The sequence below is a fragment of the Lepisma saccharinum genome, chromosome 28, assembly GCF_977018435.1.
Source record: "Lepisma saccharinum chromosome 28, izLepSacc3.1, whole genome shotgun sequence".
Classification (NCBI taxonomy): domain Eukaryota; kingdom Metazoa; phylum Arthropoda; class Insecta; order Zygentoma; family Lepismatidae; genus Lepisma; species Lepisma saccharinum.
In genome coordinates this window covers 41432429-41504517 of record NC_139256.1, presented here as the reverse complement: position 1 = coordinate 41504517, position 72089 = coordinate 41432429, and the positions used below count along the sequence as shown (strand labels likewise).

General features: G+C 38.8%; 1 protein-coding gene across 1 annotated transcript; it reads left to right on the top strand.

Moving 5' to 3' along the window:
- Positions 1–36353: 36353 nt before the first annotated feature.
- LOC145980911 (uncharacterized) lies at positions 36354–37097 on the top strand. Its single transcript, XM_083113995.1, has one exon. The coding sequence runs from the start codon at positions 36354–36356 to the stop codon at positions 37095–37097; it is 744 nt and encodes a 247-aa protein (XP_082970121.1).
- The last annotated feature ends 34992 nt before the right edge of the window (positions 37098–72089 follow it).

Here is a 72089-nt window from a genome sequence, read left to right as displayed (position 1 = left end):
TCATCTCACATGTTGCATTAATGGAAGTTCAGAAAACAAAACCCGTAACTCATTTTCAAAAATTTATTCGAAGTTTCAGAGAAATACAACAAAGGAGACAATGTTGAAACGATCCATCTAGAATTTTCATAAATTTGGAATTCTGAAACTTGAGCGAAACAGTATTTTATCTCGGAATTACAGTCCACCCGCTCGACCCCTTCAATTTCATTACTGCTGTACACTTTCCAGTATTATTCCTGGGTCGGACTAAAAATTCCCTTATGATTGTCCCAAAATTCCTTTCCAACTTTCAAATTCCCTGTCCGATAAAGTTGAAAATCCTCATTGATAGGAGTTCAAACCTCGGATCTCCAGTTTCATAGCGCGTTTACGATTCCGATTACGGTTACAATACATGCACAGTTTTTTTTTAAAAAAAAATAACTGGTTACATAATTTTCAAAATTTCAAAAATTAAGTTTTAAGGTCAAACAACAAAAACTTTATGACTAAAATTTCCATCTAACTTTTAAAGCATTTTCATGAAGGAATTTAAATTTTTAAAAAAAATTGTGCTGGATATTCACTCATCTTCTGCTGAACTGAGTAAGCCTCCTCAAGAATATAACAACGGTCATAATAATAATAATAATGATGATGATGATAACAATTATTATTATTTTGGATTAAAATTAATTAATTAAATTAAATTGGTTTATAATCATGATATTTTAATTATTATTATTATATTTATTACTCAATTTCTAGCGATGGCCAAGAGAACCATTCCCCGAAATTTTTCCTGCCTACGACCATGGGATGTAGGACCACATATTCACAGCCTCGGCAACGTTTTATGAGATGATGGCCGCGGTGGCTCAGTCGGTAACGTGTCTGACTACCATGCTCAAGGTCCCGGGTTCGATCCCCGGCCGGTTCAAACCGGGAACTTTTGTAACGTTGGAAGCGGCCCCGGCGGCGTTTTTCACATGTGCACATTGAAATAGAGATTGGGGGCGTGGTTTGTGTATGAATGCTCCCTATCGGCTAGCAGACTGCCTCAATGATATAGGATAGAACACTGGCATTTATTTCATTGACTTGTGCGAACACTTTCTGTAAACCACAGACTACAAGCAGAACCATCTAGTGGGAAAAATACAACGCAATCGGATAGTAATCAATACTCGAAAAGCGAGTAGACTTTCTTCTTGGAAATAAAAGCGGCAATAATTTTTAAAATGTTGCGTTGGATGAAAAATTCTTATAGGATTATTTAATATATTGGGTCATTTTCCGCTTTTTGTCAGATGCAAACAAGGAGCATTTTTAATTCTTACTTTAAAAATCTGTCAAAACCTTGTGTAGCGTCAAAACCTTAATTTGGACTATATAAGCGCGCGGCTATTTGTTTTCTAAAAAGTTGTTACAAACCAGATATTACATACTGGATACAACACAAGATGAAAAGAGAGGAGTTTCATAAAAGAAAAATAGATGGCAGCACAAGGCGAAGGAATATAAATAAATCGCTGGAGGATAACTATGGATTTAGTGAAAGTGAACTACAATAGAAAGATGTAGAAAAGATCAAAGCAATGTATAAAAAGTAGAAAATAGATGGAAAAGGAAAATATAAGTTGTTTACATCATTCAACAAGTTTAAGCCTGTAGTCAATTGTTAGGCACGCCATAGAAGTACTCAATAAAGAAAAAAATAGACCAGCCAATCAGAAACTTCTCCATTACAAGCCACGCCCCAAATCTCTATTTCAATGTGCATATGTGAAATACGCGCCCCGGCGCCCACCCAGCGTCGATTAACATGGGTACCTGGGGGAAACCCTGGGGAGTAAAGGCGGTCAGGGGTGTGGTGCTGATCACATCACCCCCACTCACGACCGGATCAAGAAAGTGCTAAGCCCAGGGGAACACTTTACCTTTTTTTTTACCATCAGCACCATTCTCCAGACGTCATCTACTTAACATTACATCAGAAATAGTTGTGTTAGGTTACATAAAACATTAACATCTTCGGTTCTCGGTTTAAATGTCGGAGGTAGTACTGACATCCTAGCGTAGATAATTACCTGACGACATGTTTACGTCATCGTAAAAATAAAAAGGTTTGAATTAAAGCAGAGTTAATGTTTTCTGAATTTTTGCACAAATGGGCTAATGGAGACTGAACCTATAATTTAAAGTGACATCCGAACCACTACGTGCATCCATCGGGTATCGAAACCGGATCCGACGACGTTACCACTACGCCATCGGGGAATCCCATAAGTAGAGAGAGAGAACGATAAATAAAAGTGTTAAATAGAGTGAGGAGAATAACATAAATAGGAGCGAGTGAATGAGATTAAGAGAGATAAAAATAAATAATAGAATTCTGAGAGACAGTGAAAAACACTTCAGAAGAAATTAATTAAAGAAAGATACGCTTGAGAGGGGATGGGACTTAGAGGAGCAAAACAAAAGAAAATCGAGAACAAGTAAAAAATTTAAAATAGAAGAGGTAACCGATTGATTGATTGATTGATTTTGTCTATTTCACTTCGCTTTTGTGCCACCTTTGGCTAATTGCTAAGATGGGGAAGAGTGATGATGTGATGAAATAAATGAATGGACACTTACAAACATCCATGCCCAAACCTAGATTCGATCCCGGGATCCCTGGCTTTGTAGCACGATGTGTTAACCACTCCGCCACGGAGGCCGCTGAAGATAAAGGGAAGGAAAGGGAAGAGAGAGGAAGAGGGAGAGAGAGAGAGAGAGCAAGGCAAAGGTACTAAAACGTAGGAAACGCAAATAAAAGAAAGATAACTACGAAAATCAATAAACAAATTAATAAAAAGAAATAACTTTTTAGATTCCAGTCTCCAACCGGACCATTTCATGGGCGCCCATACATGTAATCATTCTTTGTACGTGACAGATGTGAAAGTTTGCTTCTGTTTGGATTTGTACTGCAAAAGTGTCGCAAATCGCAATGGAAAATAAATCGAATCATGAAAACCCTATATAAGGAAAAAACGCTGGATTCCTACTTTTGTAAATTAACAGGCATATTGTAAAATTTTAACAGTAGAATATTGTAAATTTTTCAGTTACATCTATCAGTGTATTTTTCAAAAGATTTAGAATAAGTACATAAAGAGTTGGTTTTCTTCCATGCCATTTTTCCAAAGACACATTCGAGTTTTTGCTCGTTCTTAAACGTTGATATTCCTCTATTCTCTTGTATTAAAGAGGCAATCGAGTCTTTCCTCTATGTAAAAGTTGGTATTCTTCCCTTGTGTTGTTCTAAATAAAGAATCCAGTCTATCCTCGTTTTTAAAAGTTGGTATTCTTCCATTTTGTTGTTCTAAATAAAAAATCGAGTCTATACTCGTTTTTAAAAGTTGGTATTCTTCCTTTGTGTTGCTCCAAGGAAACAATCGATTCTTTCCTCGTTTATAAAATTTGTTATTCTTCATTTGCGTTGTTCTAAAGAAAGAATCGGGTCTTTCCTCGTTTTTAAAAGTTGGTATTCTTCTTTTGTGTTGTTCTAAGAAAACAATCGAGTGTTTTCTTGTTTTTAAAACTTGGTATTCTTGTTTTGGGTTGGTATTCTTCTTCTGTGTTTTCTCTATAAAAAATAATAATCGAGTCTTCCTTCGTTTTTAAAATTTGGTATTCTTCTTTTGTGTTGTTCTCGAGTCTTACCTCGTTTTTAGAAGTTCTTATTCTTCTTTCGTGTTATTCTAAAGAAAGAATCGGGTCTTTCCTCGTTTCTAAAAGTTGGTATTCTTCTTTCTTGTTGTCCTAAAAACCAATCGAGTCTTTTCTCGTTTTCTAAAGTTCCTATTCTTCTTTTGTGTTGCTCCAAAGAAACAATCGACTCTTTCCTCGTTTTTAATAGTTGGTATTCGTCTTTCGTGTTATTCTAAAGAAAGAATCGGGTCTCTCTTCGTTTCTAAAAGTTGGTATTCTTCTTTTGTGTTGTCTTCAAAAACAATCGAGTCTTTTCTCATTTTTAAAAGTTGGTATTCTTCTTTCGTGTTATTCTAAAGAAAGAATCGGGTCTTTCCTCGTTTTTAAAAGTTGGTATTCTTCTTGTTGTTGTTCTAAAAAACAATCGAGTCTCGTTTTCTGAAGTTGGTATTCTTCTTTTGTGTTGCTCCAAAGAAACAATCAGTCTTTACTCGTTTTTAAAAGTTGATATTCTTCTTCTTGTTGTTGTTCTAAGAAACAATCGAGTCTTTCCTCGTTTTTAAAAGTTGATATTCTTCTTCTTGTTGTTGTTCTAAGAAACAATTGAGTCTTTCCTCGTTTTTAAAAGTTGATATTCTTCTTCTTATTGTTGTTCTAAGAAACAATCGAGTCTTTCCTCGTTTTTAAAAGTTGATATTCTTCTTCTTGTTGTTGTTCTAAGAAACAATCGAGTCTTTCCTCGTTTTTAAAAGTTGTATTAATGTGGGAGAACGAAAGCCAAATCGAACGAGCGTCTAAAGGGAGAAAATGGGGCAGCCAAGGCGACTGTAATACAAGAAGACAAGCTAAGTTCTGACGTCTGGAAGGGATATTTGGCTGACACCGCCCGTTCTTTCTACTCCTGCAGGAAGTATCCAATTCCTCCCCTACCAGAAAAGAAAGGGGGATGTTAAGAATGTAGCCAAACAAAAAAAAGAGAGAGAAATGCATCACGTAAGAGATAATGTTTGTGTTTATGAGCCGTGAAGCGCAGACGGTGCAAGGGGAAGAAAAATTGGGCAATGGAAGAATCTGCGGCGCCCGACGTTACTCGTTTGTTTCTTGGAAAATTTAACGGAGCGTGTTTTCCTTACAAATTGGGATTACTTAAACTTCTTCATCGCACGTTCCTTCCTGTCATTTGTCGAATGTCTTCTGTTCCTTGTGTGATGTTTCTCGTCGCTATCGTTTCTCTTGTGCACCTAAAGACATAAAAGTTGCAAATGATCCTTTCATGAAGTTAGTGATTTGAGGAAATGTTTGTAATTAATGTAGCATGGACGAAAACAAGACATTTCTCGTCTGTCGTTAATGCGAGTGGGCCAAGTGGTCGCCGAGCACTGATTTGATTTGATTTGGTTTGATGAAATGATGAAATTTATGAAGGGAGACTCACAAAGAACATCCATGCCAAGGCCCGGATTTGAATCCGAAACCCCTGGTATCATAGCGCGCATAAACCACCCCACAGCGCATGTTGGCATGTCACAGTGGGTTCAGTGTTCGAATCCGGATCTGTGCATCGATTTCTATGTTTACCTCTTCACTGGTTTCGAAATTAACCTTACTGGAACTTATTGGAACTAAGACCGTCAATTTCCGCGGGCATCCAACTATCGTAAAAAATAACGAAGACTGTTTTAAAACTATTAATGGCCATTACTATTTCAGTTGTTTCTTTAATGTTTTTATGGTGCGCCAAACTGAAATATATAACCATTATCTATCTCTTTACCGGTCCCGGGTTCGTTTTCCGGTGGGAGCTCCCAAAATTTCGGCGTTGACTCAGCATCGTGAGGACGATTGGGGAGCTACTTAAAATAGAGGAAGTAGTAGGTTCCGGTCTGGAAAGTCAAGAAACAGTAGCGATGGGATTCGATGCGCTGACCACGCGCCACCCAATGAAAAGTCGTTCTGCCAGACCCTGGCTCTTAGAGAACTGTTGTGCCATGGAGATTTCTTTCAGGATCTAGCTTTATGTATGATAAAATATTCAAATGTAAATTTAAAACGGTTGCGTCCAGTGTTTGTAAATTAGCAGCCAGATTGTTAAATTTTAACGGTAAAAAAGAGAGCTTATTATATTAAAGAAACTGGGGGTATTTACCAACACAGTCAAAACAATGGAGCTTGCCACGTACTCTCTCTTTAGGACAAAGTACATGGTAAATGTTATTATTTGCAAACTTTTGCTTCCCTGTGATGACGTCACGCTGTACTGACCAACCTTTATTTCTACATCCTTCAGATTGAAATATCCATAAATTAATTTGGTAATTACGATGAAGTTTGTTTTGAAAAAGAGAGGCGAGAATGAATTAATGTTGCGAAAATATTGTGAAAAATGATATTGAGTGCAAGAATTTCATATCGTAAGAAGAAATAGAGTGCATAGGAGTTACTTAAATTCCTTAAAACTTGGATTTGATTTTATTAAATAGTAGAAAATGGAGAGTTTTCCATAACATGAGAGGCTGTGGAAGCTCATTTTCAGGCTATGTATCATGTGTTATTTCAGTAACGTGTTTTGTTAAAATAAAATAAGATAAGGAAAAAACTAAATATGCTGACCAAGGCAGTAATTTATTTTATTAAAAACATAAACTAAACGTAACGTTTCAACTTTCTAAAAGGACCTCATAAAAGGACTTAAGTTAAATGAGATGAAGGCGACAATGTTTAGCTTAGACATGAAAAGTATGTTCCCGAGCATCAAGAGAGGACACGTTTTGGACATTATTAAAAAGAGAATGGGACAAGAAATTATAGGAGAATGGGATAGTGAAAGGGTTGTGAAGGCCCTGGAAACCATTTGGAATAACGGTTACAGTATAATGGGAGATAAAATAATGTTAATGAGTGAAGGACTAAATATAGATTTTAGCCTAAGCCCAGCATTGGCTGAATTGGGTATGAATGAATGGGAAAAGAAAGTGATAGAAAAAGGAGGTGACAAAATAATTCTGTTTTGCAGATATGTGAACGATTGTTTTGGCATATGGAAGGGAACGAAGAGGCAGCTCGACATTTTTGCCAAAGAAATACAAGATGAAGAAAAAGGGATATTATGAAACTTGAAATAGAACAAGAAGGCAAGTTAAGCTACCTAGATATATTGATGAAAAGGAAGAGAAGACTAGAAATTGAAACCGCTTGGCATCAGAAGAAGTGTGCAGCAGGGGTATTCTGCCACAAAAGAAGTGATATAAGTGAGGTGACAAAAAGAAATTTTATAAAGAATATGGAGGACAGAATAAAGAAAATATGCACGAAAGAATGTGAAAAAGAAGGCAAAATAAATAGTCTATGGAAACATCTGGAAAAGAATGGCTATGAGAAGCAGGATAGACTGGACATATACAGAAGAAGTAAGAAAAGGGGCAGGGGAGAATTGGAAGAGAAAGAAAAAGAGGAAGAGAAAAAAGAGAGAAGGTTTGGAATAAGGAGTATGGGGAAGACCACAGAAAAGATATGCAAAGTGCTTAGGAAAGCGGGCATTAAAACGTACAGGAAGGGAGGGAGAAGCATCTTAAGAATAGCGAAGAATGCAAAAAAGAAAAAGGAAAACAGAGAATAGGAAGAGGAAGGGATTATCTACGAAGTGAAATGTAAAGAATGTCAGAGTGTGTACATAGGAGAAACGAAAAAGAGCCTGAAAGAAGGTTGAAACAACATAGGGATGATGTACGACTTAAGAGAGAGAGAAATGCGATATTTAAACACACGAGAGAAACAGGACATGACATAGAGTAGGATGAGGCTAAGCAGATAGGAAGGGAGAAGAGAATGCTAGTGAGGAAATGGAAGGAGGCCAAGGAAATAGAGAAGAAAGGTGAAGAAGACACAATGAACTGGAATGGGGGACTGAAGTTAAACAAAGAATGGAAGAAGGTGTTAGATAGAGTGGAAAGGACAAGAGAGAAAGAGGAGAGGAGAAGGAAGAAAAATGAAGGAAAAAGAGCGTGAGACAAAAAGTCCAACCACATTCTATATGGAAGTAAATATGTTTAGCCTTTTAGGTGAAAGTACAGTTGACAAGGGAAAGCCACCTGCTAGAAAGTTCCAGAACAACTTTCTAATAGTCTGGAGGGAGTAATGTTTGTGTATATACAATACTCTATTTTTGTATATTGTTACATTTGTACTTGATACAGAGTCTGAAGAAGACCTTGCTAGAAGGTTGAAACGTTACGTTTAGTTTATGTTTTATAATAAAATAAATTACTGCCTTGGTCAGCATATTTAGTTTTTTCATATCATGGAAACAAGGCTTAATGGTGTTATAATAACATAAGGAAATACAACATACTGTAAATCATTTATTATAACTTAGGTATCCTTATTTGCTAAGTGAGCTTTCAGACCGAAGTGACAAGCGACACAACAACAAATGCACATATAAACTTCAATAGAGGATATCGTTCGACATTTATTTATTTATTTATTTATTGCGTCTTGTTTATCATGGCGAAGTTAAGGCTTTGTAGCCTTTTCTACCACTTATACCGCGTTTGGTAGAACCTGTCCCGGTTCCCGCGCTAGTTGCTCCCTGTCTTTTCTCGGTGCTGGGGAAAGTCAAAGCCAGGCAGCCAATTAAAATACGCAACGTCGCAACAGAGTCTACGTAAGCGCCTCTCTTCTGGCTTTCATTCGCTCCTCGCTGCCCAGCAGACGATTTTTTCCTCGTTTCTCATTGGCACCGAAACTGTTGAGCGCTCCCTAGCGCGGGAAGCGGGACAGGTTCTACCAAACGCGGTATAACCATGTTTACAACATTTAAACCATTACATAGAAAGGTAAATATTAAAATAAAGAAAGAGAAATATAGAATTACAAAGAAAACAATACAAAAAAAGGATAAGAAAAAAAATACATACGGGAATAAAAACGTAACCTATACACACGAGCATACAACAAAACACACACACACACACACACACACAATCAGATATTCATGACAGTTGTCAGGGATTTGAATTATTAAGGTGAATAAGGGTTTCCAGTGTTTTTCTGCGCTTAACTGTATTCAATTTATCACTAAAATATAATGTGCTAACTATTTGCACCCAATAAAAAATGTTTTAATTGCGTCTTAAAGACATATGCTGAAGATGAGTTCCGGATTTCGAGGGGCAGTGAGTTCCAAAGACGAGAAGTAGAATCGGTGAAAGATTTTGAATAAAAATTTCAGTTATGAAGGGGGATGATTATTTTAGTTCTCCCTCGCGATCTGGTGTCAAGGCTGTGTGATTCGGAAAGCATTGAGAATCTGCTCGAGAGATAAGCCAGTTCCTTTGAACTGATTGCCCTATGGAGAAGGGTGAGGTTGTGTACCTTTCGCCGATCAATTAATTTGAGCCAATTTAGCTTTGTAAAGAAAACGGATAAATGGTCCCTATATTTCAGATCGAAAATAAAGCGGACGCAGGTGTTTTGTACTTGTTGAAGTCGTTGAGCGATATCATCTGGTAGTTCGGAATAGACAGAATTGCAGCAATCGAAGTGTGGAAAAACAAGTATTTGCACCAGTTTGATGTTAATGCTAACGGGTAGAAAATGTTTAAGCCGAACAAGAGCGTGTAATGCAGCGAAGGCTCTTTTACTAGTTAAATTTACGTGATCTGACCATGAGAGATGCTGATTAAACATCACGCCCAGATTTTTGGCTGTTTTACTTAATTTAATAGCTTTCCCTAAGACCATTATGGGCAGGAGGGAAGAAATTTCAAATGCGGAAAGCATTTTTTGTGAACCTATCATAATAGTTTGGGTTTTCGAAGGATTAATTAGTAGCCCATGATTAGCTGACCAAGTACTGATTTTGTTCAGATCATAATTTATATCGCGAATTGAATTTTCAAAATTCTTTGGAGGAAAGGGCAGGAGTGGACCGAGGACGGTTCCCTGGCGGACACCGGCGCTGATTGATCGCCACGACGATTTCTCGCCCGAGTTGAAGACACATTGTTGGCGTTCATTAATATACGAACGGAACCAAGCTACGGTTGGGTCAGAGAAGTTGTACAGGAAGGATAGCTTCGATACCAGGATGTCGTGGTCAATTGCGTGAAGAGCTTTACTAAAGTCCAGAAGTACAAGAATAGTTACTTTTTTAATGTCCATGGCGTGTCTTATGTCGTCCGTCACGTTGATGAGCGCTGTGCAGGTGCTATTGTTGCGCCGGAATCCCGATTGGAGAGGATTTATTAGATTGTTTCGTGATAGAAAATTACGCATTTGGTTACCGACAACGTGTTCGAGAGCTTTGGACAAAGCCGGTGGTCGCCGAGGCTGAGAACTTTGTTTGTTTTCGGCAGAGGGCGAACCTTAGCCAGTTTCCAAATCGACGGGAATATGCCGAAGGACAAGGAGAAATTAAAAATGCCTGTTAGAGAAACGAGAACGTACGGGAGAATCTTTTTAATCATTAAAACAAATTTCGTCTATTCCCACAGCGGTGGATTTTATTTTATTGAGAGCTGACTTAACGTGTTCTGGCCGAATGGACGAGAAAAAATTTTGGTGCGGTGCTGTGAACGGTGGTTGAAATCGTTCGTATTGTTTCTTCTCTTACATTATTGTCGAGTGTCTGAACTTCGCTGAAATATTTGTTCAACGTTTCTATGGAGAAGTTTAATTGATCGTTCCTTTTTTGTTTACCAACCCCTAAAGTTTTCAGTTTTTTCCAAATAACATCATACACTTTGCTTTCCTGACCTCTTGGTTAAAACGATTTCGTAATATTCTGAAACTTTCGAAACTGCCACTTGCCGACTGGCCGCGCTTTACGTCCCTCCGATGTTTGCCGTAGGCTCGATCCCTAGCTGCCATGAGCTTCCGCAGGTCGTCCGTCAACCACGGACAAGGGGGACGAGAGACGCGATTCTTTTCCACCGGGGCGTGCTTGTCGTACAACTGGAGAATAAAAGTGTTAAGGAGATTCACCTGTTGGTCGAGAGTGGGCAACGTGCTGATTACGTGCCATGGGAGAAGGGCGGCGTCGGCAGATAATTACTTATGTTTTTAATGTCTCTGTAACATACAAGTTTGGCTTTGTACTTGGGAACGTGCAGCTCGTAAGATAAAAATATCATGTCATGGTAAGAGATTCCGGGTACTGGGGCTTGTCCGTGACTTACTGAGCGTGATGGGCTGAAAACAAGAATTAAGTCGATCCACGATTCAGAGGTTGGAGTGTGGTTAGTTGGGTCGAGAGACAGATGGAAAGGTTCAGAGCAGACACTGTGTCCCGAAACGACGTGACTTCTTTCTTTGTGCTGCTGAGATCGATATTAAAGTCCCCCAGAATTATCGAATGTTCATAGTTGGGCAAAAAATTCTCTATTTCATTTTCGAAGTTAACGAGGGAAGTGCAAGGAGGTCGGTACACTACGGACAAAAGAACCTTTTGTTGTCTTACGGTGACTTCGAGTTATGAGGAATTCAGAAGAATAGTTATATTCTCCGTGAGATTCCCCTATTACTTTAGCGTTCATGTCTTCCCTTACATATATTGCTACTTCCCCGCCCCTTTTTCCGATCCTGTCTCTCCTAATGAGTTTAAGAGCCCGTATCACAGCTGGTGACGATACCTAAAAAATAGGTTCTTGCGTCGACCTTCTGTGCTCGAACAGTCAAGTGTGTGGCATTTAAATTTTACTGAGTTAAATATCAAATATGAGATTAGTCATATCGCGAAACCTTTTTTTAAATACATTATTTATTACGAAGTTTTCCTTATCTCAATTTCTCAAAATTCACTTGCTCGCCAATTGTATGTAATAACTCAAATCAACATTTTAAAGCACAAGAAAGCTTCAACTGTTCTTCTACAGCAAATAAATTAAACTGATCTTACAGAATTTTCTTTAGAATGTCTGTAGCTTTTCGACGTACAGAGCAATGTATGTAAAATTTAACTTCGACTTTTCTAAGCTGGTCGCTCTAGCCGTTTCCCCCTCTGTACCGCTCGCGCCCCTCATGAACCCCCTTCCTCAATCCTCCGCCGTCCCTTGTTTCTTTCACAATGGGCCAGACTATGGTCTTCCCTTCCTCAAGTGGCAAGAAAACCGCATGCTGAGAGCTAGGAAAAGAAAAAAGAAAGCAGGGAAAGGTTTTGGGGGAGAATCAATGGTTTGGGCGATGCTTGTAAACAGTTCTTTACTACGCGATATCCTAATACTAAATCACGATGGGGTTGTAGTGCAATGACAACAGCGAAGGACGGGGGATTTCCCCAGTATATTGTTCACAAATGGGAAGGGACAAAAGGTTTGCACGCGAAAGAAAAATTGTGCGAAATTATAACTTTTTTTTGCTAGAACACTAAAGACCATTACCAAGGGATTTTTTTTTTTAGGGAGAAGGTGACTTTACCCAAAGTTTTTAGGTAAATATTGTGTAAATTCTATCTGGTGGTGGATTATCAACCAGTCACGCAAATGAATGACTTTTTAGCTGTCGATCATAAATAAGTTCAATGAAAGTTCATTGTCAGTTTGAGATATTTCTGAGGGTCAATGGTAAAAAATACTTGATGATCTGTTATGGAAATAGCTCTATTTTTACACATTTTTAACGTCCGTTCAATTTAATTTCGAATTTGACTCCTTTCATGATTTGTAAGTAGGGGGATAAAATATATTTAGTTAATACTTTACTGAGTTATTTTTTCACCAATTACATATTGTATATATTACAGTCAGACCCAAAGATAAATCACAACATAAGATAGTTCTGTGTCATCATATATATAAAAGTACTTTTATGCATAGATCTTACGTAAAATAAAATACATTAATTATATGTTGTTTTTTCTTTTCCAGACGTTATTTAGTGGAATAATATGACAGACTTACTATTGATAATGACCATACAAAACACACCATAAAAAATTCATTCACTTTCAACTTTCTGGGGTTGGCCACCGTAGGGGAGTGGTTAGCACATCGCGCTACGACGCCAGGGGTCCCGGGTTCGAATTCTGGCTTGGGCGCGGATGTTTGTGAGTGTCCATTCATCAATTTCATCATATCATCACTCATCCCCATCTTCGCAAATTGGCCAAAAGTGGCACAAAAAGCGAAGTAAAATAAAGCAAATCAATCAATCAATCAACTTTCTGGATATACGACAAATAACACTATGTAATGTAACACTATTTCTGTATAAGGAATTTTAGGCGTGCTCAGATCCTCCGATTATGTGGAACAAGGGCCTTGATAAAAGTTCAGCTAACGAAATAAAGCCCTCAATCCATCTCACTGTTTTTATTACATTCATGGGCACAAAACAGGGTCGTGTGTGTCCCGACCCACCTAAAATCACTTTATTAGATGAATTTCAACTTCAGTGGCACCATTGTTCTCTGCTGGCGCTTTATTTTCCATCTCTGCCGTTCAAAGACTAATTTACACTGAGAGAACAAATTCACCTACACTAGGAGACAAAAGCATTGACTATCAATATCATTGACATAAATCAATGGATACAGTTGCAGCTCTCGCACTGGGCAGATGTGATTAGTAGTGAAACTAACTACCAATAGTTTTATGTGTTTCACATCTGATTCTTCTCCATGGAATAGAAATTGGCCACTCGGCATAAATTATTTTCCAACGTCATAAATAATAATTTATTAACATGTAGACCTAGGCTTACAAGGAATAAAACTACCCAAGCTTGCTGATTTTTGCATTGAATTTGTAACGATTGATAAATTTTGGTAAATTTCTTTATTATTCAATTTACTTTTCGATAGCCCTCGTATAAATTCTTTTGTAGTCTAATCTCTTTTAACGTATATTTTATCTTTGTTAAAATTTATAACGCAGTTTCTGCCAAGCGAAAAAGAACGCAAAGCAAGTTGAAGCTTGCATTCTTTTTCTTTCTTAACAACAATGGGTTCTTTTTCGTTCGGCGCTGCGCGGTTCTGTAAGTAAATTTTGCAGTATTGTGTTTCTGGGTATGCTTTTTTTCAAAGGGGTAATTGTTAAAGCTAAAAATAACTTTCCATATGTCCAAATCTTTTGTTGAGGAATAGAATTGCGCAATCCCGCGAGTATAAATACCAGCCGTTTCGCTGACAAAATAATCAGTTGATCAGTGTACTCAGAAATCGTTGGGTGATTAAATCGCTTGTCGAGGTCCAGGGCTGGGAGAATACGGGCTTTGTGTGGGGAGTGGCTGGTCAGCTCTCCCTTCCACAATGTCCGAGGTTTTCCGTAAGCCACCTTTCAGGATTTGTGCTAGTCAGCATGATCCTTAAAGGGGATTTTGGCAGGCTTATAAATAATTAATTCATATATAAATATTTAATCTTAATAATTTGAACTTTGAAATTATTCATAAATTTTAAATCCTGTCGAAGTTGGCACTGGTCAGTGTGGCTCCGATGTAAATTCAAATTAAATAAATTAGGCTCATCAAAGATACACATCCTTCTCGTCAAGTTAATTTTTATTCTAAATCATTCTGAATTCTCCTGGTCAGGAGGTTCAATTAAATAAATTTGATTTTTTTTTAGTTTAATCCGAGAGCATACGTCTGGTCAGAGGGTGTCTTTTAAATCTCACAACTTATGTAGTTTTCATGTCCGTTTTAAAGTCTGAGTGTCCGGAAAGTTGAGGAAGGTTTATATTTGATGTAATTTTGAAACAGCTATAATAGGTGACCGGTCGAGTATATGTTTTTCTAGAAATTCATTTAATGTAAAAGTCTATTGTTTTGCTTTTGCAATGTGAGTAGCCAAAAAGGGTAGACATAGAGTTCCCTATTATGTTAAGGAATTCCACGTGGACATTTGTAATTTGTGGCCGAGATATGGCTTTGATATTGGGTAGAGAGAGGCTCCCCTTATATTTTGTTATGAATGTTTTTGGAGGTTGACCCTGAAGATGGTAGTTTACCTCATGAGTTCTAGAGAACATAATGCAAATGTGAAAATATGACAGAAGCACGAATAGAAATTTACGGAAAGATGTTATGCAAATTTTTTCTTTGGTTTTGGTTAATAGTAATTTTGTCGACCATTACTGAATAATTAGTCACCGTTAATTGAAACCAAGTTACAGCTGTGTTAGTTCTATGATGGGATATGGACATAATATATAAGAGAGAGCTCTCTGGGTTTTATGTTTACTCTAAAGCAAGTTTCAGTCAATGTTACGGAGTCGTTATTGATCTAAATTTTATCTTTTGGCATTGTTGTAGTTGTCCTCTTGATCAGAAGTTTGTATATTTTTCTTTTAACTTAACTATGTTTGGATTTGTAAATAAACTTGTAGTCGTTAATGGATATTTCCTTATAGTAAATTTGGTTCATAAGTACAAATTAACTGGCCTCCTTTTGGTTTGGTGAGGTATCCCGCCGTCACTGGTCAGTGAGGCGGAGGCTTTATCAATCCATAAGACGTCAGTTTTGATTATGCTGATTTCGCTCGCGACTCGCATGCGTATCCTCACTGGTCAGTGGGATGCGGGTGCGATCACGATGGAAGTTTAAGCATGAGAATGGTTACCTTATTTTGGAGTTCTTAGATAAGTAAGCATACATTTATTTCTTTTTTATTATTCAAAAGCAGGCCCTTACCCGAACCTTGAGATGCTGACTCGCATGCCCCACAGGAACTGAGAATTAGTCGTGGCATATGTTATAACAGAAAGAGAAATGGTAGGCAGCGACGCCTGGTCTTGGTCTTTCGAGGAGACCGAGCCGGTGTGTCGTGTGCCTTGGCAACGGGCTGACGGCCTACATTGTTGCAAATTGCAATGTTTAGTTGCACAAAGGCTAATCAGGACAAAACCTACAGCCAATAGTGGAATCCGAGCCACCTAATTAAATGTGCCTAACCGTGGATCGAACTCGTGACCCCTCGATTACAAAGCAGCATTATTACCGCCAACCGAGGCGGGGTGGTTCACTTATAATCTTTCTAATTCTTAATATTTAAGAGTTAGGTAGTTTCTGTAGTCTTTTAAATCCTTAATGTCGTATTTTTGCCTCTCGGATGTTTTCAATAACAAAAATAGATGTAACGATGAAAGGATTGAGAAAACATCGCTGACAATTATGTTCATTGCAAATACTCGAATGAGAAACTACAATTAGAAAAGCTGCCCCCCGTGGCGGAGTGGTTAGCACATCGCGCTACGACGCCAGAGCTCCTGGGTTCGAATCCCAGCTTGGTTATGGGCGTCCATTCATCAATTTCATCATATCATCACTCATCCCCCATCTGCGCAATTAGCCAAAAGTGACAGAAAAGCGATGTAAAGTAAACTAAATCAATCAATCACTACAAACAGAAAATAAACTTGACGGTTCTTGAGATGTTGAACGTCCTCCAACTTTCAAAAATTCATTTTTCACACCTATTCCGGAAAATGGAAACACCATTTGCAGAGGATAATAATTGTACACATTTAACTCTATATGTAACCTATAGAACCAAATAACAATCTCACAGCCACTGAATAAATCCACCTACTAGGTAGGCAGCAGAATATCATGTCAATTTCGTGACAAGTAAGTCGACTTATGATTTAACAATTTCTTAGTATCAAATCATTAGTGGCCGTTGTTGATCCAGGTAGATAAGCAGTTGTCCTGCCCCTTCACGATTTTAGAACACATCGTAATAAGAAGTAGGAAACGTACTTGAGCATTGTAATGACCTTTTATGAAAGTTTTATAATGAAAAAAACAAAGTTTTTCACTTGTTTCGGTCGAAATGGGTCTACTGTACAATAAAAATCTGGGGGCTCTGAACTATTTTGACGGGCTCCAATCCTCACTACCCCCTTTAGCATCATTCGTAAAGTTCAAAAGTCCTCTTAGAATTTATTAAAGGAATATGAACCTTCCAAATAACTGCATCACACACACACACACACACCTACACAAACAGGTCTTCACTACTTATATGTATAATTATCTGCGGATGTTTGAAAAGTACTGTAGTAAATTCGCAAATTCGTCGTTCCGGTTCAATATGAGTAATATGCATTGGCTGTAAATAGTTTTAATTGTATCAAAAATGTTAAAAGTTCACATTTTAGTAACTACACGACTTTCCCAGTGATTCCAAATGGCTAACTATTGGAGTGATATTCATGTGCATTAGCACTGGCCTCCGTGATGGAGTGGTTAACACATCCGGGAGTTCGAATCCCGGCATGGATGCTCTTTGTGAGTTTCCCTTCATCAGTTTCATCAATCATCATTTACTTCATCCTCAGGCGGAGCACAATGCACACGGCTTAGGTTGTAAGACACGTTTTTATTACGTTAAGAAAAGAAAGAACATCAAAATCATCTCACCTAGGATAATCCATCAACTGCAGAAAACACAAAAGAATGTCTTCCGCCTGTTCTGCACATGTGTCGCAACAGGCTGAATAGCTATGCACTACTACAAAACATCGTCATTATTTCCCTAGTTAACAGCACCATACAGGAGAGATATCCTGCTACTCGATGTTATACATTATTCCATATATGTTGGTCATAGACGTGCGCAAAGGGGGCAATTGTCCCCCTAATCACGGACGTTCGCACATTTTTCCACAAAGGGACAAGAAAGGTATTTTTCCATGGGGCATATTACCCCGATACTAGTGCTGTCCCCTTAAAAAACACCACTTGAATTTGAAATTATCGCATTCCTGCGTCCCCATTACATAATAATTAATGTAAATTACTATGACTGAAATCTAATTATACGTGTGAAATATATACTTTTAGGTTGACCTTCGTTTTCGAGGTGTGGTCATCCTTGCCCCCCTTCTAGACGTTCCATGCCCTTATATTATTATACTTTCACTTAGAAGTTTAGTGGAGAGGAATATTGTCGCTGTTATTAAACAATATTATACTCTAAAAGGAAATGGCGCAACCACAAGGGGACAGGGGGGCTTTGCCTTTTGCCTTTTTCCAACCTTGAACGGAAATCAATTTTAGGGGGGCAAACATTGAAGTAAAGGAAAGCAAGACTAGCAGAATCTAAGAGTAGCAGGACAAAAGGATACTCAAGACGGAATTAGTTTTAACGTCCATCTTGCATTATTTCTTCCAGACGGCCAGGATCACCTGCAGGGGGACACAGAGGGGCAATTGTCAGCTGGACTTTAAATTTTATACAAATAAAACTACATTTCGTAAAATTTTCTTTCTCGTTTCGCTCGCGGTACCTGCTTTTCTTGCTGTCTTGTCAACTTCCGAGGAACTAACTAGGAAGTAGCGGGAGTTGGCCCTGGGCGCCGAACAATCTGATTGAGAAAAATTGTAAAAGAGAATGCCATGGCGTCCCATGAAATTTTTGGCACCCTATTAAATCAATACTGTTTTCAACTTTTCAGAGACAATTTATATAATTTTTGCTGTTGGTTTGTTAAGGGGCGGATGAATAGATTACGTAATGTATTTAAATAATATGTTAATACCTAGGTATATATATATATATATATATATATATATATATATATTATATACGCGCGCGTGAACACACACACATATAAATATCACATCAATGCAAAAGAAAAACTAGAACAGCGAGATAAAATGAGGTTTTTCTTTCCCGATCTGACTGAATTTTCAAGGCTTTACCTCCCTTAGCAGAGGGTCTGCGCACGCCTATGATGTTGGTACCTTCTTCTAATAATAAAAACAAATTGAAATAACTGTAATATTAAATTAATAATATTAAAATATTAATTAATATTGTTATTACATGAATGGGAAAAAGACTGCATAAGAATAGGAATATAACAGCACTTATTCATTATCTAACTCATGAATAGTTAAGATCGCTTCAATTTGTATAAAAAAGCTGCCCTGGCAAGGTGATTGTGAAACAGATAAGGAATTGAATATTTATTGAATAACGAAAAAGGATGTTAGATCCGTTTGACGAAAAGTAAAGCTCTTAATTTAATATTTAAGCATATTACTTAAGTAGTGGTGTGCATAAATATTCTTTGATACAGTCATCCAGTTGTATGACCCCAATGTAATCCTTCCCTTACAATAAGTAATACACCTCACTCGATTATACGACAGATAATAAACAAAACAAGTATATTTACATTATTTAATTTTAGTACTTCGTAAGTCTCTCGTGGAAGATTCGGACTCCCTGGACAACCCACCTCCCCTAAAGAGTCCTTGGCTCTATTACATGTAAGTTGTATTGCGATGTTCGTCAATGAGTGTTTTTCTTCTTTCAGAGACTCGGAAAAAGTTTTGTATTGTCACAAAAACCCTGCGTGTTGTAAACGTGGGGGCTGAAAAAAAAAGGTTCTGTTACGGTCAGACTCTGACCTTCGTGAGCGGGGGGAGAGTAGCGGACAGGGAACCTTGTCATCTGCTTCTTTCGACAGAGCAACCCTCCCTCCAGCAAAGTCTCAATAGGTCTCTCATGCAATGGATTTGCGTTCGAAGGGGGAAATGGAATCAATATTGGTAAGACTAGGAAGAATAAATGACATCTGTGCGGTGCTTTTTTCGAGTGACACTGATACGGGCTCTTAAATCCCGCCACATGCACCAGATCGCTCGAGAGGGACTCTTGCAGCCACGTTTCGGAGATTAAAAGAGCATCGATATGTTCGAGCGTGGAAAATATATTTTGAATGTCGAGGAAATGTTTGAGGGCGCTCTGGGCATTTATGTGCGCTATATTGAGGTTGCCGGCGGCGAAAGTTGACCTGGGTTTGCGAAAAAAGTTTACAATCGTCTGCCGTGAAGGGTGTGGGGATGAGTCGGTCACACTTCCTGGGGAGAGGGACAAGTCTCCGAGTTCCGCAAATGGGCTGGTTGGGGGCGTTGCCAAATTTACAGTGACCAAATTACCGGTTCAAGCCATCGCAGAGAGTTGCATTTCAATTTATTCGATGATCCAGAAAGGCATGCTATGTAAGGAATTATAAGTCTACTTACCAAGGCGGCAGAAGAGATGATGTTTGCAGAACACTGAAAACCCTTTGCAACACACTTAAGCACACACACACGCAGATAAACATATACACTAACACGGAAACCAATAACAAATATATGTAGAAAAGAAACTTGCACAATGTATGTACAACACAGTTTTAAAATGGACGCTGAGCTTTTTCATGTCCATGTATCAGGGTGTACTTTTCCCTTCACCTTCACTCGATTTTTTGCAAGTCCTTCATCGTCGTGACCGAGATCTTATGCCAGTTTCTACGAAGTATAATTATCCTTCCATCCTGAGTCCAGACGTTCCTGGGGCCGTGTTGGTCCCCAGCCCTCTGCAGCACCTGATGTCGAGCGGCCGTCAGGGATTCTGTCAGAAGGAATCTTGATCCCTTCAGCGCTTTCTTTCTCTTCCAGATTGTATCTCTAGCAGGGACGTCGTTAGGGGGGGCCGGGGGGGCACTGGCCCCCCCGAAACGTTCACGTGGCCCCGGCAAACTGTTCTACATTTGCTGAAAATTTTGCTTTCATGACAAATATTGCAAAATAGTTTTGCAGTAATTTTTCCTTTCAGTTAGAAACACTGTTCTTAATTTGAGTGGCACGAACCCAAAACCACATTTCTTTCTCGTTTTCCTGGTTCTAGCTATAGTGGATGTCAGTGTAGGAACCTAGAACTTCGTTGTTTCTCGAAATTTTGAGGGAGCGGTCTTTCCACCCCTAGCAGTCGCAGGTCAACAACAGGCAGGGTTGGGCGTTGAGTGTTGCTGTTGCGTCCAAACAATATTTTGAGCTTGAGTAGATTGAAGAACGACCGCTTGTACAGACGTAAACCTCATATATGCAAACAGTTACAACTGGTCCCGAATCAGAGCGTAATAGACGCTAAATAAGTATAATGGTGGCAGGATGCCTCATATCTCCGGGTAAGTAGTATTATTCGCACCAAATATCTATTCTTCTATTGAAACAGTCTAAAACACGCAACGTGTTAAAAGTAATTATCTTCACAAACTGTACGATTTCTCGAGTCGCATATTTTTCTCGATATCGTGAAGACAGATTTTGAGAATCCTCCTTAACAAACGATGCCTCCCCGATTGCGCAGGGATAGCGTTGTTGCCTTGTAATCGAGGGGTCGCGGGTTCGATACATGGGTGGAGGTACACAGTGGTCCGGATCTTACTTTAAACTGTACGTCCAGTCCCGATTAGCCTTACTGTGCATAAAGTGGACTTAAAAACACCAACTCAACTCAACTCCTTAACTAACTTTTCGAAGAATCAAAAATTTAAACAAGAACAAGTAAATAGATTTTTGTAATTTTGAAGTAAATTATTATTATTGTTATTATTTTGGGTATTTTTGGTTCGTATGAATCTGCCTCAAGCAGTAAGCTTATTTTGTTGAGTCAAGTACAATAACTAACTCTTGCATTAAGTCACTGGAAAGACATGGGTTGCACATATATTTAAGTATCTATAAATAAATAATAACCCGTGGTTCGACAGCCCTGGAAGGGCCTTGGTCTATCTCCCGACTGCCAGTCCCTCCCACAATCCTATCTAAAATTTTAGAGTTGTGGAGATCTTTAACCAGTAATGGGATGACATGGGGTCAGCACGTCGAACCCCCAACCGTTATAGGGGATATTCGTAAAGAATAATTATATTCTTGTGGTAAGGAGTCGTTGTCATTTAACAAACTTTATTGATTTATTCCATCAGCATTATTTAAAATGTAGTGCCATACTGAACTTACCAAAGGCACATTGATTGCTAAATAAGGCCTTTTTCTTGTGTTGCAGAGCAGGTTCAGTCTTTGGATTATTGCAATGTTTTACACAGTCTGTTCGAAGAATTTTGAGAATATTGATATTTTGTTAAAGGGACCACCCCAGAATAAATATCTGTGGATGTTTTACAGGTTTCATCGTATTTAAGAAGGTAATTTTTCCGGTGCAACTTTCCTCCGTACATGTCTTTTGCCACTCAAGCTGAAGAGCCGATTCATAGGTGCAACGGCCTCGGAAGAAAGAAACTCTGATTGGCACCACGTTGACAAAAGACTCAAGAAGTCCGCAACCGACAGAACTTGAAGCGCTCGGATCCAACGGTGACATACACTTTGGTTTAACACAAACGGATGCATTGGTAGGAAATGCAGTAATTTTATGGGCCGTCCCTTTCTGGGAAGTCGGGGACCTTTAGAAAACACACTTTCCCTTCATGCACATCAGGGGGCCTAAGCCAGGTCACCCCCTCCCACAAAATCTCCTCTTCATCTGGCTCTGGTTATCGGCCGCACCGAAACGCACTGCAGGTAGCTAGGACTTTCTGGGTTAATTACTTTATGGTTCAGCATGGTCATAGGCTTTTCAAATTGCAAGAGACAAAATTCTACTGTTTGTCCCTTTTCTAGCGGGAGATGAATGACAAAGATGTCGCCGTTCCTTCAGCTTCCCACACTCAACCCTTGTGCTCATAACCTGCAATGAAGGGAAAGGCCATAATAAGCCTTTGTAATGTACCAACTTTATATTCTTCCTTGGTAACTTTCCACTCATTTTCGAGAAACATCTACTTCTTTTTGCCCTACTGTGTTGATTGGTCGACAATTGATGACTGTCAGCTAGTTCGAAGAACAGTTTGATCCAAGAAGTGGTTTCATAGTTAGCTTCTGTAAACGTGAGATTCCGGTAGGATCACGGAGTGCTTGAGATCTCATTTTCATGCATTGCGACTGAAATTTCGATCGATTTGGTTCATTTTACTTTGCTCTTCTGCCACATTTGACTAATTGCGAAGATGGGGATGAGTGATGATATGATTAAATTGATCAATGGACACTCACAAACACCCATGCTCAGACCGGAATTCGAACCCGGCACACCTGGCATCGTAGCACGATGTGGTAACCTCTCCGCCACGGGGGTAGGCGAAGTGAAATTTCGAGTGTGAAGCTGCCAGCTTGTTTTCCTCTCGAAAAACTTGAAGTAGAATCCACTGATCGACCAAATGTCCAACACATTGACTTTCTAAATTTGTGTCCGACTACCACAGAGGAGACCGGGTTTGACTCCCAGGGCGGTTGATCTCACATGTGATGAAGAATAAGGAAACGAGTTATGTAGTCAACATTTTATAGTAGTGTGCATGCTCTAGAAATAATACGTTTCAAAATTCTGCATATTTTGTGATTTTTCTTTATTTAGCCTCCACCAGGGTTGTCAAAGGTCCATCTACCCATACGTTCTATGGGTTCTATTGGGTTCCGTTGCAGGACCGGAACCTTTCTTCTCGCACAATTTAAATTCGGTCCTAGTAGTGTATTGATCCATTAAAAAAAGGTTACTCGACCGTATTTAAATTCATCCGAAAAAAAATCCTGCACCGAATTTTAATTGATCCTGGAAGAATGGTTCTTGGACAGTGTTTAAATTTTACCGAAAAAAGAGTTCCTGCACCGTATTTAAATTCATACGGAAAAAATGTTCCTGGACAGAATTGAGGCCTAGAACCCATTTACACTTGCTGATTTTCTCTCCCGGATGTGATATGAATTTATTTACAATACCTGAACCATTAACAACCCTGGGATTGTTAAAGATTAGGGAACGCATACATTCTATTTTTTTTTCTATAGGATTCCGTTATAGGACCGGAACCTTTTCTCTCGCACAATCTAAATTCGTACCAAGTTGTGAATTGTTTCATTTCAATATTGAACTTTGACCCTATTTAAACTGATCCGGAAAAAAATGTTCGTTGACCTTATTTAAATTCTTCAGGAAATAAGGTTCCTGGACCGAAATTAAATTTATGTGAAAAAAAATGCATGGACCGAATTGAAAACGTTACAGATGAAGAGGTTCCTTACGGTCCAGAACGCATTTTCGCTTGCTAATTTTCTCTCCTGGACGGGAATTGAATTTATTTAAAATTCCTGGACCTTTAACAACCCTGGCCTCCACCCGCAAGTGCAGACGCTGTGGCTGCTGCTTAGGCGGGAAAGCTGACTACACATACAAATAGAATTAATCTAAAGTTATATAGCGAATAATAGTTACTTCCATAATAATATCATGAAATACGGAGAGCCAAATCACTTATCAAGCATTTTCTGTCATTTGTCTATCCTAGTGGGAGCGAAACTCTTTTGCCCTTGGTGGTGAACTCGGTTCCTGCAAATTCAAGACGGCGTTTTCTAATTTACATTTCTATTTGGGCGGACAACTCCGTGGTGGAGTGGTTAGCAGGTTACGATACGAAGCAGAATGTCCCGTGTTCGAATCCCGGCCTGAGAATGTGTCTTCTTTGTGATGGTCCTTTCATCAAGTTAATCTTAATTCATTCTCATCTTCACGATTAGCCAACAAGTGTCAGAAAAGTGAAGTAAAATGAACCAAGTCAATCAATAATTTCTATTCGTTATTTTACGCTGCTTTTCTACCTCTTGGGTTAAATGCGACGATGAGATTGAATGATGATCCGAAGGAATAGCGATGCAAGACATGATGAGACCACACCTGTCCAAGGTCCGAACCTTGGACCTCTGGTTTCGTAGCGCGTCATGCTCATGCTTCGGGAGTGGAATCCTTAGAATGAAAAACTATAAAAGTAGGGAGAAAGAAAACAACATTGTACTGTGCAAAAAAGCTATGTTTAGGTCCTCTAAAGAAAACTACAGTTAGTCAGTAAAATTAATTTTGAAGGACAAAGCCTCCGAAGTGTTTTTCCATTTGGTGACGCGTGGTCATCACATCGAGTCCCATCTAGTTTTGAGAGTGGAATTCGCTTACATATTGATTTCAAGTAGCTTCTCAATTGTCCTCACGATGTTAGACCATCACAGAAATTTTGGAGTTCCTACCAGGGATCGAACCTTGAAAGACTAGAGCGCAATAATTTGAGCGCGCAGGAATTTTGTTGTTTCTATTGCCATCGTATATTCAGTTTTGCACGCGCAAAGAAGATTACTTTTAAGAAACTAAATGTGTGCATAAAATTTCATATATATCGTCATCATTCTCCAATGTGTACAGTACGATGCCACAAAAGACTCGTGCATGTCCCATAGAATAGTGGTTAAGGGTGTCGCCTTGCACTAAAGGCCGCCGGATTCGATTCTGGTATAAACAATATACATGGGATGCCTATCTTGAACTCATTACACAAACATTTCATTTTCGCACCGTTGTCATACTTGTACGTACACCTAATACCAGCACCCTTTTATATCTAAACCCACGGAAGAGGGGTTTCTCTACTTCTCAATTTTCTTCAAGCAAATTTACAAATCTAAGGAGTAAGGACTAATGACATTGTTCTTGTTGTCTCAAAAATCTAACATAAGAGAAAATACATGGATTTTTAAAGACTGTCTAGATGCCATTATGTTAATAAGTTCATTCTGCATTTAGATTCCCGAATAATGGCCGTGGATTTCGCGAGTCTATATCCGTAAATTTTTGGGGGCTACAAGATTATATATATATATACATACATATATATGTATATATATATGTATATATATATATATATACACACACACACACATACTGTACATATACTTATGTAGGCCTATATGGTATATTAATAGTTTGTTAATTTTTAATGGTTTGATAGAAAAAATATCTTAAGTTTTGGGCCCCCCGAACTGATCAACCTAGCTACGTCCCTGATCTCTAGTACGGTAACTGCAGAGGCGGAAGATGATGGGCCTCTTCCCGGACTTCACTACGTCCGCCACTGTTCTCCTCTAGGGACCGATGCGGTGGGAACGTTCAGTGTGGTCGATGCTGATGTCCTGCATATTCAGGTTCTTCCGGATCACTTGAAGAACGAGCTCGTCCGTGTTCTCACCGGTCGTTTCGGGAATGCCGCGCAACAGGAGGCTGTTCCTCCTGAAGTACATCTCCAGATCGTCGATCTTCCTGGCATTCTCGTTGGAAGATCTCTTGAGATCCTCGATGTCTAACTTCACGGATTTCAGGGTTTCTTCGCCCTCTTTTTTGAAATCCAGAAAGGCCGGGCTCAGATCTTGCAACACCGGCTGAACTCCGGTGTCGGTGCTACCAAGGGGTGTCTGCTGTCTGGTTCTCAAACTCCCGAAGTCGCTCCTCCACGCTTTCCACACGGTTAGACAGCACGTTCAACGAGGGCTTCGGCTTTGTCATGGTAAAAATGCACTAAAAAGTATATTCATATAATGTTTACGTCACCACTAAGAGGCTTGTCGTGAACACTGACAATGCTGGTACTTGATTATTTGGAAAATGGACTTTGATCGTTTAATGTACCAGCCTAGTGGAAGGAAAGTTATGGGAGCTCTCGCTATCCTTGCACCGTGCTGTCCGCCATCTTTAATATTCTGTTACCCTCTGTTTTCTTGTTACCCTCTAATCTGTGAAAAGGTATTGTTTGCCTGCATAAGCTTGGCAAATAAATTTGGTGCTGTTGACGTGTAGTAGATATTAATAGCCCCGTCTAGTTCGCTGCACTTTTTGACACCAGGTGTAGTGCAGATGTATCCCGGTGTCAGGCTGGTTCAAGGAAATGAAGATTCAACCAAGTAGACGGATAGTGGTATTCAAGTTCAGAAGATTCAACAAATGCCTGTCTGCTGCTTTAAAGGTTTATTTGATTAGTTAGCACGCACCACGTGACCATACACTACACATTACACCGCTCCAGAACTTGGGGAAACGGTGCAGACAACAAAGCCACTACTTGACACCAAATCAAAGAAGTAGACGAGCCGATGATGCACAGCTTAACGAACTAGACGCGCCAGTTTCAAGAGAGAGTCAAAACGTGCAACGAACTAGATGGGGCTAATATTTCGGAATGCTACGGAGACGAGATAAGGCTGAGGCGCCTCTTGAAATTCGATATCGTGACGTTCCTTTTTGAGGGAGCCAAGGATTATTACGTCACGTTAGCTATCCAATCTCCGTGCGCAAAAGAGTTATTAACTCTCCTTTATATATTACAGCTGCAAAGAGCCTCAGAGAACGTGCTTTCAGAAAATGAAATGATAAAATCTTACCTTTTGCCAAAGTTTATTGTCGTTTAACTTTAACAACACTCACAGCAAATATACTGTCACTATTTTCACATACACAATATCAATACAACGAATCTTTCTCTGTATATAGTTCTCTTACACAGATTTCGCGTCTTTACCCATAATACAATCTTCGATCTGTCCAAGGTTTCTATTTGTCCTCCGTCGTGTAACTTAAAGTTGCCGTCCGTCTGATGGTGCTAGTGACTTCCATATGCTATAATAAACATCCTTATCTAGACATTGTTCTTGTTCAGGTGTTTAATATCTGCATATTGCAACGCTGTCTTTCCGTCGCTTCACATTGAGATGATACATTCACTTGGCAGATAACACATCATTGCGTACAAAAAACAACGAGTGTCAACTTAGATACAGCCCGGGGGCAGGGCAGGGCAGGGCAGGGCAGGGCAGAGCAGGGCAGGACAGGACAGGAGTAATCATGCCGGTCTTGCAGTTTATTGCAGTTTCGGCAACATTAGTTGATTCTTATTTTGATTATTTCCCCTTTCGCACTACTCTCGTTCGAATAGGACATTTGACATTGTATTACATTGTAGGAGTTATATTATTCTATAATGATTTCTTGATTGAATACTCTGCTTTATTTGTCTTCGTTTTCTGTGCAACTTTTGGGGATGAGTGATGACATGATGAGATTGATGAATGGACACTCACAAACACCCATGCACAAGCCGGGATTTGAACCCGGGATCCCTAGCGTCATAGCGCGATGTGCTAACCACTTCGCCACGGTGCCCGCCTATACTAGAATGAGGCTAGACCTGATCATTTCTATTCTATTACATATATTTGCTTCTGGATTTCTTCTGCCCTTGCCCTAAGTAGTTTACTCTACTTAGTGTTGTATATTGAACCTGATATCGCGACGGTCACCCATCCGAATACTGTTCAGCGAAGACGCTGCGAGACTTAAGTGCCATTAAGCAGGTTGCGGTTTGTATTATATTGTGCGACTTACTGCTTCTGTATTTGTTATTTTTAAGTTAATCTAGTCTCACCATTTTAAAAATCCGCCTTCTACAATCGCGTTGACCGATGTTGCTGTAGGTTGGGTTGATACGATGTGGCTGTTCCGCCCAAAACTTTATCCTTTCGCTCTGCATGTAGTCGTACGACGGTTCTTGGTCTAGTATTTCGCGAATTTTCGTGTTGGGAACAAATCTATCGCCACCAGATATTATTCTTAGCGCTTTATTTTGTACATTGTCACTGTGTTTTTTCCCTTTTTGGTATAAAGGCGCGCTATGCTGCCAAAACATGCTTGCATAAGTCAGCATTGTTCTGATTAGCACATTGAAAGGCGTCGTTCTGTTTCTAGTTCTTAATGTGGCATTTTTAAACAACGGATACAGCTGTCCAAGACGCGTGTTTCCGTTATATGCTAACTTTTTGATGTGTTCCTTAAAACTAAGGCCTTCATTTATTAGTAACCCTAAATAGTTTGTTTTTGTTTCCTGTGGAATATTGTGTCCTGCTAGCTTTAAGTTTAAAAGATATAATTTCCTTCTCTTTCTGAAAAAGACGGATGAGGTTTTGTCTGGATTCATTCTCCTCACATACTTTTAACCTGGCAAATGATTCAATAACCGACTGCCTCGTTGCCAGATTGAATAGTTTCAGAAATTTCTCGAAACAGGAAATGGTTTCAGCTTCCGGTGTTGAGGTTCCGGGTTCTTAGACACTTCATTATATTGCATTTAATCTTCAATATAAAGCCAAAAAACTATAAATTCGATAACAACACAAACATAAGATGTCCATATTCTTAAAACAACAAAACGGGATGTTTCTAATATTTTCCTGAAGGAAAAACGGGACAAAAAGAGATTTTAATGCAAAATCTGTTTCGTCATAAATATTTATTTCAAAACTAATTAAATAAATAAATACTGCGTAATCAACTTACATAATATGGTGATATATACTGAACTCCAACCAAGCAGTCTTCAGAATTAGAAGTCATCATTGAAATTTTTTCCAATCAATGTATCTTCTTCTGTACATCCTTATTTTCATTGTCATTGTCACAAAATGGTGTCTCGTTTTACGTTCAAAAAAATAGGGACAGGGACTCAAAAAGGAACTGCCCTGGCTAATACGATACATTCCACAAACAACAATATTAAAATAAGCCAATAAAACGTATTAATGTGGAAATAATGAACAAATAAAACTTGAAAAACTCAATATGCTGACCAAGGCAGAAATTTATTTTATTATAAACCATAAACTAAACGTAACGTTTCAACCTTCTAGCAAGGTCTTCTTCAGACTCTGCACCAAGTAAATTTGTACTTGGTCAGCATATTGAGTTTTTCATATCATGGAAACGAGGCCTAATGGTGTTAAAATTTAACTTATACATGTTCAAAATATACAAAGCGCAACAAGATGAAACCGAGACCGGGATCGCTCTTTATTGTACCTTGCACATATAGTGTACACATATAGCGTATAGTCGTGCCGAGAGGATGCTCGTTCGTGACCTAAGAAGAACGAGACAAGACCTTCCTTCCCGAGACGAGACAAAACCGAGTCAAAGTCTCCTCGTTCCATTCGAGAAATGAACGATGTAATAATTACTTTAATAAGTTTGTTATTGCTATTAACAAGGAATTGCCAATCAAATTCTTTTTCTCACCCCTTTGGGTCCTTGTGCTCTTGCCTAGACTCCCTCCCCGCTGGTTCTGGATTATATTGCTTCAGGTTACAAAGTTCACATTGAAAAAGTGTCAACTTAATAAAACGTGGTTGGAAATTGGATTTCTTCTGACTCTCGGTTTCAATTTTGTCTTTCACCGTTACGCCACAATATTCAATATTTCTCCCCCAACGATATAGAAATTGAAATTGCCATAGTGGGTTAATTAATTTTCACAATTATTCTTTCTCTGCGCAGTGGAGGGAAAGAAAGAACTTTGCTTCGGGCTACAACGGGTATCGATTTCAATAATTTCATGAAACTACCCTAAAGAATGTATTTTCTCAAGCTCATTCTCAGTGATCATACCGGTAATCTTTGATATGTGAATTGAAAGCAATAAGATATTTTAATTGTAATATACGATAGCCAAGGTGAATATATAACAGTTTTCTTTAATAGATTTTGGTAAATAGGTACTAAGTCGTTTAAATATCTCGGGTCAATAGTAAATGGAAACATTTTAATTGAAGAAAAAATTAAATAAAGGATTTCAGTTGGATACAGATCATACCATGTACATAAGAAGGTATTCCGTTCTAAATTAGTTTGCATGAAAACAGTACGTAAAACTGTACCAATCCATAATTACATATGGCTGTGAAACCTGAGTGTTCAAAGAAGATATAATTCAGAAACTGATGATATTTCAAAGAAATATTAAGGAACGAAACAGTCTAATGGCATATGGCGAATAAAAACAAACGTATAGTTGGATATATTAATAAAATATAAGAAGATACATCAAAGCTCAAATATTGATTTGGTTGGGTCTCATTGAAATAATGACCGAAGAAAGAATTGTCAAATTTTCAACTGGAGACCTATTGATACAAGATCACGAGGATGGCCCAAAACCAGATGGATAGACGATGTTAGAAGTGACATGATTCAAAGTTGGAGGACAAGTGAGTTGACTGGAAAAGAATAGAAGAACATAATTGAGCTGTTGCGCCTCAGAAGAAGAATAATGTATACAGTAAATAATCAGATAGGTTAGTTGGTTTTAGAACGGATAGTAGATAGGTAGGAAGTGATTAGGTAGCTATATAGTTTGAGAAGTACAATCAAACACACTGGAAGAGACCAAGAACTTATTTTAATCATATTCTTGAAGAGACGTGTGACCATCATTTGTCCACGTGGGTGGACATCGAAGTGTCACGTGGTGGCCACACGTCTAGTCAAGAATGTAAGGAAGATAATTTCTGGCTCTCTCTGAGTTTGTCAGGGACTATAGGTGGATTATTTCGTTGAGTAGATGGTATAATCACCACCGTTTATTTGTAATTGAAATTAATCACGACGCGGCTGTGAACCAACGATGAGAGGAAACGTTAGGGGCCTTCGTTAAATAAACCACCCTACTCTTTACCTGGAGTGACTGAGGAAAGCCATGAAAAATCAATATATTGGAACAATTAAGGGTGTTAGAGGTGATATTTGAATTTTAAAACACACCTTACCAATTGTTCATAATGTGTTAGTACTGGTCTGTATAATCCGGAGACTAATGTCAAATGTAAAGTAAATCATGCATTTTGTATGCAAAATTTATTGATTGAATTTTCTTACTATATGTCACTTTTCTGCCACTTTTGGCTAATCAAGACAAGAGGATGAATTATGATACAATGAGGTGGATGAAGGAAGAATCAAACATGCAAATCCTACAGAGGATCATGCGCTGGCTGCAGATCCAGGCACCCAAACCTCGTTAGCAAAATGCAGTCCAGGTTGTAGTACGTCAAATGGTTGCCTTTCGAAAGCATCACCCCCTTACACCCCCATTTTATATATAAAAGCATGAAACGTGCGGGTATTTTTTGTTAATGGTGACTAATGAGTTATTTTAGTCGTTGTAGACACCGGCGAACTGCACTTTGAGCCGCCATATTGAAAAATGGCAGCCGTAAGACAGGATTTGAACTGGTATTTTGAAGTTGTAACTGTGAGCCAAGCACTCAACGTGCAAATACAAATAGAAACAAGTAAAAATGCAATCACAATTAATCGAATATTAGCCGACCTCCTTGGCGGAGGGGTTAGCAGATCGTGCTCCGACACCAGTGGTTCCGGGTCCGAAACCCGGCCTGGGCATGGATCTTCTTCATCATTACTAATCCTCAACTTCGCGATTAGCCAAAGCGGCAGAAAAGCAAAGTAAAATGAACCAAATCAATCAAGTATTAATCATTGCCTTCATTATCTGCATCCTATATTAATTACCAAAACTGAAGATGAGAATCTCATCAATAACACAAAAATGAAGAGAAATGCATGGTTGGTTGCAAATTTCTCCTTAACTGTTCGTTACTGGAACCTACACAGGTTGCTTGCTTCAACTTCCCTCTACCTCCAGAAAGTTCTCCAGTGAACGTGCATCGCTTCCAGCTTATCTACTCTGGAGCATCTGATACCGGTTTCACCTCCAGCTTACGGGCTGGAAATCTCCAGCTAAGGAAGTGTTACCCCGCGCCCCTCAAGTGTAAACAGCCAACCTCGACCCGACTGGAATCGGGAAACAGAGTACAGTTAACTTCGGTACATGCTTAATCGGTTTCTACACTTTGTTGCGTCGTTATCCGGCCCTTCTCTCTATCCCCCCCATCCTCCCCCCCCCCGGATCCGGGAACAACATGGAAACTTTTTCGGCATCCCGGATTTCCAGGCCATCAAGCAATTGTGTTGTTTTCCAGGAATTCAAACTGGAAAGCAACCCCCCCCTTTCCCGAAAGTGCTTTTTTTTTAGATGCCTATGTTTGGAAACTGTCTCACCTTTTAAAGTGGATGTATCAATTCAATACTTGCCTTGTTGTATGAAAGAGCTCTCAATTACTAGTAGCAGTATTCCCAAAAAGGTCGAACAGTACAGGCAATTGACTGTAAAACTTTGCTTTGCATACAAGAACTTTCAATTACTAATAAGAGCATTTGCTAAGAAGGTCTAATACAGGTAGTACACATAACCAAACACTCAAAGATAGCTACAGGTAGCTAAGAAAAGGGGGGGAATGTCCACAAAAGATAAATTTAGCGACAACCATTTAAAACAAGATAAATTTTTACATAACACCAAAATGAAATAAAAATCATTTATTTTGAAATATTTGTTTATAATCGAAGTAATTTAAATAGGTATAACAGAATAAATTTTCAATCAAAGACTAACAAAATATCATAAAGTTAAGCATTGTCTGCCTAAATTCCACACGTATAATTATAGGCAACACACACACACATATATACGTTTAGCATGTATATGACCATGAAATAAAGAAATATTGTTTATGTTTAAACAATTGCATGTGGTTGAAGGATATCATGATCTATAGGCAATGCCATGTTATCAGAGATAGGTGCAACTAAAAACAAAGATCTTTAGATTGAAACAAATTGAAGCTGTGTTTACTGCTTTATGGATACTAATAGGAATATTGGTCAGTAGCGCGTTCTGCCAATTCGCACATTCGCACGTGAACACCCAAATAAATCTGTAATGTAAATCATTATTTTTATACTAATTTATTGAACTCTATGTCCTTCGAAACATCAAGTGTTCCCACGCCGCTCCACCAAGAGAAATGGTGGAGAAGCCTGCGATCACTGATATCAACCCGCGTAAACCGAGCGCGCTCGGAGCTTGAACGCAATGTTAATTTCGTTCCCTATAACGCTGTTGCAGCAGTCGCTTAGAGGACGCTGATTGGTTTTGGCTTGAGCGCCGTGTGAGGGGAGGTTGCATCAATTAGGAAAGCCGTGAACACAGCGATCGTTGTGCGAGCAAATGTAGTGTTGCAAACAAATTCAATTGGAGATCGTGTGACGGAGTCGAGGCAACCCATACAAAGTTACAAATTGAGGGATTTTTTTTAGAAAAGGAAATTTCGATGGTATATTGTCCCTCCGATTCAGTCCCGAGCATGACAGGGGAAGAAAAGAGGGAAGGGGAAGAGGGCAACTGAAAGCGAAACTAGTATATTAAACATGCCTGATATTGCCTTTGCTTATACCGCGTTTGTTACAACCTGTCCCGCTTCCCGCGCTAGTTGCTCCCTGGCTTTTCTCGGTGCTGGGGAAAGTCAAAGCCAGGCAGCCAATTAAAATACGCAACGTCGCAACAGCGTCTACGTAAGCGCCTCTCTTCTGGCTTTCATTCGCTCCTCGCTGCCCCGCAGACGATTTTTTCCTAGTTTCTTATTGGCACCGAAACTGTTGAGCGCTCCCTAGCGCGGGAAGCGGGACAGGTTCTACCAAACGCGGTATAATGCATGCATCTTGGCCAAAATAAACGGTCTCTGTTTCGCAGTCATTGGCGCAGTAGCCGAGTTATAAACCCGCGCGGAGGGAGCGTGCATCAATCAGTCAGCTCTTTGGCATTGTATGTCGTTTCTTACTGCGTTGCAAAATTGTTTAGCGCCTTCAAAAGCTCGTACCTCTTTCAGTGCAAAGTGTTTGATTTCATGATGAGTATGGAAACTGTACATAGCGAAAGCAGAGATTTGATATTTAACGATTTTGAATTTTTGGAGGGACGATAGCTTCAAATGCTGTAGCAACTGAACTCGAACCGTATATGGATACGGCGGAAGGGAAGGGAAATTCTGAAGTACGAAGCAGTGCAGTGTGGACGGAGTGAGTACTGAAATTTTCTTTTAAGATTTCGCTTGATTTGCTTCGTTTGATCAGTCGGTCATTAGAAATAAACAACGGCTAGCTGATTTCCTCCATGTGGTAGTTGGATTGGCTTCTTTGGTATACGCCAATTATCTTTGTTCATTAATATCAGCGAAGCGGGGGAGGAAGTTTTTACGAAATATTTTGCATATCGGCAATAGTATTGATATTGTAGATAGGTATTTCTATGTTTTGAGTGATTTTATCAGGTTATCGAATGCTGAATTACATATGGCATAATAACATCGCTCTTCTCGTGATTGGCTGGTCCGAAATATTGGAATTTGTAAAAATCATGAAATATAACTCTGTCATAGCCTCATTTTCAGTGAAAGGTGATCAAGCTTGGGTTGCAAAAATGGGTGCGAGTATTTACAATAACACTTCTGGACGCGAGACTGAAGTGCACACCCATAGAGCCAGACCACGAGCCGCCACTGATATTGCATATTCTTACTTTGTTCGTTATATTTTTTGACATGGACAGCTATTGATGCCTTCCAATCCAAAGCGATTTCCTTGCACAAAATTTCATCTTTGTAGTAATCGCAGTTTTTAAATAGCTAAATTGAGATAATTATCTTTTTTTAAAGTTAGTATCTTATCGACATTTCACCTATAAAAATATTTCGACTTATACTTGTTAGAGATAAGTCGCTATTGGATAGATTGTCAGTGTACATTTTGACTCTCTTTGGCAAACAGACGGATAGGATGATCGTGACATTTAATACAAGGACTTGGTAGGAAAATCAATGATTCGATTGTTGACCAGAACAGACAAATGGACGAGCCAACCTGGATGAGAAAACAATATACATTGATTTTCTTCCATTGTTAAGAAAACGAAAATGATTTGTACACATAAAGACTCCTCTTTTCGACTTTTCTGCTTAGGAATTTTCGTGTAATGTAGTTTTTGTCCTCACAACTTGCGCGAAATGGTCATTCTAAAGTGCTTTTTTACTAAATTTAATACCAGAAAAGTCAATTACAGAAACTACCTGTTGCTTTTCCAGAATGTTCTATGTGTTGTAAAATGTTGTGGGAGTGATTTAAGGAAATTATAAGTGTACATTTGTTGCTTTCTGTTGAAAACAATAAAAAGTACTTATAAAACTGTTATATCATGTAAATGTGTTGAAAATAGAAGTTTAAAAGAAAACTTATTTAGATTTTAAAATTTTAATTTGGTTTTCATCAGACTCAGTATTTCAGCTACTATGAGAGTTGCTTTGTGTTATTGTTTGTTTAAGGGCGACAAAACAAAGCCCTTTTCCTAGAGAAATGAACAACAGTTTACCAGGAAAGTGATAGCTCCTTCATTTGAATTACAGTAAAACCTCGTTAATCCGAACCCCGATAAGCCCGACTTCGGTTAATGAAGGTTTTAAATGTGGCTAGAAATCAACAAGAGAACTTCCCAAAGAAAAGACGGTCAACCACTGATTAAATTCTGTTTCTCGCAGACTTTGCGCTGTAGTGTATACAGCCCAGTCTATGCAGGACAAAAAAAGGTTTCATTTGACTAATTCTGTAAAAGCTGAATTTACTAGTAGTGCAAAGTCCCAAAAGTCCCCGTCCCTAATCGCGGTGCTTCCCCCTCAGCGCACCCCCAAACAACAATTTCGCAGACTCTCAGTTATTGACCTATATCTCCGTAACCAATGGTCGTATGCAAGTAATCTTCTTTATAGTCTTAATTCTCATTAGATTGGCTACAAAAAAGATTCTGTTTAATTGTTCGATAATGTTGGTGGTTTTGCTGTAATTTAAACAATAATCTTCAAAAAGTGAATTTTCTCTAGCACTTTCTAAAGTTTTTGCCTCGTAACTTTTGAACAAATGAAATGACAAAAAATTGCTTCGAATAAAAGTTGTAGCCTAATTTATAAGCTTTAAAACGATATCAGTTTTAATATATTTTAATGAAAGATGCGCCATACAATGTGTCTCCAAATGGAGGACAGCACCAGAAAAGTGTCTCTTTATCACAGACCGGCGGTTAAGTCCGGAATCATTGACTTTTCGATAAAAGCATGACGCTTGGTAGAATCAATTGTTATACCACTTAAGACATATTTAGTCGAGTAGCCAATCGCCATCTGCGTGCTATTGGCCGCGCGGGTGGGCCTCTGGCACACCTACAGAGGTCCAAGTGTGTGTGTGAATGTGTGCCGAAAAAACGTGCATACGGAGGCAATGATAAGTGCAATACTTATTATGACGTTGCTGGTGATTTGGGGTGTGGAGCTAAATCCGGAACCGACCCCCAAAAATAACCTGGACTGCATTGTAGATAGACTGAAGGCGCTGGACAGTGTCCCAGCGGCGATCCGGAACATAAATGAAAAATTAGTAACTTTGCAAGATGTGTACGAAAAAACTGCCAACAACGAGGCGGGGATGGCCGCGATTGGAAGGAGATTGGAAGAGCTTGGGAAAGAGAACGCAACGCTCCGAGAAGAGAACGACGCGCTGTGGCGGAGATTAGGTTCGGGGGAGACGGAGGTGGACAAATTTGTGGTCCATTTGAAACGAAATAATTTAATTTTAGATGGTGTGGAAGAAAACGGACATGAAAACTGGCAGCAGTCGGAGGAGAAGATCAGGGATCTGGCGAGGGAGAAGCTGAACGTGGACCTCGACGATCTGGCGGTGGAGAGAGCGCACAGGCTTCACTACAAAGTCTCGGGTTGCAGGCCGATCATCGTTAAGTTCCACCACGACAAGAAGAATGACGAGATATTGGCAAGCCGGAAGAAGCTACAGGGCACCTCCATATTCCTCCGAGAAGACTTCTCGCCGCAGATCCTGAGGCAGAGGCAACTTCTTACGGAACACATGAGGGATGCCAGGAGAGAGGGAAGACGGGCCTCCATTAGTTATAATAAATTAGTAGTTGATGGCCAAGTTTTCGTTACGAACGACGACAGTTCCGACATCATCTGTGTTGGACAACGATGAGGACACGGAGGATGGACATTTGGCAACCATGGACGGGAGATGGACAAAGGCGAAACTGGCGGCAGCAGGATGGACGGTCCCCGAGAGATCAACGGCCAGGAAAGGGTTGCTTCCCAGAGGAGAGATGTCACGGCTGACCGCGGCGCGCGCGATGGGGGAGCTTGGAACGAGAGGCCGCAATCGTCCAGCCAGGAGACTGCAGGGATCCACAGGGATCCACGCCTCTGGAAAAGGAGAGGCACAGAATAACCTCCGGACTCTGTAGTGGAGGTGGAAAGGGCCCGACGAGAACAACAAGTGCGTCCTAGGAATTCGGATTTAAATTGTGCCGATATGTATGATGTTTCGGACCGCAGACACCAAAGGGTGATGGAGAGGCCTTCCGAGCTGCAGCCGAAATCAGGTATGTGTAGGTTAGTTCCCAGTTCCAACGCGGGAGGGGGACCGGGGGGGCACGAGATAAAGATACTGAGCTGGAACGTAGAAGGACTGAAGAGTAAGTTGCACCAAGAGGGGTTTAGAGAGTACGTTCGGTCCTTCAATAATGTCGTCCTTCAGGAAACGTGGGAGGACATTCCTGAAAATCTGAAATTTAGGTGTTTTAGTAAATGTGTAGGGAGGAAGGCAAAATGGGGACTTAACATAGGGGAGCTGATTGTACTATTCAAACAGGAGTGGGATGGGAAAGTAATATTACTGGATACTAAGCACGATGAGATTCTGGGAACTCTCTTTGCGCTGGAGGGACTGAAATTCTGTCTCGTAACTGTTTATAACCAACCAACGGGGACCAAATACAGGGATGAAAACTACTTTGAAAACTTAACCATGTTTCGGAATGAGGTTGAGGACAACTTCCCCGATGCAAGCATGCTAGTCGCGGGTGACTTTAACGCAAGAATTGGGATAGATGATATAATTGGGGGGATGATCTCAGGGTAGGGGGAAAGGGGCGCATCAAAGGACGAGTGGATATTTTATACAAGACAAAGCAAAGACTCGCACGTGAATGCAGACGGGAGGAAATTATTGGATTTCGGGGAGGTTTTTAACTTTGTCATACTCAACGGATAATGCGGAGGGGACAGAGAAGGGAATTTCACATACGTCACTGATAACGGAGCTAGCGTCATAGATTATTTTATTATGTCGAGGGACTTAACACAAAACAACAGAATTTCTGGTGGATGCAAGAACAGAGAACAAACATCTCCCGTTAATAGCAACTCTGAACTACGGAGGGGGGGAGGAAATATGAACGGGAGAAGCAAGGAAGGGGCAACAGGCGGCGCTGCTCCCGAAGCAGTTCGGAGATATCGATGGAAGGAGGAGGGCTCTCTGGAATTTTCAGATACATTAATCGATAAAATTTCAGATCTAATGACGAATGAAATGTTGAATTTACTATCCGAGGGGGATGTACTTCAAGCATTAAACTTATAATACCATTGCATGGAGAGAGCAGCCAGGCACATGATACAGGATGGGCGGGGGGAGGGAAAACTCAAAAGGGAGGATGGTATAATGATGCATGCAAAATTCAGAAAAGAGCAATGACACAGGCTTTGAAAAAAATCAAAATACACAGCGACGAGGCAAATAGAGTAACGTATGTGACGCTGCGGAAACTATACGCTACGATACTGGAGAGGGAAAAAGGGAAGTGGGAGGACCTCTTATCTATCGTTTCTTAAACCGCGATAGAGGAGGCCGTGCAACAGCGAGACGCAGCACAGCTATGGAGAATAATCCGGAACTTAAGAGGGAAGGAGTACACGGAGGCGGAGATTACCCCCGAAACGTGGGAACGACACTTTAAGGGAATAATGGGAACAAGGGAGGGAGAAATAAATACACCTGGGAACGAGGGAAATTACATGGGAACCTTCGTACCAATTCTAGATGAGGAGGTAACAGACAATGAATACTCTCTGGAAATCAAATCGCTAAGAAACGGGAAGGCGGCAGGCACGGATAGCTTAACCGCTGAGATTATAAAGGGCACAAATAAAAACTCACAGATGGCAAAAATGGGCAGGGAAATTATGAATGGGCTCTACCGGAAGCGGCTGTTTCCGGAAAAATGGTCGGATACTATAATTTGCCTCATCTACAAGGGTAAGGGGGAAAAGAGCAATCCTAACAATTACAGGGGGTCTCATTACTGTCGGTACTGAGCAAAGTGTACTGCCAGATATTATATAGACGCTTACAAAAATGGTGCGAAAATTTTGATGTACTTTCCCCTCTGCAAGCTGGGTTTCGGAAAAAATTTGAGACAATAGACAATGTACTTATATTGCAAACATTCATACAAGAGAAACTAGGGGTCAAAAGGGGGAAACTATATTGCTTCTACGTTGATTTCGAAAGGCGTTTGACACGGCTAACAGGCAAACGTTCTGGACAAAATTGTGGGACCTTGGGGTATCCGCCAGAATGATCAGGTCTCTCCAAGCGGCATATGAAAAAGTTAAGTTTTGCGTAAAGTGCGGGAATGAGGGCGTTACAGGTACAAATGAATCAGTACTGGGGGTGAGCAGGGGTGCGTTCTCTCACCTCTGCTATTTATTCTCTTCATCAACGATATCGTGGAGGAAATATCACAGAGGGACACGGATCCACAAACGATATCCAACATAAAGGTACCGCTTCTGTTGTACGCAGACGACCTGGTACTGATTTCGAACACAACAGAGGATCTACAGAACGGTCTCGACAGATTACATGGATATTGCGGGAAATGGGCCATGCGAGTAAATATCAAGAAGACCAAGATAATGGTATTTACGAATGAGTATGTATTTGGTAATGATGAACAATAGAAATATAGAGAGACAAGTGTCGATAGGTGAAACAGTACGATTATTTAGGCATGGTGATGACAATGACGGGCAGGTGGGCAAGGCACGTACACAGGAATAAATGTAAAGCAATGTTTGCGTTGGAAAAAACAAGAAAAATAAAATACAAAGTACCAAATATACGAATCAAAATTCTGGAGGGGGTCTAAGAGGCCACAGTTAAGGCAACACTGTTCTATGGCATCGAACTATGGGTCTGGGAGGGAGGGGAAACGGTAAACGTCGTACAGTCTAGATTCCTAAAACAAGAGCTAGGAGTAGGGAGGGGTATGGCAACATGTTTATTTATTTATTTATTGAGAAAATTTCAGATACAGCACAGGTGGCCATTTTACACTGAAATTGTCAACAATGAGAAAGCAATAATTATAATAAGCATAAAAATAAATAAAATAAAAAGATAAAATAAAATACATCAATAAAAAATAAATAAGAAATAATTGAGAGTAACAAAACAACATAAAATTGAATAGCAAATGAACAAAAAAAATAAGTAAGAGATGGCACTATGTGATATTAATTACAAGTATTTCTTCTGATAGAAGACCGAAAGGCAAACTCGGAGGAAAATATATCAATACTTGAGGGGAGATCATTGTATTGTGCTGCAAGTCTATAAAAGAGAGATCTTTTTTGAATTTATAGTCTAGGTTTTTTTTGTATAAAATAACCTTGTATTGCGAGTTGTGCGCATAGGTACTCTAAAGTGGAATTCCTCAAGGAGTGTGTTGCAGCGGATTTTGCCATTCACAATTTTGTATAAGTAACTGAAATCATTCTGCAAACGTCGCTGATAAGCAGTTTGTAAGTTTAGAAAAGGCAAGAGATGCGGAGATGAAAAATTGCGTAATGAGGGAACCCTGGGACGGACTATAGTTAGGAAGAAGTGAAAGACTGAATCGATTCTGGAGAGGTGAGTGGAACATGCCATGGACCAGACGGGAAAGCAGTATTCTATTATTGGGGAGATGGATGATTTGAAGTACAAAGTGAGAGCTGAGATGTCACTAATTTCAGTGAAACGGTAGGTTAAACCTAAGAGACGCATGGCCTTTTTTGTGGTGCATATAATATGTTCCTCAAATGTAAGCTTTTGGTCGAAAACAATGCCTAGGTCTTTGTGAGAGGATGCTTTGATGTTATTGCCAGAGATGGAGTAAGATGACTTTAACAGATTCTTCTTGAGAGAGATAGTGAGAGTAGTACAAGTGTCAGGATGTAATGTAAGGTCCCATGTCAGGCACCAGGATGTAAATGTTGCTATGTTATTCTGAAGAAGATGAGAATCGTCGGAAGTGGAGATTTCCCTGAAAATTTTACAGTCATCTGCGAAAAGAAGGTAATTGCTAGAGGGGGCTGTGAAATGGTCGGCAAGGTCATCGACGAATAATATGAACAAGAGAGGTCCTAGAACACTACCCTGTGGAACTCCAGAGAGGACAGGAAGAAAGTTAGAAATACTTCCTGGAAGAACGACAAGTTGTTGGCGATCGCTAAGGTAATCTGTGAGAAGGGTGAGAAATTTGCCATGAATGTTGAATCTATTGCATAATTTGTGAATCAGAAGACGATAACTAACAGTATCAAAGGCTTTCGCCAGATCAAAGTATATTACATCTAATTGTGAATTATTTGAAATGCATTTCATAGCATGTGAGAGTAAAACAGACAGGTTTGTAAGACAGGAGCTACCAGGAAGAAAACCATGTTGCTTAGAGCTTAAGTACGGAGAAACAAATTTGTACAGTCTGTCTTTGATTACTTTTTCACAAATGATGGACAGAGGAGAGAGTAAGGAGATTGGTCTGTAAGATGAAACAAAATTTTTGTTACCACTTTTGTGAATCGGTGTGATGTTAGCTTATTTCCAAGCGTGAGGAAAGATGCCTTCCGAAAAACATCTGTTCAAGAGAATGGAAAGGGGATAGCACAGGAATTGCACAGTTTTCCTGAGGAACATGATGTTGATATCGTCCGGTCCTAGGGCACGGTGAACTGAAAGAGACGACAATAGATCCTTCACCTCATCGGGTGTAGTGACAAGCGTTGTTAGAGAGGAGGAACAGACTGGTCTTACGTTTGGCAACGCTGCAAGGGAAGACGGGGGGCAGAAGTTACCATGAAAATAAGCGTTGAAGAGTTCTGCCCTTCGGTCGCCTATCGCACTTTCACTATCATGCGTAATTTCAGCTGGAATCCTACTGTTATTTATCCTCGAGTTTATTAGATTAAAAAAGTTTTTTGGGTTTTCCGGGATTGTTGCAGTGATATTGTCTATATGTTCCTTATATTTTTTTCAAAGGAGATACTTTGAGTGTCGTCGCAGAGCAGCAAAGGCATTGTGCGTGTGTTCACTCGGGAAGCCCTTCCAAAGTTGCCATGCTCGTGTCTTGTTGGTCAGTAGTAGTGTAATTGGTGCTATAACCAGCACGAGAAATGATGAACCCCCCTCAGGCAGATTTGCCTACACTTAAAACTAGCTCAACATGAGCACATGAGCTTATTGCTCAAGTGTGGAACCCTGTCTAATCCAAGATTTTTGTAAAAATGCCCTCGAGAATTTCCTGTGAAATGATGAGCCCCCTCAGATTGATTTGGCTACACTTACAAAAGGCATTTATGTGAGATTGTTGTCCATAAATTTGTCAAAAATATACCCCTCTTGATATTTTTTTTGGCTACACTTAAAACTAAACCAAAAAGCCACCCACACCCACCCACACCCACACCCACACCCACCCACACCCACCCACACATATTTACTTCCGGTCCACTTCCGGTTCACTTCCGGTCTTCTTCCGGTCCACTTCCGGTCCACTTCCGGTCTACTTCCGGTCCACTTCCGGTCCACTTCCGGTCCACTTCCGGTTTGCCTACTTCCGGTCCACTTGTGGCCAAGTTGTGGTTTATTTATATTGCATCATGTTTTGCAACAAATTATTATGCAATAAATTATTAGACATGTGTTGTTTTCTGATTGGTTGCTTATGACATAATGTGATGATGTGTTTTATTCTGATTGGTTTAAATAAGCAAGGTTTCTATTGGCTCTATAAATCTATATAAGCCAGAGCACAGTGCAGATTCCTCACCTTTGCTGGATCGGCAGAGGAACCCACATCGCGGGGGATAGAACCTGAACAGGCTCCACCAAAGTATAGGAGACTTGAAGCATATAATTTGGCGGAAAACCCAAGTAAGGTCATAGAAACAATATACACTGATGCAATAAAAGTCAATTTTTGGCAGGGGGGCCAAAGTGGTTCCTAAATACAAAATAATTAATATCTCAAGAACTAATTGACATAGAGCTATGCAGTTTTTTTTGTCTGCCATACAGTCTGGTGGAATAACCCAAGTAAGATCATAGGAACAATATACACTGGTGCAGTAAAAAGCCAATTTTTGGCAGGGGGGCCAAAGTGGTTCCTAAATACAAAATAATTAATATCTCAAGAACTAATTGACATAGAGCTATGCAGTTTTTTTTGTCTGCACTGAACCCAACTGATATTTTTTATTAAGCATAGAATTTTGATTTGAACCCCAAGAAATTTTATATAATAAACCAATAATAAAAATGCCAAATCAAAAACATTGTAATCAATGCAAAAAAATATATCCAGCCCCAATTGGGCCAGGCACCAAAGGAATTGTGTTCTAGACAAATGCAGAACTCCCACTAAAATATGCCCTAAATGCCATAGAAAATATAGCATGGAATATTTCACATATAAACATAAAGGTACTTGCTCTGCACAGTCATCAACATTGCCCCCACAACCATCTACATCTGGTCTGAAAAGGAAGCATGAAACACCTGTTAATGCTGGACCGGCAAAGCAGCCACGCTATGAACCCATCCATAGCAGTTTTAATGGCCAATTAAGGGATCACTGTTTAAATCAGAGCCAAGATGTGGTATTAAGAATTTTTTGAACAGTATAAATCCTGATGTGCAGACAATTCTAAATGCACAAAATGGCTCTTATAAGCTGTCTCTCAAATTGTTTACACAATATAAGAAACCAAATGGCACAAAATTTACACAGCCCCACATAACAGAAACTGTACCTGTATATTCAAATGCAAATTCAGACAAAATAATAAGCAGTTTGATAGATCAATTGAATATTAAACACTCTGAATTTGCAGCAAAAGAGTCAGGATGGAGCATATGCGGATCTCCACACAAGCTCTCTGTTAATATTTCTGAATTCAGCCCATTACAAGGATCTACATATTTGCCATTACCTGTCAATATTAAAAACAAACAATCCGTGGTTAATATAAAAAATAATGATGAGAAATGCTTTTTGTGGTGTATTTTAGCTGCTTTGTATCCAGTTTCAAGAAATCCTCAGAGAATAAGTTATTATAAACAGCATGAACATGATTTTGATGAAGCAATGGAGGGTTTAGAATATCCAATGTCTGTTCAGAATATTGATAAATTTGAAAAAAAGGCGAGGGATATTAATGGTAAACAATTATCTATTAATGTATTTATTTGTTCCACTGGCCGTGGCAATTGCTTGATAGCACCTCTCAGAATCAGTACATTTGATGATGATTCTGCTGTTCCGATTGATCTGCTCTTAATTGAAGGGGATGCTACACACCATTACACTCTGATACATAATCTTGAAGCTTTAGTCAGAACACAACTAGACAAATCTAATAGAATATTCAAGTTGTGCCGAAGATGTTTAACTGTATTTGATGGTAGAAAAATGGTGAATGGGGTTCGGGAAGTGAATGCAGAAATTGCTAAAAACAAGTTAATTGAGCATCTGAAATACTGTGGCAACTATAAACCTGTTCATATGGTGATGCCAATGCCAAGTTAAAATGCCAAATTCAAAAAGTTTGAAGCCTTGTTGGAACACCCAGCATATATAGTCTGTGATTTTGAATCAAATCTCAAACCTCTTGCATTCTGTAGCCCAGATCCTGATGAATCTTCAATTACACCATACCAGTTACATGAACCTTCTAGTTTTTATTATGTTGTTGTACAGGATGGTGTTGTTAGTAAAAAAGATTCATACATGGGAGCAGGTGCCATCAAAGAATTTGCACATAGAATAGAAAATGAGTGCCATGACATAGCATCTAATATCTTATTAAAATCAAAACTCATGTTGCCTTTAACAGAGAAACAGATTGAAGATTTCAACAATGCAGAAAAATGCCCGGTATGTGATTCTGAATTTTCAGATACAAATATCAAGGTACATCACCATTCTCATACATATGGTAAATTCTTAATGGCCCTGTGTAATAGCTGTAATATTAAGATCCAGAGACCAAAATTTGTCCCCATATTTTGCCATGGAGCATCCAATTATGATTTCCATTATTTGATCAGATACGAGGGGTTTGACAAGCAGAATTTAAATATTTTAGCTGAAAATGATGAGAAATATATTGCTATTAGCAAAATAATTAAAGTTAATGGTGTTCCTATTCACTTAAGATTTCTTGATTCATACAGAATTTTATCGGCTAGCCTGGCTACACTGGCAACTCAATTATCTGATGTTCAATTCAAAATCACATGTGCTTTGTTTCCAAATCAGGACCTGAAATTAATTAGGCGGAAGGGTGTATATCCATATGACTATGTTACAGATTTTTCTAAATTTGATGAGTCTGCTCTGCCACCACAACAAGCATTTTACAGCAAAATCAGAGGATCTGGAATCACTGATGAAGATTATCACCATGCCCAATTGATGTGGAACAATTTAAAATGCCAGACATTTGGTGATTATCACATGGCATATTTAAAACTTGATGTGACCCTCTTAGCTGATATACTGCAAGCATTCAGAAAATCTTCCATGCAAAATTATAAGCTGGATCCAATGTATTTTTACAGTGCTCCGGGCCTAGCATGGTCTGCAATGTTTTTGAACACTAAAATGCAATTGGATCTGATCCAGGATCAGGACATGTATCTGTTTATGGAGCAATGTATAAGAGGACGCATGGTGCAATGCTCTCAGAGATATGCCAGAGCAAATAACAAATATATTCCAGATTATGATCCAGCACTGCCATCAAATTATATACTGTATGTGGATGCCAATAGCCTGTATGGTTATGCTATGATGGATAAACTGCCATATGCAGGGCTTGAATGGTTCGAAGATTTTAATATTGAGAATCTTAAGGATTTTGATGACAGTAAGTATGGCCTGTTCTTAGAAGTTGATCTGACAATTCCTGATGATTTACACAACAAATTTTCTGATCTGCCCCCAATTCCTGAGGTTAAGTGCTCACCTGGCTCTAAACAGAAGAAATTGATGATGACTCTGGAGCCAAAACAGGATTATGTTATATATTACAAAAACCTCCAGTTCCTAATGAATCATGGTGTTCGAGTGAGCAAAATTGGAAAAGTTTTGAGGTTCAGGCACTCAAGATGGTTGAAGCCATATATTGATACAAACACAGAGCTTCGAACATCTGCAATGAGCCAATTTGATAAATCTTTGTTTAAATTAATGGTCAATTCTGTATATGGCAAAACAATTGAAAATGTCAGAAAACATACTGATGTTAAAATAATTACTGACCCCAGCCTGAGCAAAAAATTGATTGCAAAGCCTAATTTCAACTACAGAAGAATTTATGATGAAAATATGGCACTTTTCAACATGAAAAAAACAAAGATTAAGTTTGATAAACCTATTTATGTAGGGGCTGTGATATTGGAATTGGCCAAATTACACATGTTAAAATTGTATTATGATGTGTTGAAGCCTTTTTATAAGGATCGTGTAAAATTGATGTACATGGACACAGATAGTTTTGTTCTTGATATTCAGACAGAAGATGTTTATCAAGATATAGCACAGCCTGCATTGCTTGAATATTTTGATACCAGTGAACATTCAAAAATTCAACCCCACAACAAAAAGGTGCCTGGCAAGTTAAAAGATGAGACACTTGGTGATGTTATTGTGGCATTTACTGGGTTAAGGGCCAAGATGTACAGTTTTGAAACATGTAGTGGCGCTGTTGCCAAAAAGGCCAAGGGCATTGGCAAAGTGACTGTAGACAAATAGCTCCAATTTGAAGATTACAAAAATTGTCTCAAATCATGTAGCACAATCAGAACATCAGAAAATAGAATTCAGAGTGTGGGTCACTTATTGACTAGCAATATTGTAAGAAAAGTGGCTCTGGACCCACATGATGATCAGAGATGCATTTTTTCATGTGGCATACATACTCTACCATGGGGTCATTGTTATTTGAAAAATGGCAATCAATGCCCAATCACAGAGCATGATTTGAAATAAATAAACATGCCTATGAACTTATTTGGGTTTAAAAAACAGGCTATTATGGAGCTGCCAACACCACAACCCTCTTCTGATATAATATCTAAACTGAGTGCTTTGTTAATTATTCATCTGAACAGCATACTTACAGATGTTGATGATAAAACAGGTAAAACATTGTACATATTTAACAATAATTTAAATCATTACCAATTACCTGTAGGTGGACAATTACAATTTATTACAACCCCTGAGGGTAATGTCAAGATTTCAATAGGGAGAAATATTTATAGAATTAAGCACTCAAACATGGTTTCTGGCACTGTTTATACTGTTTCTGCTGGTGACTGCTTATATATTGAGGTCCCGGGATCCTATGACAAGCTTATACCCTTTTTTATAGAATTAAGAATTAGATATTCAATAATAAATAACCACTAAAACAAAAATGCCTAATGATATATTTGGCCATACAAGACATGAAGATCACAGTGATGAGATTCTGATGCTTGATGTCAGAGTCAAGAAATTAAGAAGTGATTTACAAGCTTTACAAACCACACTGAATGCCAGTCTTCAACTAGAAATTACAAATTTGCAATCACAATGCATGGACCCTCTTCTTAAAATTGATTCTGAACTCAAATTATTGCTTCAGAAATATACTGACTTGGCCACATTGGATAATTTTCAAAGTTTAGAAGAAGCTGTAGCAGCTCTTCAAACCAAATTTAAGACCCAGGCTACCAACTCTGAGCAATTGAAACAACAATTGGAAGAGCAAATAAATAATGTCCAGGCACAGCTCCAAACAATTGTCAAAAGCATAAAATCACAAGAAGATTTTGATCTAGTGATTTCCACTCTAAAGGAACAGATTCAGTCACTCCAGATACCTAATCTGGACCCCTTGAACAATGCCATAGCCGAGGTTAAAGAAAAAATTGAGATACTTGAAAATTTTATGAACAACTTGCCATCTTCTGATGCTTTGAGTGCAATAACTCGGAGTGTTGCCAATATTAAGCTGCAACTTGAAACATATGAAGATTTTGGAAAAATTCAAAGTACCATAACCCATCTTGAGGGTACAATAGCAGCAGTGCAAAGTGATTTGGCAAATGTACAAGAAACTCTAGAATCCCGCCTGCCTGGGATTGTAGATAACCTTGTTAGTGTCCAGCAACAGATCACAAAGCTTGAAAACCTCAACACTGAATCTGAGCTATCTCATTTTCATCACTTGATTGATCATGTCCAAACAAAGCTTGAAATTTTACAACAATCAACACCCACTCAGGCAGATATAGCTCTGCTCCAAAATGCTATGCGTGGTGTGGCTGATGCTTCTGAATTAAACAATGTAAAATTGGCACTTGAATCTTTGCAAAATACTGTAGCAAATCTGCCTACATCACAGGAACTTAAAAATATTAAGAGGGCAGTGAATCGCATATTGAAATCAGAAGATATCAAGAATATCCAAACAGAGATCAAACAACTCACTCAGACAGTGGCCACTCTACCAACCAATCAACATATTAATGAACTGCATGCCCTGTTTGAGGATATCAGAAGACAGGTCCATGATCTTACAGCTCAAAATTCAAAATTGGCAGTTTTTGAAAATTTGCAGCAAATTGTAGCTAATATCAAGCAACAGCTAGGGACCATGGAATCCAATCAAGCAAATGCTTTGTCTGTTTTTGCCACCCAGCTACAAGAAATTGTGCAACAATACAAGAAACTTGTTGTGGACATAAAAATCAAGCCAGGCCATGATGATGTTGTTAGGACCATCAATGAGCACCTTGAATCTGTAACAAGCAGATTGCTTACAGCAGAAAAAGAAATAACAGGCATAATCGAGAATCCTAAACATACAGTAATTCTTGAATTGTACAGCATCCCCAACAAAGAATATGATTCACCATTTACACCAGGTGGCAAAATATATATGCTGTCCCCTGCACAATTTTATTATCAGTTTTTTGTTGGGGGCACACTTAGACCAATCAAAATCAAATATTGGCTTCAACCACAGGCACACCACTACCCTACCTTATCAATAACAAATGCTGAGAACAAAGCAAAAATCACCAGTGTAGAATTGGAGGATTTTACAGACCCCAATACATTAGAAACAGCCTATGTTGAAGATGATGGCTCTCTGGAATTTCATATACAAATAGGAGACAAATTATATTTAGAAAATCCTGTAGTATCAGCTGCTGAACACCCCATAGTTGCAATATTCTTGTTTTCATATTATGTCTAGACAAATTATTGTTGATGAATTACACAGACAAGCCAGACATAATTATAAGAGACTGCCAGTAGTCACAAAAGGCATAGATGATTTATGGCAGAGCGACTTGATTGAGATGGCAAGTGGACAGCTGAAAAACTTAGACAAAATCAACAACACCTTCAAGTATCTACTCACTGTAATAGACACATTTTCAAAATTTGCCTGGGCTGTGCCACTCAAATCCAAGACTGGAACATGTGTTACAGAAGCCTTCAGGACAATCATCAATCAGAGTGGAAGATCACCGCGCTATTTGCAAACAGATAATGGCAAAGAATTTTATAATTCAGTGTTTCAACAATTTATTAAAAGCCAGTCAATACAACATTATTCGAGTTACAGGGATCTCAAGGCCTCAATTGTAGAGAGATTCAACAAAACCCTAAAAAATCTTATGTATAAACAATTTACACTTCAAGGTAATTATAAATGGTTCAGTATTCTTCCAGAACTTCTACATAAATATAACAACTCGGTCCATTCCACAATCAACATGAAACCCTCTGAAGTAACTTCGTCTGATGAGCAAAAATTGATCAGGACTGTTTATTATCCTAGATACCAGCCAACAACAAGAAAAGCCAAATACAAGTTGGGTGATCAAGTAAGAATCAGCAAATATAAGCACTTATTCAAAAGAGGCTTTACAAGAAACTGGAGCACTGAATTATTTACAGTGGTTCAAGTTAAACCTGGGACCCTTAACACATATATAATAAAGGATCACCGAGGAGAAATTCTCAAAGGCAGGTTCTATGAAGAAGAGCTCAACAAAACTAAACAGCCTGACACATATCTTATAGAAAAAATCATCCGCAAAAAAGGCAACAAGTTACTTGTCAAATGGCTAGGACTTCCAGAACACAGCTGGATCGAGGCAAACAAAGTGATAATATGAACACTTGGGATGTTATAAAGAGGCTGCCAGAACCTGAACAGCAGAATAAGAGAAATGGCAAGTTGCTGCCTGATAATATTAGATGTCTTATTGTTGGGCCATCGGCTTGTGGTAAAACTACACTAATGATTGATAATTTTTTATTGGCACCCAACTGGTTAGACTGGAAAAATAGGCACTTGTATGTCTTCTCTAAGAGCTTGGAACAATTAAAATATCAGCAACTGATGAAGCTATATGATGGATTGGATATAGCCACTTTTGAACCAGATGTTAAGCCACTCCATGAATGTCTCGATAATTCTGTTGTTGTGTTTGATGACATTATACTGGATAGTCAAAACAAGGTTAGAAATTTCTTTACACAGGGCCGGCACAAAAACATTGATTGCTTCTACCTGGCACAGACTTTTTCTAAAATTCCGAAGCAGCTGATCCGAGACAACAGCAATTTTATATGTGTGTTTCATCAAGACCATACCAACCTCAAACACATACATGATGAATATGTAGGTGGGGACTTGAGCTACAATGATTTTTCTAAGTTTTGCAGTAGGTGCTGGAACCAGGACAGTTATGGGTTTGTCACAATTGATATGACAAGAAAACCCAATAGTGGTAAATATAGAAATAAAATCAACAATTTTCTAGACATTGAAACATAAATAAATAACCATGAAAAGGCCAATAATTGATGATCTTAAATTAAGAGATTATCTTGTAAAAAGATTTAAGGGATGGAAATCAGAGAACCGAGGTTTTTATGAGCAACACAAGCGCATAGAACAGCCTATTATTGATGCTATTGGTGAATTAGGTAAAAATATCAAAACTGTTACAGAGCAAAATCAAAATTTGATCACAGAGCTTGTACCTGTAGCTGCTAGGAACATATTAGATTATCCATTCACCCCACTTTCTAGTATTCATACACCTAGTCCTGTTGGTCCTAGAAGAATTGAAGCTAGTCTGGATCCTATTGAATTGGGTCTTCTTGCTCAAAAATATTTAAGCACACCTAAAGACAACAAAGATGAGGTTTTTGGCTTATATGCTGACACAGAGCGTGATGGTAGCATCATACATAGAATTGTCAATTTCAGAGTAACATTTATGGGAGATGATCTGATTGTATATTCAGAATCTCGTCTCGGAGAAAAAGGTGCTTTTGTTAAATATCCCGGCACACCTGGATTGTGGGAACTGATGACTAGGAAGAGACCTGGCAGCTATACAGATCAAGATTATGAGCATTACAAAGAAATATTAATAAAATCAGATGCTCTGTACCAAAACAATGATCCGACACAAAAAAGAGTCAAGTCTAGCAGTGGAGCAAAATACAACAATTTAATCAAGCCCATATGGTCACAGATCAAGACTGGCAGTGGAATCAAACAATACAACACCCTGCCCAAAGAATTTGTGTGGGTTGATGATGTCAGGAAACTTGTAGATAGGTTATTGGTGATAGCTGGGGAGGAAAATGCTGGCAACCACAACTTTTACAATGAAAAGGTTGGAGTTATGGACATGATAAGCACAAAATTGTCTAATTTTATAGTGAATGACACTAAGGGGATTGGATATCTTATAAAAATTATTAATACTCTACCACCTAAATTTTGGAATATTTCTGAGGGTCGGGGGCTTGTTAATGACATTATAAACAAGCTGCCATTTGAAGTACACCTTCCAGGCTATCAGTATTGTGGTCCAGGCACAAAATTGGACCATAGATTAAACAGAGGTGATCCTGGTGTTAATCCCCTAGATGCTGCTTGTAGAGACCATGACATAGCATACAACACACATTCTGATCTTGGCAAGAGACATGTTGCAGACAAGAAATTAGAAGAGGCTGCATTTGGTAGATTTGTAAGCAAAGATGCTTCTTTAAGTGAAAAAATAGCAGCATTGGGGACCACCATAGCTATGAACACCAAACAAAAACTGGGGTGGGGGTTGTGAATATATATATAATAAACCTACAATGAAGGCCAAGGGTGTTATGTATCAAATACCTTATGCAGGTCTTAAATCTCTTAAAACTATTGATAGCCTTTTGACCAAAAAGCAGCGCAAGAAAAAAAATTCTTGTATTGCAAAAGGCCATGGTATGAAATTGTTGCTTAGTACCCCCCAATTAAAAAAATTACAACAATCTAGAAAAAAATCACATGTAGGGGGATTTATATTTACGATCCCTGCCTTCTTAGCTGCTCTCGGGGCTGTTGGGAGCTTAGCTGGGGGATCAGCTGCCATAGCAAAAACAGTAATAGATGCCAAGAAGAATAAGGCAGAATTAGATGAGCAGAGGCGCCATAACCTGGCCATGGAGAAACAAGGCAAGGGTGTTAAGAGAGCCATGAATAAGTTTAAAAAAAACAAGAGCCGCTTACAAACCAAGATATTGAAGCTTTAATCAAGCCACTGGGCATCAAACATTTTAGAGGTGTGTACATGTCTGATTCTTTACCAGAACAACCACTCAACAAAGAGTGTGGCATTGTTAATTTGGATAAGTACAAAAATCAGGGCACTCACTGGATCTGTTATCTTAAATATTTAAAAGATGAGGCATTTGTGTTTGATTCATTTGGAGGTGTTCCACCTGAAAATTTAATAAAATATCTAAATTCAGCTAATCTTTATTACAATAATGCCCGTGTTCAAAATTTCAAAGATGTAAATTGCGGACATTTGTGTTTATCTGTTCTTAGATATATGTCTCAAATAAATAAACCATCAATTGAAGATTTTCAAAAAGCCCTGTGGTATCTGAAACATCATGGGGGTATTCCATCTCACCAGCCAAAATTCAATATTGAAACTTAGATTACATGATGACATAGTATATCCCAAAACAATAGCTCTCAGAGCATTTTATGGCATGTACTTGATCCCCAATATTACACACCACAACAACACAATTGCAGTAGGGGATCAAAAAATTGTCATCACTCCAGGGCAGTATAATCTGTCCACTCTAAATGCTCAATTACCCAGAGGTATAGATTTAACTCAAAATTCTGTCACTCACAGAGTAGAGATTGTATCTGCTACAGAAACAGTGGATCTGGGTACTATAGGAGAGCTGTTAGGCTTTGAGAACAACACAAAACTTGAACCGGCCATCAAACACACTGCTATTAATATACCTAAATTCTTAGCCATAGAGACTCTAAATATTCACTGTAATGTGGCCGAGGGTATGATCACCAAATCAAATGGCATAGGCACTCACAAACAAACTGGCATTATTGCAACATTTAAACCTAATTCTGAATTTATGGAGCCAATCATCTACAATCCATCCCCAACATTATATTTTCCTGTGTGTCATAACAGAATAGATTATATTGAGTTGGTGGTCACTAATGAAAAAGAAGAATTAGTTGATTTTGCTGGAGCCACAACAACTGCTATCATAGAGATTAATATTTAAATAAAAATACATACAAGAAGAAAATGGAAAATATTGAGAGTTATGAGCTACAATCATTCCCCCCAAACAGGGGGACATTTGCAAATTTAAATCAACCCAACACAGAGATTGAGGTTGATCTTGATGTAGGGGATGGCTTTATACACCCCCCACAGAGTAGATCTATACATCAAATTTGATGTTGTAAAGCTCGATGGTACAGACTATCCGGCTAACTCAAATATAAGATTGGTAGACAATTTTGTGCCACATCTGTTCTCTGAAATTGAGATCAGAAAACATGGTGTTGTTATAAACAGAATAGATTATCCCGGCATTACCTCCATAGCTTTGGCTACACTAAAATTATCCAAAACCGAGGCTTCTTACTACAAAATAGGTGGATTTGATGCTGGTGATAAAATATTATCCAAGAGCCACACAGTGCTGTTCCCGATGCGCCTGTTGCCAGGATTCTTCTCAGATTACAAAGATATTACGTGGAAGGGTGGTTTAAGAATCACATTTCGAAGAGCTGCCAATGATAACAATGCTTTGATGAGGTACAGTGCAATAAACTCTACCGGGGAAGCTCTGCCTAATACCCTACCTGATGAAGGCAAATGCATTATTCAGACTATGGAGCTAAGAATGCCAGTTGTTGAATATGAGGCCAGTTATGCTCTTAAATACAAAGCTGATATCCTAAAAAATCCACAAATTCCTTTACAATTTTATACATATCAATGTGTACAGAAGCCTGCATCTGGTACCTATTATGAGTTTGATGCCACAAATTCATTCTCCAGTATACAATATGACATGCCAGATTTTGTGGTGGTACTGTTTCAGACTGGAAGACACAATAATCAAGAAAAAAATTCAAGTAAATTTGATAACTGCAACATCAAGAACATTTATCTTAAAAATGGCAGAAATGAGGTATTCCCTAGAGAAAATTATAATTTAAACATGTCCAAGGATGATTTCCTTAAATTATATGAAGCATTTACAGCATACAAAAGAGTCACTACAGGCAATACTGACATGTATTACACACCAGATGAATTCAAAGCACAGAGACCCATGTTTGTCATCAACACTTCAAAAAGAAAACAAGTTGTGGTTAATGACAGGACAAACATTAAAATTATCTGTGAATTCCACGAAACACTCCCTGATGACACCATATGTAGTGTTATTCTCATAGGTGAAAAATCTTATGTTTATGATGTAAGAAATGAGAGAGTCACAGAGCAATTCTAGAAGAATTACATTATCTTAATACTAAATATACAATTATAACTCCATTAAGCCTTGTTTCCATGATTATGAAAAACTAAATATGCTGACCAAGGCAGTAATTTATTTTATTAAAAAAACATAAACTAACGTAACGTTTCAACCTTCTAGCAAGGTCTTCTTCAGACTCTGTATCAAGTACAAAAGTCTTTTGTACTTGATACAGAGTCTGAAGAAGACCTTGCTAGAAGGTTGAAACGTTACGTTAGTTTATGTTTTTTAATAAAATAAATTACTGCCTTGGTCAGCATATTTAGTTTTTCATAAATATACAAGTTGAGCCTGGTGCCCAATTGAACTTAAGCCGGAAGTGGACCGGAAGTAAATATGTGTGTGTGTGTGTGTTAATATGTTTGGCTTAGTTTTAAGTGTATCCAAAAAAAAATATCAAGAGGGGCATATTTTTGACAAGTTTATGGACAACAATCTCACAGAAGTGCCTTTTGTAAGTGTAGGCAAATCAATCTGAGGGGGCTCATCATTTCACAGGAAATTCTCGAGGGCATTTTTACAAAAATCTTGGATTAGACAGGGTTCCACACTTGAGCAATAAGCTCATGTGCTCATGTTGAGCTAGTTTTAAGTGTAGGCAAATCTGCCTGAGGGGGGTTCATCATTTCTCGTGCTGGTTATAGCACCAATTACACTACTGTCAGTACATCCCGCACTTCGGAGTCGAACCAACACGGAAATCTACGAGAAGATATTTTCCCTGTAGGCACGTGGTCCGTCACTGCTGCTTGAATGACACCTATAAATAGGTCAGCTGCCTCGTCGACGGTCCCGTCTTCCAAGATGCCCCAGGGGAAGGAGTCGAGGGAAAGTCTTATCTCCTCCCACGGCGCTCGGTTCCACAGGTAGCGTTTGTTCTGGATGGAGGGGCGATGACCTCTTCTAGGGGGTGGGGGGATGAGAATAGAAACATCCAAACTGTCGTGGTCGGAGGTCAGGAGGTTCTTACTTGGTGTGATACTAATATCGTTTAGGGTGGACAGAACATAATCCAGGTTGCTGTCCTTCCTGGTGTTGAACAAATTATGTTGTTTCAGGTTTAAACAACAGATGAAAGTTTCAATAAACCATGCGCCGTTCGTACACTTCGCTGTTCCATTCACAGTGTCTTGCCAGTCAATTGAGAGGTTGAAGTCGCCGAAAAGCGCAACGTCTCCCAGGGCAACTGCCGCAAGTAAAGAATCTCGACATTCTTCGAGGAGGAACAAAGGACTGTTTTTATGTGGCCTATAGTAAGAGCCAAGGAGAAGCTCTTACACACAGTATTTCACAGTTCCGTTTTAAGTCGTGGCGTACTTTGCTTGGCCATTTTGAGTTAACACAGATCATAACGCCACCACCACGAGTCGCACGATCGTTCCGATATATGGTGAAATGGCTTGCGAATGGCAGCTCACTGTCACAAACGTTTTTTGTCAACCACGTTTCAGTAAAAAATAGGCAGTCATATGCCATGAGTTCACACGCAAAAATTGCACAGTCGCCAAGCTTATTCTTAATGCTCTGTGTATTTTGGTAATACACAGAGAAATTTGCCACCGTTTTCACAGGCCCCGGATTCACATGTATATCCCCGCAGATCAAGGCCATGCACAGGAGGTGAAAGTACCGGACCGGGGTCCCCTTACCTGCCGAGCGTTGTGGGGCACTAAGGGAAATGGGAAAATTAAGAGAGGAAGTGGAAGAGGAGCATTGAGGGAGGGTTACTAAATAAATAAATAAATGTGAGAAAATTTAGGAATCAGTCCGGTAACAGTGCAAGGGTAGTGAAAAAGTTGAAATGAAATAGTGTTTGTGAACTCGCAAGCAGTGTGAATGTGGAAATAGACTGAGAGGAGGAAGGGTGTAGTAAAATTGTACAAAACTTTTTCATCCTTGTATGGTATGTACAGCTGTAAAGGCTCATACTTGAAATAAATTCTTCTTTGTAGCTAATCAGTGGTGATTTATTCAGTCTAGTTTTTGGACTTTTAACCACTGTTATTTTTTAAAGAAATTTACCTACGTTTCGGAGGCTGAATCTGCCTCTGAAATGTAGGTAAATAACTTTAAAAAATAACAGTGGTTAAAAGTCCAAAAACTAGAATGAATTGAAATAAATTCTATTCTATTCTAGTACATAGCATTTTCCTGGAAATGTAAATACTTGGGTTAATCCCCCTTTTCCTTTCCAACTTTAGACTTTTGTTTGTCCCGACTAGGTTTCAGCAGGTGTGTTTCGACACAAGGAACACGGCAGGGGAATAATTTTGTTTCAACGACAGATAACGGCAGTTAGTTTGTGGAATGTGTAGTTATCGGTTTCGATTTCCTCCCACGCCAAGCGATAGAACTATGTATTTAACTTTTTTTAGAAATCATTTGCCGGAAGTATATCGAAAGCAAAGTTACTTCGGAATTTCACTGTACTAAAGTCAATCGCCTGATATAGAAGCAAGAGACTGGTAAGTTTTCATTCTCCCCTTACATTTCGTTTACTAATGATTATTCTCATTCTTAAAGCACAAAAAAGAGACGAGATTGGTTTCACATTACAGCTTTACTGTTAGTTTTAGACGTAGTGTCCGGGGCTGGTAAATCGTCAATTATTCTTGTGTTCATGGATGATTTAATGTTAGTTTGGGAAGAGTGATCGTTTAGTTTTAGAGGAGGTTGAAGAAGCATCATCTCATTTTTCAACATTGGGTGAGAGGAAGACGATGACCTCACGATTGCCTTGCTCTTAGCTTCACTTAATATTTCTCTAATATTTGAAACATGTGATTGATTGTCACTTTAAAAAAATGTAAAGTTGAGATGCATCGTTGCAACAGAGCAACGTTTGGTGGGTTAATTTATTCATCGTCCCTCGTCAGAAATGCATACGTATAAAATATCATAATAATAATAATAATTTCGCAGACATACACATATAATTTATATATACAGTAGATATATAAAGTATATATATATATATATATATTTTATATGTATGTATACGAGGGTCACTATTTATATCTTGAGCTTTGGCAACACTGATTGAAGTTAGGCGCGATTTGACGTTTGCACGGAATCGTCTGGCATTATTGACCATAACGCACTTCAAATGTGTTGTCAATATCTTCAATTGTGTTGTTTATGTTGCCTTGGAGATTGCGCGACAACAATAAAATGGAATTAACTCGTGAACATTTTCGTGCGTTGATTTTTTACGATTTTCGACGTGGATTATCAAGACAAGAGTTCATCGATCAACTTACTTCCACATTTGGCGATGAAGCCCCCCCATCCTTTGCCACTGTGAAACGCTGGTATAACGAATTTAATCGTGGCCGCCATTCGCTCACCGACGAGATTCGCGAAGGTCGTCCAAAATCAGTTGTTGTTCAAGAAAACATTGATGCTGTGCAAAACCTAATACTGCAAGATCGTCATGTGACATACTGTGAGATTGGGGCAACCATAGGCATTAGTTCCACCAGCATATATAAAATATTACATGATCATTTAGCTGTGAGAAAGGTATGTTCTTGTTGGATCCCACACAATTTGACAAAAACTCAAAAAGACGCTCGCGTCAATTGGTGCAAACAAATGCTCAATAAATACAATCGTGGTGCTTCAAAAGACGTATATAAGATTGTAACAGGTGACGAATCATGGATATATGCATATGAGCCGGAACGTAAACAGCAGTCGACTGTATGGGTGTTTCAAGATGAACCCTATCCAACAAAAGTTGTTCGCGCTCGAAGCACATCGAAACAAATGGTCGCCTGTTTTTTCGGGAAAACTGGTCATGTGGCAACTGTGCCTTTAGAGGAACGTAGAACGGTCAACTCTGAATGGTACACAACAATTTGTTTGCCAGAGGTCTTCGGTCAAATACGGAAAATAAACAAACGCCGTCGGATCATTCTTCATCAAGACAATGCCAGCTGTCACACATCTCGTCTAACAACCGACTTTATGAACAGTCAAAAAATCGAATTGATGGGTCATCCACCGTACAGTCCCGATTTGGCACCCAATGACTTCTTCTTGTTCCCGAATGTCAAGAATAAATTGCGTGGACAACGATTTTCGTCGGCGGAAAACGCCGTTGATGCGTTCAAAAACCATATTACGGAGGTGTCTCAAGAAGATTGGAAAAACTGCTTTGACAAATGGTTCGAACGAATGCAAAATTGTATTGACCATAAAGGAGAATACTTCGAAAAACAATAAAGCAGTTTTCAATGCCAAATTCCTGTTTTTTCATTGTTAGGCTCAAAATATAAATAGTGACCCTCGTATGTATATATATGTATATTATATAACCTTTGTTATTTTACATTTTGAATTATAGAAATATCGGTATCGGTATCGGTGAGAGTATCGGTTCAAAGTGGTATCTGCTCAGCCCTACTAAAAACCAAAATGACCGTAATTAAATTGTTACCATTGTTTTACCAGGGATAAGTAAGACCCTCCCCCTAGCTAGGTATGTACATGTAACTGTCGGAGGGCTTAAGAAATAATGTTTTATATGATAATACAGAGGATTTATTGTGTTTATGTGCATGGTAATTGTTTGTCGAGCATTGAACAAGCAATAGAATGAGAGAGCAGATGAATCTTACTCAAGGAATATTTCCTTTCAAAGCAATTCGTACTAATAATGAATAGGTGTTTCACCTAGGTCACGAACTGTTGAATTGTGGCTTCGAGCAGCCATGATTGAGGCCAGTTGAGACTGTGCGGGAGATACTAGCACAGACGTTCTTGATTTAAAACAAAAGTGCAGTACGTGCAGATGTAACGAACACTACGTGAAGGATATTTCCTTGCAAACGACAAATAAACTTGGTCGGAAACATGGCGGTTATGCACATTCTGATGTCACATTAAACTCACCTACAGGCAGTGGCAACGATTGGGTTCCAAAACTAGGGGGGGGGGGGTAAGGTGCCAAAACGTGGGGGGCAAGGACAGTTTACTTTCCATTGGTATATAAGTTTTAGCATAGTGCGGGAGTAAAAGTTGCAATACAAAATGGGGGGCAATTGCCTCCTCTCGCACCCTAATCGCCATGACTGCTTGCAGGGAGAATCCGGTATTTGTTAGCGTCCAAGTAGTACTCGTATTCTGGAGTAAGAGGGGGGAGAGAAGCAGTGCTTATTGCAAATCAATCTAAAAAAAACTAAAAAAAAGACAAACATTGTATTTTCAAACATGAACCTAATTTAACATTCTAAAATTACTTTCTTAATATTTCATATTGTTCGAAAAATAATAAACATACACGCACATATTCTTAAACATTTTCCAACACCATCTTACATCGCATAGAACCTGTTGAAACAGCAACGGGCATCTTCTGTGATGCAAGTTGAGCTTTTGTCTTAGGTCTACTTTATGTACAGATAGGCTAATCGGGACTGAACCTACACTTTAAAGTTAGATCCGAACCACTAAAGTGCCTCAAACGGTTATCAAACCTGGGACCTCTTGACTATAAGGTGACACGTTGTCACTATACTGTCAGGGAGGCAGTTCTGTAATGAACTGTACCAATACTGTATAAATTAAAGTCCATTGATGCATATAATATCAATATTCCATGTTATGATTAGTACCCCTGGAGCATATTGAGGTTCGGCAGTAAACGCAGCTCCACCGCATCATCCTGTTAAAGGTCTACGACCACACAGGGGCGGCGCCAGAGGGGTGCGAAGGGTTGCTTGCCTCCCCCCTTAATTTTCATCCGCACTCCATTCAGCACCCCTTTTTCGAAAACCTACTTTCAACCCAAAAGAGTATTAGCTCTTGCATTGTCATATTACGTTATTACTTATTAAAACCATGCCGTCATATTGAGCGCAGAATATTTAGTCTTGAAGTTAGACCGTTAATATTGTATACAATCGACAAGCCATTAATTCTAATCTGAACGAAAACCCACATTCCTCTACTGGGGGCAGTCTCTGCAATTATCATCGGTTGTTCTATTTTTTTCGCTATTATCGTTGTTAAATAGTTAGAAAATTGGAAAATTATTTCTTACGATGCCAGGGGTCCCGGTTTCGAATCCTGGCCTGAGCATGGATGTTTGTGAGTGTCCATTCATCAATTTCATCATATCATTACGCATCGCCACCTTCGCAAATTAAACAAAAGTGGCACAAAATGTGAGGTAAAATAAAGCAAATCAATCAAATCAAAATGATTTCTTCTTTTGTGTGACACAATACGTTATTGGTCTTCCTAAACAAGCTTTGTTCGTTTCAAATTACAAAACATGTGGTTGTTGTGGTCAAAAGCGAACAAAAATTAAACAAATTCCAAACTTTTGTAAAATATCTAAAATTTGAATGGGAGCTAACAAATCAAAATCAATCAGTCTTAAGTTTCATTGGTAAGTCTTCATAGAAGCTTACTGATAGCATTAGTAGATTGGTGTTTGATGTGGTGGCTAAAGCATGCGTGCATGTTTCATGTTTTCTTTATTTCCAACATCGCACCCCGAAAATATCACCTCCTCATCACCCCCAGATGATTAATCCTGGCGCCGCCGCTGCGACCAGCCAACTTTAAATTTCCGTTCTTCTCGAACTTCTCATTAATTTCACATTCCTGTAGGAAGAAAAAATATCAATGGCTCTGGTACATATTGATTCTAGTCGCTTTTGAGAATTTTCAAGTACTGAAACCAAGTGATAAAAGTGTGCGAAGTTATCTCGCAACAGACTCTCTCCATACCTCTTAACCACATCAACCGTCCTCCAGAAAAAACTACCCCATAACCTCGCACCCTTCTGCGCCATATTTAGAGCAAGTTACGCATTATTTATGTACCCTTCCTACCGGGCATTAGCAGGTTCGATGACAGCCATATCACTTTACATGTTTGAGTAATTATGGCGCCTTCACAGCCTGTAGGATGCTTCTAAAAAAAAGAGAAAGAGGAAAAAGCTTCCATCAGAAGCTTCGTGATAGAGCTGGAGAAAGAAAAAGCGCGGGAGATAATGGAAAACGTGTAGGGAAATGGAATCACTGTTAGAATTATCGCTTCATGTATATAATGTTCAAAAATGTTTCTGATGTGCTCAAAGAAAGTAGCTATTTGGCTTGCATGGCTTCTCTTTTTCAGTCTAACACTTCATTTTCTATTTCCTTGAGCTAGCAGAAGAGCGCATGTACTGCATAGACATTTATCTACTTTTAACCTTTTGTATCAGTTTAATGTTATACTCTATCCCAGGAATCTGTGGAGCAAGGAAGCACATAGCGGCATGGAAAGGGAGGAAATCGAGTGGGAAGAGCGAAGCAGTTTTCAAAACTGCTAAAGAGATAGGTTTGGAAGTTAACAAAGAGAAAACTAAATATATGCTTACAGGCCGAAACCAAGTGTTAGGTAATAATCAAAATCTAATTATTGATAACAACTCGTTTGAACCAGTTTCCAAATTCAAATACTTAGGAGTAATATTAACAAATGAAAATGATATTAAAGAGGAAATAAAAATTAGGCTTAATTCAGGAAATGCATGTTACTTCTCTCTTCATAAACTTTTGTCTTCTCGTTCAATATCTAAGAAACTAAAAATTAAAATATACAAAACAGTAATTTTGCCTGTAGTATTATATGGATGTGAAACTTGGACCCTTACATTGAAAGAGGAACATAAATTGAGAGTATTTGAAAATAAGATCCTTAGGAAAATATTTGGACCTAAAAGGGATGAGGAGACAGGTGAGTGGAGAAGGTTACATAATTTAGAACTACATAATTTGTATTCATGTCCAGATATTATCAGAATAATTAAATCAAGAAGACTTGGGTGGGCAGGCCATGTAGCACGAATGGGAGAGGAAAGAGGAGTTCACAGGATTCTTGCTGGGAAACCTGATGGTAAGAGACCTGTAGGAAGGCCAAGACAAAGATGGAGGGACAACGTTGAGATAGATGGATCTAAGGGAAATCGGTAGGGATGGAAAAGAGTATATAGAACTCGCTCAAGATAGGGAAAGATTGAAGGCCTGTGTTGCTGCAGCCGTGAACCTTCGGGTTTAAGAAGGCTAGGGAGTTAGTTAGTTAGTTTAGAGCGAAGCAGTACATGCTGCTGCGAAAGCTGGTACCTGAAGTCGCTTTCGCCCTACACGCAATCCCGTTCCATCTCACGTGTTCATTGGTGTAGCCGTCTCGCGGCACTACCTGCGCACAGACTTGTTTTCGTTCGCTTGTTCCAAGGACAGAGTATAGCAAGGAAATGATAATTCAATGTGACAACTGTACAGAAGGACTTGGTGTTTGTTTATACAAGAACGTCGGGTCTTGTCCATCACATAATACTCACTGGTTTTACTGCGTCACAGTACCACAAGCTCTCAATGCTTCGTCTTCAATGTGTATTTCAAATACATAGAATTGCTCCCCAGGGAAAAAAATGTATTTTTTTCCAATATCATAATGCCATAAAGTACGTACGCGCCCAAACACAACATTCCATTTTCAAGGGAGAAATGCCCAACTGCATTCTTGGCATTAAAGTAACTATTCTACTGATCAGTGGCGGCGATTCGGTTTCAAAACTGGGTACAAGGACAGTTTACTTTCCTTTGGTACATAAGGTTTAGGATAGTATGAGGGCAAAAGTGGCAAACAATTAGGGGGCAACTGTCCCCTCTCGCCCCCGCTAATCGCCGCCACTACTACTGATAGTTTACCACCATTTTTCATACACTTTCTATGCAATGAATTTAGAAACTAAACACTGTTGACTAAGCATAACTAATATTCTAGTGGAGTTGAAGGGGAAATGAAACAGTTCAAGGAGAAATTAATTGTATTTTGTTGCCACCGGTGGGGACACGATACAAAACAAAAGTAAATAAAAAAGTTAAAATAAACTAACAATATGTAAAATGCATTCTAACTTAAATTATATTCGAATTTTGTATCCGAATGACACATCTATAATATTGCCTCACAAGATAGAATACAGTTACAGCATTTCATTTGAAAAAATGAGATTAATTTCACATTTATCACTCCCAGTGGCGCAGGAACGTTTTTCATTTGCGGGGGTACAAAATTCAGCCTCCCATATATATATATATACACACACACACAACTACTACTACTACTATACCTAGCTGGTACGTATGTAGAAATACATTTTGGGGGTGCAACAAAGTGTCGCAATAATAATAATTATACATAATAATAGTTAGAATAATTATATTTAATTAAATTAAAATATTAATTAAATATGTAAATTAATTAATGTGGCATTGTTATTATTACATGAATAGGTAAAAGATAGTAAAAGAATAGATATACAGAACAGCACGTACTCATTATCTAGCGTTCGTGTAGTTAAGATCGCCAAGATTTGCATAAAAACAACTGCCCTGGCAAGGATTTAATGTCAAATAGAAAAATAATAGAATATTTATTGAATAACAAAAAAGGAGTTAGATTCAATTAACGAAAAGTGAAGTTGCTGATCAATTATCATTAGTACTGTGCATAAATATTTGGAACCCTTCAAAACGTATGAGCCAATTTCCTTGCCTTCCAATAAGTTCAGCGGAAATAATCATCGATTATATATCTAATGCTAAACAATTATATTTTGATTATTTACTTTTACTACTTGGTAAGTCTTTCGGGGATGGGTCCGGTACCCTTGGATCCCACCCCCAAATACATGTGAAGCCATGGGAAACATTCTATTTTAGAACAACACACACGAATGTCCTGTTATTTAATGCAAAATTTGCATAAATATATCATTTCTTTGTTTTTTCTTAGAATGTTGTGTTATGTTTTTTTTTTTTAAATAGATTTTAAAACCTGATAACAATTCTGAAACATATAAAGCTCTGGACCTCGTTCTGGGCTTATTTGGATTTAACGGAACGGAAAATCAGGAGTTTGAAATGTGAAAATTGCGAAGAAAGATACATCTATTCATTTTAATGCAGGTTGAGATTAAAGGGGGTGAGGAGGATATTTAGCCACCCCAACCAGGAATAATCATCTCCCACCCACTGGATATAGAAACCACATTATTGAATATATCATACTTATAGAGTTCCACTTCAGTTCAGTTCATTCTAATATTAAAGTCCCATAGCTACGCATAAAGATATCTTTAAACAATTTATGGCAGATATGTACCACGTTCAATGTCCTTTAGAAGCCATGTATTTCGTGTTTTCTCAGACATCTATAGGGTGTTGTATTAAAAAAGAAAATAAACTGAGTTGAGATGTTTCCCGATAAACTCATAAGAAGTCTAACTTTGAAATATTTATGAAAAATTTGACAAAGCATTTATTTGTTACATATTTAGCTGTACCTAATGACACTCTTCAAGCACTGAAAGTACTATCATTACATACACATACATCAAACCTAAATCCTTCAGATCTCGGAGATAGCAAGGAAAGCCATACGCTGAAAAGTTGTTTTTTTTTTCAACCAATCAATCAATCTTTGGTGGACAATATGAAGAGCCGGCCAAGGCTTCTTTTCGTATGGAGTGGTATTAAATGCAGATACATGCGTGTGTTTTAGGGTGACAAGTCAATTTCTAGTTTATGTGAAAAGGTAAACTTTAATTTAAACAAAAGCATGCACGTCACAGTTAAAGATTTTTGAATCTACAAAGAATATCCAAGACACATTCACGCCTCGCCGGCCTCCGTGGCGGAAGGGTTAGCATAGAGCGCTATGACGCCAGGGATCCCGGGTTCGAATCCCAGCCTGGGCATGGATGTTATTTGTGAAGTCCATCAATTCCATCATATCATCACTCATCCTCATCTTCGCGATTAGCTAAAAGTGGCAGAAATGCGAAGTAAAATAAACCAAATGTATCAATCATCATTCCCATCTCACTCAATGACCTTGTGAATCCAATCCAAAATCTACCAATAGAACCTGCAGTGTCTCATTTATCTCGTGCATTCATTTGACTAATGAAATTTTCTTGCAGTTTGACTTGAGGGTTTAATTTAAAATGGCGTTGTGTTTGTGTTGCATTCGATATCAAAATCAGATTTTAAGCAATTAATGTCCAATTATATTATTAGTATACCTAATACATAGGTAATAAAATCGCAGATTGCACCCTGTTTAAATATCTAGGAAAAAAATCATTTCACCTAGGAATGATATCCCGATGCGATGAGTCTAGAATTGTCACAGCCTCATCTAGTCTCATGTGTGGTGAGGTCCTTCTCGTTCTTGTTTGTGTTTATTTTTGTTTCGTTTTCCACACTGAAGTTATTAAAACACATTCTAGATCCATTTCATGCTCAGATAGCTTAGGGACTCTATTTTATAAAAAATCTCTTAATACAGTTAGGTTTAAGTGGCCGCGGTGGCTCAGTCGGTAACGCGTCTGACTACCATGCTCAAGGTCCCGGGTTCGATCCCCGGCCGGTTCAAATCCGGGAACTTTTCTAACGGTGGAAGCGGCCCCGGCGCCTACCCAGCGTCGAATAACATGGGTACCTGGGGAAAACCCTGGGGGGTAAAGGCGGTTAGGGGCGTGATGCTGATCACATCACCCCCACTCACGACCGGATCAAGAAAGTGTGGGGCGTTACCCCCACACACCCTATACGCCTTCATGGCGTGGTGCTATGCACAGGGGAACACTTTTTTTTTAAGTATAGTTTTCCGAACACCCTCTTACAAAGTTATTAAAAATATGGGTGAGGTACAGTAGTAGTACATTGTACCCCCCAAGTTGGTCTGTCGTGTCTCCTCTCGTTCGGGTAAATATTTTGTTTCGGAAAATTCCATTTTAAATATTCAAAAGAAAATTGGGTCAGTCATACACTCTTCAGATGAAGATTTGTATCTTATCCTCGAATCTACGCGACCATTTCTTTAGAAAAGTGTACCCCCCTTACGCAAAGGAGCATTCGTCTGCAGCGTGATTTTCTGAGAACAAATCTGATTCCATCGTTCTATACACATTTTAAACAATTTTCATCTCCTTAAAGATGTTTTCAAGAACATAGGTCAATGAACTAACTAGTAGCAAGCACAATGTAGTAGAATCAGTTTACAATGGTTTGAATTTCTGTGGGAAGGAAGATAATGCTTATAAGTTATAAAAAATATTCACTTTTTTATTGGGCGAATTTAAAATAGGTTCCTTTAACAGTAGCACCTTGCGTCTGCTGTCAAATTACCAAAGGGGGGGGGGGGTTACAGGGGGTACAACTCGATTTACGGATTTAGGGGGTACAGTACCCCCTTCAAAAATTTGAGGGGGTACCCCTGTAACCCCCTGTTCCTGCGCCACTGATCACTCCTATAAACGTTGTAAGCTTTTAAATTATCTACTGAGGCTTTATTGCCGTCGAATAGTGAATAAATGTTCTATGAATATTGACCAGGTGAGTTCTAGATCGGCTTCCTGGTCGATATGAGAAAACCTCTTAATTCGTAAATATGAAATACAGGCCGAATGTGTATAAGGGACTTATCTGATTGTTATTTCTTATACTTAAATTATCTGGCATCGTTTTCGTCTACAACCTGAGTACTTAGTAGATAAAGAACGAGTTTTATCTCAAAATAATGTGTATTTCAGTGTAACCATTGCCGTAAATAAAAATATTACAAAAAATAATACATATAATTCAATAATTAGCAAAGATGAATTCGATCATTCTGTAGAAATTTTTCAATAAAAATTATTAACAAGTGACAAATTTGCCCTTTTTAAAAAGCGAAGGTACTTTTTGACAGTTTTCATGATTGATAAACACTGAGTGAACAATTAATAAGAACTCTTGAATGAAGATGGTTGCTTTGGATGATACTTCCAGTGGTGAGGCTCAACTGTTTAACCAGAAGCTGGATGGCGACCTATTTTCGTGTTTTGCGGTGACGTCGTTTCCTGCTGTCTGCTTCTAGTTCCTCAAGCCTCTTTCGAATTTCTCGGATTTCTTCCTCAACTTCCGAATCTTCATCTTCATCTTCACTGCTTCTGCTTCTTTTAAGATTCACCTTGTGCCCCGATGCTGTCTTCATTCGCTTTCCGGAGTGGTGTGCACCGTCTCCATGTAAGTCGTGGGCACTCCTCTCCTTCCTCTTGAGTCCTTCAAGTCTGTACCGGTCTTTGTCGACTTCCTTGATGCCCGTACCTGTAGCGTTCAACACCTCTCTAACTTTTCCAGACACGTCTTTCATCTTGGGATACTTCTGCCTTATGGTATCTCGGATGGTCTGGGATCTAACTCCATTGGGCTTATCGAACTTTGCAATGGCGTCCTTTACAATCTTCAGCATTTTCTTGTCAACGTCTGCGTCCTGTCGATCATGGTGATGGTGATGGTGGCGGTGGTGATCATGATGATGATGCTCTGCAGAATGATGGTGATGGTGCGTATTCTTCCTGGGCACAATACTGTCAGAGTCTGATTCTTGAATGTCACTTTCCTCCTCAGAATCTTCTGAGTAATGGTGGTGGCTGTGTTTGGTAGGCCTCATTGTGCAAAAGCTAGTTTCACTGGTAAGTAATGCAAACTATGATTTAAAGATGAAGTTCTGTACTTACAAGCAATTTTGATGATCTATTCAAATAGCCATAAGAGGCAAAACTGCAGAAACCGTTATGGAAGTATTGTTGTGTCCGTTGGTTACGTAGCATACATTGCTCGTTGTTACATTGTTGGAGACATTCGAAGGTAACTCAACAAAATTTTATTAGACTTACAGCTTTACATGTGGCTGTTTACGCCCAGCATACATTTTAAATACATAAGATACATTTTAGCATAAATTTTACACACAAAGTTCCAATACGCTCTTAAATACCTTTTTATACGTATAACTACATTCAATCATTCATTAACAAAAATAAATTACAATTTAATATCAGCTTGTCTAAAAAAATCAAGTATAATACACGTATATGCAATTCTAATATCTGCTGCATACAACATTGAAGTCAAATTAATGGAGAAAGGAACATTAATTTTTGATAATGTTTTCACCGTAAGTAACTCCAAGGGTATTACAGCAATAGAGGTGGGAACAATTGCCTGTTGTATTTTAATGACGTAATGTGGCGAGATGTGAAATTATACACGAAATCTGATAGGAAAGTCTTGCAGCGTGCTCTATAAAATAGCAACAACTAAACATATACGAAATAGTGCACAGAAAATGTTTGTTTCTTGATGTCTCAGATTTCGTAATTATTTTGTATTTTATTTTGCATAGCTTTTCTTCCACTTTTGACTAATCTCAATGAAGATGAAGAGTGAATAAATTAATCAAACACAAATGGCCAAGAACGCAACACAAATCTCAATAGAGGAATGTATTGGCTACGGGTCTAGGAGTTTGACTCTCGTTAGCCTGTAAGTAGGGACATTGAATTTTCGCGGTGCGAGAAATATGAAAACAAGATGCAATTTTGAACATTCTGCACGTAACTACACCCCCAATGATGAAATATGCATGAGTTTTATTCGCGAAGTAATGCGAAATGTGTGCTTTTACACGAAATGAACGCTTTTTCACGAAATAACCGTGAATATCATCAAATTAAGTAGAAAACACGCAAAACCGGCAATCGAGGTTGTGCGCGAAAACTGTCGATTTGTAACGAAACGTTTGTCTAAAGTTTCCTACTACTTGCAGCTGAAGAACGTTTTATCTTCGATCACATCAGGAAGACGCTGCAAATTGGGATTTCCCATGCACATAATCTCAGTTTGAAAACTTCGCTCCCTGTCAAACTGCATTCCTTTCTTCCCCCGAATATGCAATTTCGAAATGAAGTGATTTTGTGTTGATGTTTTCTTTTTGGTTGGACAGCTAAGTACTTGTGTATGTGTACAGTATATAAAAATGAAGTAGTTTATCAATTTATAGCTCTTTTGTATGTTGTTTCCTCTCATGATGAAAATGTGTGTGCCAATTTTTTCTTCCACCGCTGGTATATACCGCTGATCTAACATTTTATTTACCGCTCTCCTCAGTTTTTATTTACCATAAATTTGTCTCCCTACCTGTAAGTCATCTTCAGTAGAGGTAATTTCAAGACATTTTTCAAACTGATTTGAATCGAGTGATAGTTAAGACACCTTAGCACATTTTGAGTTTTAGTGGAGGATCATAGTGGTTCGGATCCCCCTTTAAAATGTAGGTCCAGTCCCGATTAGCCTATCTGTGCAAAAAGTGGAGTTAAAACAAAAAAAATATTTAAAAAAACATTTTGAGTTTGTGTTGTAAATCCACTTTATGTACTCGTACAGGAAGGTTAATCTAGACTGAGCCTATAGTTTAAAGGATTACGGCCTGTTTCGCATTATCCCGTTTCGCCTTATTGCGTTTTCACTCCACCCCAATACAATTTCGCGAGATTTATCTGACACTAACTTTCTAAGGCGAAACGGGACATCCCATTTCACCTTATCCTGTTTCGCCTTACACTGAAAAAAATTTCCCACCAGGGAATATTATCGACATGAAGGGTCATTATTAATAATGTAATAAAACACCATGCTACATTGATGTAACGTGAATTTATCGCGTGTATCTTTCACAGAAAACTTAAATGAAATGAAATCTAATGAAATCTAACCTAACCTAACCTAATCTAAAATAAATTATTATAAAATGCTATGGTGTATGGAAAACTACAGTGCAGGCAAACTACGCTTCTATGCTCAGGCCAGGCTGATACCCCCAACCTAAGATTTGTTCTTACAAATTTGTTCTTGGAGAGCCAAGGTAGGCAACATCACAAGCTCTGCGCTCTCATTATGAATTAACCTTCAAGTCGATAATATTCCCAGGTGGGAAATTTTTTGTGTGTTAGGCGAAACAGGATAAGGCGAAATGGGATGTCCCGTTTCGCCTTAGAAAGTTGTTGTCACATAAATCATTTGACATTCTATGGGGAGGAGGTGAAACGGGAGGACACGGTTTAAAGTGGGATCCGAGCCACCACATACCTCCACAGGGTATCGAACCCGGGGCCCCTTAATTACAAGCTGACGACGTCACCATTACACCATCGAGAAGGCGCCTTGTACATTTCTTTCATTCATAGTTTCTAAATAGAATTATGCTTTAAACATTCTCCAGGATAGACTGGATCGTGAGATAGAACTTGCATAGTTCAGCTGTTATACATACATATAGGGGAGAGTTGCCGAAATTGGACCAGTTGGTCCTATTTTGCTTCTGTATCAAAAACAAGACACAGATAAAGAACGAAACTGTAGGTATGAGAAGCACAAACTATTAGCTTTCACTTCATATATGTATTTCAACTAAAAATTCAGGAATCAATATAAAGAGTACTACATAAACGAAAGTAGTGACATCGGTCCATTATAGGCAACTGGTTTCCTAACTTGGACCACAGGTTGCTTAGGTTGGACCGCTCACGAAAGGCATGTACGTATGTATGTCTACGGTATCTAGACACCTGCAGCACTCACTGCACACACCATTGTGGTATTACTCCACGTTCGCCGCTTGTAACAGCACCTACCTGTGATTTTCTTTTATTTGATACAATTTTTTGTGGATGTTTCAATATTCGGTCAGCTGTAAAACCAAACAAACCATACCTTCTACTACACTCGTTCAAGCCCTGTTCCCCATTATTGTATGCTCCTATAGCCATTTGCAATTCCATCTCTGTCCACAGCCCATACTTTCCCCGGCCCAATCTGGGAAAGACGTGGTGGTCCAACTTAGGTAATTATACCCCGTTAATAAAAATATGACGCTACACGAACATACGCAACTAAACCATAGTTTCACCACATGTAGTTAGTAGTTAAAGAATTGCACTTTTATAATATACTACAGGGCATTTGATTAGTTATCCCCAGTCTACACAAGAGCTAAATATCCGAACCAC

Coding starts and splice junctions, on each gene's coding strand:
- LOC145980911 (XM_083113995.1), top strand. CDS start 36,354: ATGACGTTGCTGGTGATTTGGGGTGTGGAGCTAAATCCGGAACCGACC.